The sequence below is a fragment of the Malania oleifera genome, chromosome 5, assembly GCF_029873635.1.
Source record: "Malania oleifera isolate guangnan ecotype guangnan chromosome 5, ASM2987363v1, whole genome shotgun sequence".
Taxonomy (NCBI): Eukaryota; Viridiplantae; Streptophyta; class Magnoliopsida; order Santalales; family Ximeniaceae; genus Malania; species Malania oleifera.
The window spans coordinates 18,322,632-18,389,446 of NC_080421.1; the positions used below are offsets into that span (position 1 = coordinate 18,322,632).

The window sequence follows — 66,815 nt, forward strand, 5'->3', positions numbered from 1 at the left end:
AACGAATCATGGAAGTCACAAAGTAAAGCTAACAAATCTTGGCAAGATCCATGGAACTCAAAGAGTACGAAAATCAAGATGCAAACAGCAAAGTTCAAAAACATCTTAGGAATGGGTATTTAAAACTCATGTACTTACATTTTCATATGATTTAATTTGAGGTTCATTGTAACTTAGAATGATTTTAGGATTCATGCATCTCATGTACATCATTAGGGAACTTTCATGGACTTAGAAATGTTTTTTAAATCATGGAAAATTTGTTTTATAAAAGACCCAAGATAAGAAGCAAAGCACAATTTTAAACTAGAAAAGAAAAATTGAGAAAAAGGGGACTTCGGTAGCCTGAACTTCACCTCATTCGTCTGAAGAATTTCTTTAGGAGTCTGAAGATTAAGTTCGGTAGCATGAAGAATTAATGGGAAACATAGCAAGTTGGCCGAGGCACATCGGTCGCCTGACCTTGGAACCTCAGGCCCCTAAACCCACTTCAGGAGCCTGAACTTCCCTCTTTAGGCGCCTGACCCTGTATTCCAACTTGATTTTTCAAAGGCTTAAGGAACTTCGGTCGCGTGAGCTTTCGACCTTAGGCGCCTAAACTTGCGGGAAACTTAAAAACTTGTTTTTTATTAAACAAACTCACGAGCTATTTCATTGATCCAACGGCTGAGATCAATCCTAAGGGTAAGACTTTATATATACTGAATATCTAAACCCTAAAAAAAAGAAGGCTAAGACACACAACAAGAGAAGAACACATCATATTGCAAGATTGTAGAGAAACTTGAGCTGATTGTCTGCACTTCATTCTACTATCATTGTCTTTGGGCAAATCCATTCCGAAATCCAAAGGGCATTCATTCATTCAATTGTACTTCAATCCAGTATTGAGGTTTGATCTTTCAAGTTATTATTCCTAAGAACTTTTCATCTCATTACGAGTTCTTAATTATCATTAGAAAAGTTTTGATCTTGAGTGTGCATATACGTATAAAAATTGATTTTCGAAAAGATCATTACTTGAGAAAGCTTGTTTAGCTTGGTTGATTGATTTTTGATTCAAGAGTATAAATATACATATATAGTTTTCATAGAGCTTATTATTGAAAAAATTATTTTGATTAAAAGATTGATCTTGAAAGTGTCTATACATATACATAGTTACTCTAAACAAGATCATTACTTGATTTAGGATGTGTGATTGATTGAGAGGTTTGATTAAAGTGTGTGTTTGCTAAAGGATCTATATTTTAGATATATTAACGCTTGATTAAATATCCTTGGTTCTTATAACTATACATTTATTGAGGGATGTTTTCTGAAAAATAATATACTCAGTTTGTGATTGAATACTTGAAAGAAAATTTTGTGATTTTGATTGATTTAATATTCAAGAGAAAGTTTTTATTAATAAGTTCACATCAAATATATTTTGTGCATTTTTGTAAAGTGAACTAAGAACCCTAGTATACCTCAAAACATTTTAAATATATCATTACGTGGGAGTTTTGATTAAATAGGGATTTGTGTATTGAAGCATATCATACATAAAACGATTGTATTGTTTTCATACATTCACGAGCTTCAAGTTTTAATCATATGTTAATGTGTTAGGAAATTGAATTGTACTCACAAGCTTTTGTTAGAAGCATTGTTTTGAGTGTTATTTTTCAGATTCTATTGTATACACGGTTCGGTGTGTGAACCGGTGTGTGAGGAGAGAGTTGTATCTTTTGTAAGCAGCAGAATAGGAGGGAGTTGTGTCTCTTGTAAGCAGCGGATTGTAAGGGAAGCTCCGTCCCAATTTAAGGAGCTGGGATTTAGTGAATCCTTGAGTGGTTGCTTAAGGCGAGGATGTAGGCCAAGTCGGCTGAACCTCGTAAAACTGTGTTTGTCTTCTCTCTTCCTTTTACTCTTTATTTTCAGTACTGCATTTAAATTGTGTATATTGTATGTATAAGTTGGATAGCCTTACACATAAGTAATTGAGTAACAAAAAGTCATTAGTAAATATATAAGAAGGGTTTAAGAGGTAAATAATTGTCAAAGAATTTTATAAATTCCCAATTCACCCCCCCTCTTGGGATTACACCTGATTCAACAAAGATTAAGTTAATGACAGTGTGTGGCTGCATGCTTTTCAGCGTATACTAGAATCATACCTCTTTTTTTTTATTATTATTAAACATAGTATGTATACTCATTTTTCATTTCTCATTTCTCATAACATAAATCAATACTGGAAAACAATTACATCATTACATAAATAAACAGATATGCATAAAAGATACACCCTAGAACTACTCGCCATGTATAAACCCCCGTGGTCAGGGTTGTGCGGCCCGAAGGCTAGACAAAAACCCAGGGTGATCAACGCAAGCCAAGTCAACTCCTTGCACACTCCACCAGCAGGCTTCCGCAAGCCTACTTGCAGGTTCGATTACCTTATTACTTCCGAGAAGGGTACAACATCTACCAAGGTCAATCAACTAGGACCACCCACCACCACACACTCGTAGATGTGGGCGCATGTGGTCAAATGGTGAAACTTTCTCTCTAGCAATGGTACCACACTCTCAACATTAGGTTCACAGGTTTCCTAAAGCATATCGTGCAATTTAGGTAATTAAAATTGTACTTTAACACATTTCATAAACCCGGGCTCGGCCATTTAATACAAACTTGACCTCAGCCCTCTCATAAAGTTCCTGCAATTCCCAAAACAATTTTAGTATTTTCGCAAACAGTTCAATATTACACATGCATACCTATCCTAGTATTTCCATCACTCTAAAATCATATTCACATGCCACACAATTTTCCATATTTAAACATAGCCCGTAGGAAACCATGGAAAACTCTATATAAATGGTTAATAGGATCAAACCGAACTTTCTACCGTTCATTTCTATTCAAAATATCATATCGTATATCCTAGGTTTGACAACAAGCATTTCAAACGATTGGTTTTAAAAAGAACAATTGAAAACATAAATACTCCATTCCATAACCATTTCCATCAGATCAAAAACATTAAAACACTACATTAAACATAATCCCCTTACCTGATTTCGAAACAGAAAACGAAACGCTCGAAAATCCAAATCCCGACTTTTCACGAAAACAAGAATCTGCTCTGCTAGTACTGTAGATCTTGGCTCCATGATCCTCGCAGTAACTTTCGATCGTCGAAACGGACGATGAGCGGCAAAGAACTGTAGAGAAAGAGAGAGAGAGAGAGAGAGAGAGAGAGAGAGAGAGAGAGAGAGAGAGAGAGAGAGAGAGAGAGAGAGAGAGAGAGAATTTTGGGTTTCTTAACCCTTAAGCAATGAAAAATCCTATTTATAGGACTTTTGACCCGATCAAATTCGTCGACGAATTGGTCCCTCGTCAATGAACCTCCTCCTTCGTCGACGAACCCAAGCCTAATATTTTCTTCTTTCGGTCGGGATCTCTTCGTTGAAGAGACTCTAAATTTTGGCGACGAAGCACTAAAGGGTATTCGTTGACGAGAACATTGGTTTCGTCGACGAAGCCTGCAAAAATCTTCCTTTTTATCCTTTTCTTATTTTACGGGTTCAGGTCTCTACAGATTATCCACCTCTGTAACCTTTTCTAGAGTGTTTATAGATTTCAATTTTCTCCTTTTGGGAGTTTTATCTTTTGCACCAACAGGCCTTCCACGCTTAACTTGTGGTTTAGGTTCATTAACTAGTTGTTGTCCTTTAGCGACATCAATACATGCTGAAATATTTGTAGTAGGTATATGAGATTTTAGTATGACCTTAGTATCTGCAAAAAGAATCTAGTAATTGATTTGCAACCCTTTATAAATGTATAATCTTTTAAACTTCAAGTTCACTTTGATTTGTGTGAGAATCTAAATGAGATAAACTTATGGCATTCCATGTGATTTCATGTTGTACTTCAGGAACTGATTTAGTTCCCCCTAATGTAGGGAATACTGCTTCATCAAAATGAAAATTTTGAAACTATGCTTTAAACAAATCACCTATTAAGAGTTCTTCATATCTAATAATAGAAGGGGAATTAAAACCAACATAGATATCAAGCTTACATTGAGAATCCATTTTAGTTCTTTGAGGAGGGGCAATAGGAATATATACTACACAACCAAAAGTTCTTAAATAAGAAATATCAAGTTGTTGCCCAGAAACTATTTGCATAGGTAAAAGATTACTGTAAGCAGTTGGCCTTATATGAACTAAATATGCAACATGAAGAATAGCATGTCCCCAAACATATAAAGGTAATCTGGTTCTCATAATCATATGTCTAGCAATGAGTTGAAGTCTCTTAATAAAAGATTCACCTAAACCATTTTGTGTATGGGTATGAGCAATGAGATGTTCAACATCTATTCCAAGTGACATGCAATAATTATCAAAAGTTTGGAATGTAAATTCACCAGCATTATCCGAATGAATTGATTTAATTGGATAATCAGGAAAATGAGCTCGTAATCTAATCAATTGAGAAAAAGTCTAGCAAGTGCAATAATACGTGTAGAAAGTAAAGAAACATGTGACCATCTAGTATATGCATTACTTAAGACCATAAAATATTTAAATGGTCCAGATGGTGGATGTATTGGTCCGCATATATTACCATAGATTCTCTGTCGGAAACTAGGTGATTCATGACTTACTTTTGAAACATATGGTTTGACAATTAATTTCCCTTGAAAACAAGCAGTACACATGAAATCATTTGATAAAAGAATCTTTTGGTTCTTTAGTGGATGACCATGAATTCTCAATGATTCTTCGCATCGTTACATCCCTAGGATATCCAAGACGATCATGCCAAAGTGTAAATAACTTTGGATCATTACACTTTTGGTGTAAGACATTATATGATTCAACTGCTTTAATCTTTATATAATACAATCCAGAAGATAAAGTTGACAGCTTTTCTAAAATTTGTTCCTTCCTAGAAATAATAGAAGTAATATAAAGGAATTCTTTACTGCTTTTATTTGTAGTTTCAATGTGATATACATTGAGTCTTAAATCTTTAAAACTTAACAGATTTATTCTGGATCTGTTGGAATATAAAGTTTCATCAATTTGTAATAAAGTACCATTGGGTAACTTTATATTAGCTCTTCTGGAGCCTTCAATCAAATTTGTAGAATAAGATATTGTATTAACATTTATTAAAGATATATTCAAGTAATGGAATTATTTCCTATCTCAAAGAATTGTGTGCATTATAGCACTGTAAGCTAAACAAACTTCTTACAAAGGCATCTTAAAATCGATTAAAACTTTAAGACAATTCACATTACAACACACATTTATAAAAAAAAAAAATTGTTATTATAATTGATCATAGTAACAATAAATACAACAATTTATTTATCAAAATATAATATTGCTTACTATATATCTCTTAAAATATTACATCATTATTTTCATCTTGATTTACAAGAAAATCAGCAACATCAAGATAAACAGAGTTTGATGGTCCAACATTAAAATCTATTGGAACAACATTATCGGCAACATTTGTTTCAACTTCTTTACTTTTTCCTTTTCTTTTATAGATGCTTGGTATAGGTCTATGAAGTGCCTGGGCGTACGACAAGTACGCGATCAATGACCTTTTCCTCTGTACCGGTAACATTCAGTTTCATGCTATCTGGGTCGCTGATTTTGATCATTAACCCACTTCTGGGAGTCATCCCTCTTTTGGGGGTTATCCCTCTTCTGGGGGATTGCAGTCTCACATTGATGTCAATGATTATTTCGACCATGGCCACAACCATGCCAACGACCATGCATGCGGCTTTGTCCTCGACCACGAGATGTATTCATATTCACTTCAGGGAATAGAGTTGAACTAGTTGGACGAATTTGGTGATTTTTCATCAAAAAGCTCGTTATTTTGCTCAACAACAAGAAAATATGATATAAGTTGAGAAAATTTAGTAAATTTCCTCTCCTTATATTGCTGCTGCAGAAGCACATTAATAGGATGGAAAATAGTAAAAGTTTTTTTCTAACATGTCTTCATCGGTAATATTTTCACCACATAATTTTAACTTCGAACTAATCTTATGCAGAGTTGAATTATATTCGTTTGATTGTTTTAAAGTCATGCAACTTTAGGTGCAACCATTCACATAAAGCTTTTGGTAAAATCACAATTTTTTGGTAGTCAAATCTATCCTTTAAATTTTTCCATAGGATAAGTGAGTTTTTAACAATGAGTTATTGAGTCTTTAAATCTTCATCTAAAGGATGAAGAAGGAAGATTATAGCTTTTGCGCGAACTTGTAGGGATGCGATATTCTTTTGCGCGATCTTGTGGGGATGCGATATTTCCATCTAAAATAGTGTTTCCCAAGTTCATTGCATTCAGATGGATATCAACATAAAGAATTAACGATAAATAATTGTTGCCTTTGATATCAAGGGGAAGAAATTCAACTTTACTTAGGTTCGACATCTGGATAAATTAATAATAATAAGGTAATTTAGAAAACAAAATATAAAACTGAAATAAAAATGAGATAATAATATAATATTATTTCCACCCTTCTAGGGCATTTAAATATGTTTTTTCAGGAACATTATTTTATTTTTCTCAATTTGTACTTTTTAGGAGTATGATTTTAATTTACAATATTAAATTGGGTAATAATTTACCACATCTTCCGGAGGTTAAATATACTACCCCATATAGAGGATAAACGTTTCACCTCTTCAGAAGGTTGATTTTAACATCTCTTCGGGAGGTTAAAAATATACCCTCTTCAGGAGGTCTATTTCTTCGGGAGATTAAATATGTAGACGAGAAATTTAAATATATTGCTTTTTTCTGGAGGAATATCTCTTCGGGAGATTTAAATATATATAACCTCTTCAAGAGGACTATCTTACCATCTCTTTTGGAGATTGGTACTCTTTAAACATTAAAAGACATATTCTCTTATGGAGAATATTATATTCTTGTGGAGTAAAACTTACAAGAAATGAATAAATTAAATAAGAATTAAAGAAATAACTCATTTGGTTATAGTCTCGTGGTGATAACGTGTTATAAAAGATGCAGAAAATAAATAGAGACGAGACAAAAATTTTACGTAATTCGGATATACCTACTCCACAAGCGGATGTGATAAAAAACTTCACTTTTTGGGGCGGAATTACAAGATGAATTGGATCCGACCTTGTACAAAATATCACTTCTCTCTTTATCCCTCACATAAAATATCTCTCTTCACTTTATCTTTCATCTTCTCTTATCCTCACTATATGTCTACTTACATGCAAGCATCAAATGTATGCGTCCCAAAGGAGAAAGGGAGGGTGTCATTTTATAGGGCAATATGGATAGTGAAGCATTTACTGGGGTGAAAATCTAATTGGTGGAAGATGGGGTAACATACATATATTTCATAACACAATTAACATTGTGGGTGGTTGTAATTTTGGCACTACTCTAATCCATGAACACCCTAATTTATAGAGTATCATCACATCAAGTTAGATATCAAGTGATGGAATAAAACCCAAATGATTCCCACTCCACCGCAAGTGATGCAGCAAAGCTGATGCCAAAGTTTTAAATTCGAATGTTCATGTGTATCGGGAACTAGCATCATTTGAGTTGTAAGAGATTTGAACGGGGTAGTGGGCTTCTACTTCCTTTGTTTTATTTTTATCTTTTTGGGTAAACTAAAATTTTACTATCCAAAGTGTTTTTTTCTCCGAAATAAAGGTGCCCAAGACCTTTTGGACACTTGACTAATTTACCAAGATAATGGACTGACCCCTCGAGTCCTTTTGGACATTCAACTAACTTACTGAAATAATTGGCTCACACACCCATCCTTCTTTATTTAAATGCGTACCAATGTATTATCTCAAATTAAAAGTTGTAATCTCAAGACATAACTATTACCATTTTAATCAAGAAAGTCTTTAGTTTACTAACTGAGCCACCATTCTGGGCAATTTTCTTGACAGAAAATTACCTATTAACTTTTTTTTTTTAATTCTCCTGTTGATTTTGATCATAAAACAATGTCATAAAGCATTGATATTGTGCATTTTCAAGGAAATTGAGTTATAGGCATTTTTATGTAGGCAATCCTTTTGATTTTTTTTTTTAGAAAAAAATTAAAATATTGAACAAAACTCAAGATTCAGTCCCTTAACAAAAAACTACACACATTTTAAATGATGTTGTGGTGATTTGGCATTTAAACCAAATCTTGTTGGTGCTGTAGATAAATGTTAATATGGTGATGGAATAGTAAAATTGGGATCTTAGGCATACCCCTGAAAGTCCCATTTACTAAATGGCCTAACAAAATAGGACAAAATATAATATGTAAAGGTAGAAAAAATTGTGTAGAAGGAGGGAAGAATACGGAAGTGAATAGATTTAGATTAGATTGGAATAGAAAAGTAAGGAGAGAATTTAAGGGGGAGTTTGAGATAGCACAGGAAGGGGGGGACAGAGAATAAAACACCAAGGCCAGATTGAAATGTATTAGTTGTGAGCTAATTGATGATTTGGAACTTTGCTATAATTATTTATACTCAACATGAGTAACTCCTACCTTAATCCTCAATATGATAGCATATCCTTGATTGATTATTCTTGTCTAGACGAGCACAAATTTCAAAAACAACTTTCTAAGTAATTGTGTCCTTTTGCTCTCACTAATTCTTTCATATGACTTCTCCAACTTCCTATTGGAGAGCGACCTTCTTCAAAGTTATAATGGTCAGCTTCTGTGATTGATCATTTGTATATATCAGACATAAAAGTACCAAAATCTTTTATTAATATTACCCTCCTATCGGAGATCCTGCAAAATATTTTTGGCTCACCCCTTCATTGTGAATTTTTCTCATGGGCATGACATGGATTAGTAGTCATACAATGCTTGAACCTCACCTAAGCATCCTTCATGTTGCGGTGACCTTCTCATCATGTAGTCATGGATACATATTGTCCTTGTTCTCATCCAACTATTGATCAAAGTCTGTCCCAAAGCTCCGTTGGCCTATTACTGTCAACTAGCCGACTATAGGGCCCCTTCTAATTCCTTAAGTTTACAAAGGTTGCGGAACTAATGTCCATATGGCCACTCTATTTAGTTGCTTTTAATGTAAATAAATGAACCATAACTTGTCAAATATGTTTGACTCCAAGTACATTCTCATCAAATGATACCTTCTTGCAATTTTAATGTTTTGTGCAGTCACTTAAACCTTTGGAATTAAGTTTGAATATATTTTTAGAAATAGAAAAAGAAAAAAAATTAGAAATGATGTTATGTAACAACTGTAATGAATATGGGTAAACATTTCCTCTTTACCAAAAATAAAAAAAAATTAAGCCGAACTTCGCCAAAGCATCCATACATTCATTGTCTACCCTTTTCTTGTGTGTAAGTAAACTCTAGGTTACATTTGATTTGCAGAATGTCTATTTTCAAGAATAGATTAATTTTAGTAGGTTAGTTATAATTAATTATTCAAAAATTATGTTTATTATAAAGCAAATAACAATGTGAAACATTTTATGTGTCTATAGTAAGGAATAGATAAGGAATAACTATACCTAAATTTCATCATGGGGATGTCTATTATTTTATTATTATATGTTGAATGAAATAATTAGAAATATATAAAGAATAACTATTCCCTTGATTCGTAAAATTTAAACTATATTCCATATTATTCTAATGAATAACTATTATGTCAAATCAAACGAGTTGGAGTTTAGACTTTCAAAGATTACCCAAAAGTATTTAATGTCAGAAATAATTTGACCAAAAAGAATGAGATGACAATTCCATGACTATCAATCAAATAAAGAGTCTTCAAGCTTGTTTTTTATTCTAGAATTGACTTTGGGATGGCCTTCGGCCACGTTTGAAGCAATGTCGATGAACACTGTAAATTCCCATTAATTATCCCCATCATTCCAAGCTTGACCAATACAATTCCTTCCCGGATCACTTGAGGGCTCCAATACAGAAAGATGAACACAAGATTAAGCACCGTTCGATAGAAAAGGGGATTTACATATAGATGCCATGCATTAAGGAAACTAACCCTCCGTCATACGCATGCTCTCTTTTGAATGATGGGTTGTCGTGGATGTCTCACAATAGAAAATGAAAATTATTATGAAAAAATATTACTGGGAAGATGATGTAGAGCTCTTGCCATTACACTCACGTAGAGATTACGAAGCACAATGCTGCATGCAAATTAGCTATGAAAAATGAAAAATAATTATGAGAAAAAAATACTGAGAAGATGATGTAGAACTTTTGACATTGTAGCAGCATGCAAATTAACTATGCTGTATTTGAAATCATGAATTTCAAGCTTCAAAATTTAAATTTGTACAAATTTATGTGAAACTCAAAATAGTTTAGTACCATTTTGTTCAAATCTATGTAGTTACAAACCAAAGGTCTGAATTTTAATCTCCCAAACACCAGCTTAACTGAATTAAAAAACTAGACAAGAATCCTGGTCCTTCTCGTTGAAGGCCCAAAATCCCAATGAATCCTTGAATTTTATTCTACCACACAGATTCACTACCCTATGCAAATTCACCCAACAAAAGCCTGTAGCAAAATCATTATTTTTAATGCACAAGATTTCTGAAGACAAACTAAATCAAGTCACATACGATAAAAGTAGACACCATATCCGGAAGCAATGTCACATAATTCTTTGTTCTGTTGTTGATGATAAGCCTAAAGACATAAATACAAGGGCATCTAGTACTGTCATTCTTTACAGGAAAACCACTCGCTTAATCTTGAAGCAAACAGCTGCTTCCTACAATCTGTTAACCAAATGGGGTTTCTTGATAGTGTGAGGCTCCAGTCCCTGCCTCAAAGGGCAATCTCGGTTTCCTGCAACAATTTTACGAGCACATGAGCCATATTCCCTCGTACGCTACACAGAATGAATTAAAAAGTGTGCAGACCAAAAAATGCATTTAGGTTGGAACTCAGAAAATACTAGACAAAGGAAGGAAAACATTAAGAAATATATTTTTTCATATTTGGTTATTGAAAGTGAGAGAATAAAAAATATACCAAATTAAGGAATAAGAACTTGATTATACACGTTATTAACATTTGATTTTGTTAATTTTTAATCATATTAGAACAAATTTCCATTTTTATACAATTTGAAATAGAGAGAAAATATAGTAAAAAATGAATTTCCTTCTTATTTCCCTTTCATTTTCTTTTCTCAACCAAAATTCTTTATATATCAAGCAAAGAACCCAGAAAAGGTGAGTAAATAATAGAAACATGAAAGTGCAAACAGGAATCTTGGTTTTACAAGAACATTAAAGCCAATTTGGAACTTAGAGAAAATATTACAAAACAACAATAATAACAACAAAATAAAACCTTAAATCCCAAATTAACGCGATCATGGACCATTTCTTTTGACAAATTGAGGGCTATTAAATCCTTACTCACTATCAAATTCCAAGTTAATTTAGGTCTACCCCTACCCCTTCTATTGCCCCCCATAGTAATTAACTCACTCTTCCTCACTAGCGCACTATGTGGCCTACGTTGCAAGTGTCCATACCATTTGAATTGTTTCTCCCTTATCTTATCTTCTATAGGAGCTACATCTAACTTACCATGTATATGCTCATTCCTTAATTTATCTTTCAGTGTTATACCATTCATCCATATAAACATTCTCATCTCAGCAACTTTTACTTTTTAGATATTCTGTTTCTTCGTCGCCTAACATTTTGATCCATATAGCATAGCTGATCTTATAATTGTCCTATAAAACTTCCTTTTTAATTTTAAGAGTATTCTACGATCACAAAGCACAATTGAAGCACTTCTCCATTATAATTAGCTTGCTTTAACTCTATGCATTACATCATCTTCAATTTCTCTTTCAGCTTGCACAATAGATCCAAGGTATCGAAATCTATAAGTGCTATTTATTTCTTCATCATCAATTTTAACTTTGTCTCCTATATTCCTCCTACCATTACTGAAATTACACTTCATATATTCTGTCTTATTTCTACTTATCCTAAAGTCTCTAGACTCCAGAACTTCTCTCCATAATTCTAACTCAACCTCTACTCCGTGCCTAATTTCATCAATTAATACAATATCATCTACAAACAACATACATCATGGAACCTAATTTTGAATACTCTTAGTTAGCTAGTCCATCACTAAAGCAAAAAAGATAAGGGCTTAAAGTTGACCCTTGATGCACACCTATAGTGATTGTAAATTCTCTACTTTCTCTATCTATAATCCTTACACTAATCATTACTCCATTGTACATATATAACTTCTGTGGTAGATCTCACAGGTATAAAACCAAATTGATATTCTAAGACCTTCGTTTCTAACCTTAATCTTTGTTCAACTACCTTTTCTCATAGTTTCATCGAATGAATCGTAAGTTTAATTCCACGATAGTTATTACAATTTTGAATATCTCCTTCATTTTTATATATAGGTATTAGAGTATTTTTCTTCCATTCATCTAGGATTTTCTTAGTTTTTATAATTGTATTAAATAAATTAGTTAACCATATAATTCCATTATCACCTAAGCATTCCCAAACTTCAATTGAGATGTTATCCAATCCTGTAGCTTTCCCATTTTTCATATTTTTCAGTGCAAACTAAACTTCGTTAACTCTAATTTGGCAAATAAATCTCATAATCTTAGTCTTTTTTGCATTTGTCAAATCTAAGTATAAGTTTTATATTTGGTTTTCATTAAACAACTTACTAAAGTAACTTCGTCATCTTTCTTTTATGTCTTCGTCCTTAACCAAGACAATATCATCCTCACCTTTTATACATTTTATGTTTCCTAAGTCTTTACTCTTCCTTTTTCTAGCTTTAACAAGTTTAAATATATCTATTTCCCCTATCTAATTTATCATACAAACTATTAAATGATCTGTATTTAGCTTCACTGACGACCTTTTTTGCATCTTTTCTCGCTTCTTTATACCTTTCAAAGTTATTCATGTTTCTACATTTTTGTCACGTTTTATACCAAATTCTTTTTATCTTTATAACTTTTTGGACATCTTTATCCCACCACCAACTTTCTTTACTATTCGAGAATCATCGTCTTGATTCACCTAAAATCTCTTTTACTATCTTTTTAATAAAGCTAGCTAATCTACTCCAAAGAATATTTGTATCTATCCCATCATCTATAGTCCAATCCCCATCTTTGATCATTTTATCCTTAAATTTTATTATATTTTCTCCCTTTAGATTCCGCCACCTAATTCTCTTACATTGATTTGTTTTATCATTTTTCTTCCATTTTTTAATACATATATCTAACACTAAGACTCTATATTGTGTGGTTAGGCTTTCACTTGGAATAACTTTACAATCCTTGCATGATAAACAATCTACCCTCCTAGTTAAAAAAAAAAATCTATTTGATTTCTATATTATCTACTTTTAAAGGTTATTAAGTATTCTTCTCTATTTTTAAAACAAGTATTCATTATACTAAAATCATATAATATAGCAAAGTCTAAGATCATCTCCCCAAGCTAATTTTTGTCTCCATATCCATATCCTCTATGTATCCACTCATAACTTTTATTATCCCTTCCAACGTGTCCATTCAGATATCCTCCTATAAATATTTTCTCAGTCCCTCGTATGTTTTATATAATACTATCTATATCTTCCCAAAATTACCTCTTAAGATTTTCTACTAAGCCGACTTGAGGAGCATAAGCACTAATGATATTATCTCTTGACCTAATACCATCTTGATTTTTTTAATTCTATCCCCTACTCTATTTACATCAACAACGCTATCTTTTAAGTTTTTGTCTACAATAATTCCTACTCCATTCTTATGTTTTTCTTTTCTAGAGTACCAAAGTTTAAATCTTGATTTATCAATTTCTCTAACTTTCTCCCCCACCTACTTAGTTTCTTTAAGGCAAATTATATTAATTCTTCCTTTAATCATTGTGTCCACAATTTCCATGTTTTACTCGTGAGTGTCCCTATATTCCAAGTTGCTAATCTAATCCTAATTTCCTGAACTAACTTCTTTACCTACCAACGTCCAAAATGATGTAGGAACCCTCGCATATTTGACACCATACCCCAGTGCCGACACGTCGCGTCACTTCGGGGCGACGACCTAGTCCACCCTCACCCACTTTTCTCTACACTCGGGTGGTACAAGCGCAACACATTGCTTGTAGGGGACACCCGATGAATTTTATGCTGATTGTCAACTACCTGACGTAACCCTCCTCCTTTACCCAGGCTTGGGACCGACTGTGTGTGAAAAAAATAGGACATTAAGTGCTTCACAGGCAGAGTTAGAGAAAACATTACAGGAATGAAAGAAAAAATAAAACAATGCTATATTTTCAAGTTTAAGAGAACAAAATATCAACTGATTAAATTTTAATGATGTCTAAGATGAACTTTTTGTTTTTCAGTTGACCATATATTTTCTTAAAATTTGATTTTTCTATTTGAATCATCTTTGAACAAATCTTCATTCTTAACATTCTTGTATATAAAGAGAAAATATAAAGAAAAAATTATTTTTTTTCTTATTTTCTTTTCCTTTACTTTTCTATAACAAAATCCTTTATCTGAACTAAAGCCCAAACATGGCAGGAACATCTAGATCGTGATAAACAAGAGTGGTAAGTCACTACACTAAACATTAAACTTACAAGAAGTTATCATTTGATGAGAATGCATCTTATAGGTGATCCCTCGGCACCAAGCAACCTGAGAGGCAAGCAATGAACATCATATATTCCTGATTGGACACCATCAAGTTTCAGGCCTTCCACGAGAATGATTTCCTAAATACATTTCAGCAGTGTTAGTCTGGATAATTTTTTTTCATTTTAAAAACGCTAATAAAGCACAGGATAGTTTCAAAAATCATTTATGAGAAAAAGGGAAGACAGATAGCACACAATAGCAACTTGGTATGCCGAATTCGAAAATGGGATCTTTTGTAACCAATGAATTATAAGTAGATTACTATGCAGATGGATTGTCATTTTAGTTGTCATTATAATTGAGGTAAAGAAATATCTATGTGAAATTAAAAAAAATGGAAAATCAAAATTAAAATTGAAGCTCACCCAACAAAAAATGAATCATAGCAACCAAACTCAATAAATAACAGGAAATAACTCATCTAAAGCATGCCTTAAATAGCAGATAATATCATGTAATTTATATTAATTCTCCAAACACCCATCTAAAACACATGGTTAAATTTTGCCAGTTATTGACAGTAAATAGTGCAATTGCTTGTCCCACCAATTTTGAATTGCATTGGATTATGAGATCAATAGAGCTATAAAACACAAGAGTTTAAAAAGAATTAATGAAGCTAAACATAATATGAAAGGTTGGTTCTAACAAACATCATAATTCAGTCTATGTAACCATATTAACAGCCAAAGATAAATCCGTATCTGTGAGGAAGATATTATCAAGACCTTGACTGAGACAGTAGCACTGAACAATTTTTAATTCATAAAATGATCCATCCACAGGATAAGTGGCTCAAAATATTAAGCCTCTTCATAAAGGCTGTCTATCAGCGCCATTTAGATGGTTAAATCAGTCACTGATACAAGAACATCTTCCTCTTTTCTTTTTCCTCTCCCTCCTATAAGCTTGACCTTTAATCACAATTTAGGGTCCTTAAATTGTTTAATATTGTTAAATCTATGAGCTCTAAATCACTTGAGAGGCTGAGATCCTGAGGATTTTGATTGCAAGATAAAAGTCAAGGCTATTAGTTAATTATAGTCCATTTAATCCCAAAAAATCAAGGATAAGTATTTTAAATTATTATGGCTATGGAACAAACAGCTGAGAAAGCCATGAAAAGCAGAAAATCATTGGTACTAAGAGGTCCACAAAAGCTACAATAGACATTGCAAATTAAAAAAAAAAAAGAATTGATACAACTAATAAATTAGGTTAATGGAAGACAAGTAGAACCATTACTTCAACTTTGAAGGGATTAGCAGTGAAAGTTGAGAAGAATCTCTAATTCAATGGAGAAAATTTTGCTTACCCTGCCTTCAAGGAAAACATGATGAGAAGGATACAAATCATCATATGCAGCAACAGATAAGTAATCAATTCCTACATTTCATGACAAACAATGAAACAAATTTGTTAGTGGAGCGGGAAGGGTATCTTACACCAAGATAATAAGAATCTTACAAAGGACATTGCTCCAGATTGTGGCCTCTGTGCTTGGGGGGGGGTGGGGAGGAGGGAGGGAGGGAAGAAGGGTTGGTTTGGAGTTTGTATGGTCAGCCCTGCTAGTGGATTTAAGGATTGTTGTTATTGTTGTTGTAGAGTGTATAGGACTATAGAGCATCTTATGCTCTGTAAGTGGAGCTGGCCGGTGATTCTAAAGGTTAAAGAAACATTAACATATCCAATTAGAACATAAAACAAAAACAAAAGCCACGAAATCTATAAGTAGCATGCCATATGATATGGTACTTAAATACAAGGTTGCTGCACAAGATAAAGCATTATCTAATCCCCCTTCCCCCTAACCTCCCCTCCATTATTGTTGTTGTTGAGTGTATAGGACTATAGAGCATCTTAAGTGTTGTAAGTGGAGCTGGCAGGCAATTCTAAAGGTTAAAGAAACATTAACATATCCAATTGGAACGTAAAACAAAAACAAAAGCCACAAAATCTATAAGTAGCATGCCATATGATATGGTACTTAAAGACAAGGTCGCTGCATATAATAAAGCATTATCTAATCCCCCTCCCCCTAACCTCCCCTCCAAGAAAATTATATATATATAAACTCACATGACAAAAGATAAGGAAATTAAAATAAATAAAAAATTTATCCCAGGTTCTGTCATTTGTCTCTCAGTAAAAAAATTCTGCTTGATCATGCAACAAATTTCCAAAAAGATGGGAGTCATCTAGTAATTCAGCCCTACATAACAATATTAATAAGATTAATAGAGAATATGACATATGACTCAAAATGCAGCACAAATAAGAAATTCCTAGAATAACAAGAATGGAAAATGTCAGCATATCCTTGCAATGAAGTGCTTAAAAATCAGAGAAGGCAGTATTTATCTTACCAACAAGTTTAATGTCTGTATTCTCTACCAGCCATTTTGCACCGTCTTTCTTGAACCCCACATAGCTTGTGTCAAATACCTTCTTAAACATAAGTTGCCTAAAAACAAGAAGGTTTTAGTTGACATGAAATTTCTTAAAATGTGCCACATATATTGTAACATTGTTGGTGCTGTAATTTGACCAATCAAGGGAGCTTCCAGCCTATAAAAATGATTAAATTAAATACATATTTAATGGTTGAGTTGTATGAAGGAATTTGTGTCTGCCCCCACAACCAGAAGACATATCTTCCTTCTTCTCTTTATTCTTTTTTTGGGATAAAAGAAAAAGGAGAGATTTCATTAAAGAAGAAAGAGTACAAAATGAAGCACACCTCTCTAAACAACTAGCTACAAAAGACCAAGGCAAAGCCAAATATTGAATCCTATTCCAGATAAAAGAACACACACCATCTCCATAAAAACACGTGCTTTCCTTTCCAATCAAACACCCCATAAAACTGTAAAGTCCTACATCTCTACAAGGCCAAGCTATCTCTACTCCTACCAAAACTTATATAAGAAATAGCCAACAAATCCTCCACCAACTAGGCGAACCCAGTTCTATCCGAATAAACGAAGTAACTTATTCCAAACCCTCCAAGAGAGAAAACAATACAAAAATAGATGAAAGGCACATTCTGAATTGGTCAGGACAAAAAGGACACACAAATGGAGATAAATCCTTTGAAAGCCTCCTTCTCTACAACAAATTGTTGGTGTTTACTCTATTGGAATCAAAAAATCAAATAAAAACCTTCATCATAGAGGGGGATTTAGCCTTCACCAAGTGGGAGGGGCATGTTAGCACACATCAAATGCAAAAAATAAAAAATAAATAAATAAAAATAAAAATAAAAATAAAATGAAGTAGAGGGAACATCTACAGGAATAAACCCAGGGTCAGATATCCCCTCCAACAACAAAAAAGAAGAGAGCTCTTCCACGGTTCCACCTCTCTAACATTAAGAGAGTACAAGAATGGAAATCCTAAGAGATATGATGTCCCTTTGAGATCAGAAGAAACGACATCATTATGCACGAAGGAAACACTACATAAACAAGGAAAAGAAATGAAAATCACATAATCACCTAACCAAGTATCTTCTCAATAACATATGTGAGAACCGTTAACCAAAACAAATTTGGTATAAAGGATAAAGAGAGAATAGATCTGTAAAATACACCTCCAAGAACTCCCAAAAGAGCACTATAGTACGAAATTTGCATCCCACCGATTTACCTATATGTCAGATTTACTTTATTAACTCTATGCCTCTTCTAAGGGAAACCACCAAAGCCACTTACCCGTAAAGCACTGTTTTTAGACACTAACTTAGCAAGACTCAAGCCCCTTTCCCTCTTAGACCAACAATCTCCCAACTAACCAAATGATTCTTGTTCTCCGTGACCTAGACAAAAAGAAATTTCTCAAAAATTTTCTGAATGTAGCTACCTGCTACCCTTGTAGGAATTGTTAAGAAATAGACAAATAATGAAAAGGGATACTAAAAAGACGGGCCTAAATAAGTAAAATGCCACCTAAAGAAAATAAAGCACCCTTCCACCCATGCATGCTTAGACACCTTCCCCACACTAGGTCCCAAAAACTCATAGACCTAGGATTACCACCCAAATCAACCCCTAAATAAGTCAAAGGCGACTTTAATATTTCACACCTATGAAAGAAGCCAACTCCAAAGATTCATTAAGCTCCCGTTTGGAAGCACTTAAAAAAAAGTGCTTATATCACTTATCACTTAAAATAAGCACTTTTATTAAAAAAAAAAAAAAAAAAGTGGCTTTTGGTTTGCACTACAACAAACATTTACTGCAATAAGTGTTTTCCATAACCACTTTTTTTAAAACTATTTAAGTGAATTTTGATAAGCAGTCTAATATAACTTTTGGTCACTTATAAGTGACATTATTCATAAGCGGGGTCAATTTTGCAAAGATAAGAAATTTAGTGGTTGTTTTATAATTTAAAAAATATATTAAAAGATCATCATATATTATTTTATTATGTATTATAATATATATTAATTATTAATGAAACATAATTCGATTCTAAAATGAAGAAGAAAAATCATCTATTAATTTAAACTAATATTAAAATTAAAATACTAATTTAATTAATAATATTATTTTAACATAAATTAATATGATATCATAACTCATAAGTTATAAATATAAATTAAGAATAAGATTATTGTTAATCAAAAAATAATATTATATTATTTTTACTTCATAAAAATATTCAAATTTTAATTAAAAACAACAGTTAACATAATTATTAATTAAAAATTAATCATATATTATTTTATTATGCATTATAACTTATTAATTATTAATGAAATATAATTAAATTCTGGAATAAATAAAAGAACCATCTATAAAATTAAATTAACATTAAATAAACTAAAAATTTTGATTTAGTTATTAATATTATTTCTAACATAAATTAATGTGATAATCATATGTTATAAATATACATTAATTACAAGATTATAGTTAATTTATAAATAATATTATATTATTTTAGTTAATATAAAATATTTAAATTTTAATTATAAAAGTAATGTAATTAAAATTTAAAATTTTAATTATATAAATATAAATATTTTTATTTAAAATATATTTAAAAATATATATTAGTTATTATAATTCAATTTTGGATTGAACAAGAACTACTTATTGATTTAAATTAACATTAAATAAATTAATATTGTTTTTATCATAATTTCATAAGATAGTAATATGTTATAAATATACATTAATAATAAAATTATATTTAAATTTTAATTATAAATATTTAAAATAGTTATTAGTGAAATTGTCAATTAAAAAATATTAATATTTTTAATTTAAAATATGTTTAAAAATAATCATATCACACACTATAATAAAAGTAAGTATCTAAATACCACTTATTTTAAATACAACCAAACAATACTTATTAATTCAGCACTTTTTTCTAAAAAACACTTTTGCATAAGTGATTTCAAATGATCCCTAAGACCAATGTCAGATTTGAGTTTGCATAGTGATATAGGGTGAGAAACATAATGGAAAAAAATTTCAATTTGAGAACATGAAGAAATTAGGTAATAAATTCGATTCCATTTCATCCAATCCTATATAAGAAAATTACTACCTTCAATGCCACTCTTCCCCAAATTTTTTTTTAAACATTAAACCCTCTCAAAAAAGTTGCAAAATAGTAAGCACAACTAAAATAGACTCTGTATTATCATTTAAGAAAAAACAAATATCGTCTGCAACTTTAAGATGAGATACCATCATCTCCTCATTCCTCACCCAATCCTTCTCGAAATCTCTTATCACATCCCTATCTACTAATCTACACAAAACATCTACAACAAAAACAAACGAAAAAGAAGAAAGCGGTTCCCCTTGCCTAACACCCCTCAAAGCCTTAAAATGTGTCTTAGATCCTCAATTAACAATAACTAAAAAGCATGCATTAGACAAGCACTCCCTTATCCAAGACCTCCACCTCCCACCAAAACCCTTTCTTGCAAAGATCTTATTCAAAAATTTCCAACTAACTTGTTCGTGAGCCTTTTTAAAGTCCAATTAAAAAAAGACCCCCTTCTCCTTCCTCCAATGAACATCCTCCACAACTCATTAGCTACTAAGCGTCCACAATTTGTCAACCCTTTATAAAAAGGGATTTTGGACCAAGCAAAGCTCATCCTATCTGGAAAAACCTTCATATACACACAGGTTATAAGACTAATAGGTCAAAAATAATAACCCCAATAGCTCAAATCTCCTTAGGCGTCAAAGTGATAAAAGTAGAATTAATACCTTTGTTTAAAACTAAATTAAAGTAAAACTCATTAAAAATATTTAACAAATCCTAGCTAATCACATATTTAAAAATGCTAATAAAATGCCTGTCCCAAAGCCTTATCCCTCTTCATCTCAAACACAACAACCTCCCTTCATTCTCCTTAGAAGGTCCTTCCAACCAATTCAACTAGGCACTAGATATATGATTCCACTTCGAACCCTCAAACACAAGCCTACAAACATCCTCCTCTCCCATCATTCTCCTCAAAAGGTCCTTGCAGCCAATTCAACTAGGCACTAGATACACATTCCCTCTCCAAATCCTCAAAAACAGGACTACAAACATCCTCCTCAATAAAAAAATTTGAAATAAAACAACATTATTTTATAGCAATCAAACACTGAGCATACCCCCCCCCCCCCAAAAAAAAAAAAAAAAAAAAGAAGTTCCCCTAATCAAGTTCCATCTCATTTTGGCATTTGCCAACTCATGAACAAATTTGAATTACAGGCACCCTCTTTAAACTTATGTTTATTTGGTCTTTTGCTTCCAACTACTGACTCCCTTAAAAATCACATCATCTAGGCCATTTTTCAACCAAACTCATTGAGCACAAAAAACCAAGCTCACCCGAACTGCTACTCTTCTACAACGTAATATCAACAAGAACTTCAATTTTTTGTTTCCTCAACAACTCATTTAAGGCACTTCAACTTTTTCATGATCCTAAAACCTTCCCAACCCCTCTCATACTCCTCTCTCCAAGTATTACTAACCATAGGACAAAAAGAATGATGAGCAAGCCACATTTTTGGAACAAACAAAAATTTCTTCTTTCAAATTGACCACAAAATATGTAATTAGGCAGGGTACTCCCTTGATTGGCCAAATTATGATTTATGACACCAAGAATGCTCCTCAAATCTCTTCATTTGACTGCAAAGGAAAATGAAGAGACGTGTTCTTAGAGCCAATTTGACTAATTAAGCATCAAGCATGTCACTCAATCAACCTTGACTTGATTTGGGCCAAGCAAAAGAGGGACTATCACTTGGCTCAATAGTTTTAGCAAACTAGCTTTCCTTCAAAACTATAATATTTTTTCAATAGCTTAGGACTAGACATAAGGCATGGGCCCATGTAATTAGCCTTCTTGAGATAATCTACTAGAGTGAGATCCTCACAATCTTCGGCATGCTTCAGATCCTTACAATCTTCGATTTAATCGACCAGCAAAGTATTGTTGAAATCTTCACATTTGGAAGGATTGAGGATCCTCATTTTCTTCATTTGGTCCTCAATTTCTTCAATGTAATTGGATAGCAAAGGATTTGCTTCTTCATACTTTATGGAACTGGAATCCTCATTTTCTTCATTGTAATCGCCCAACAGACGATCATTGGTCTTCATAATCAGAGAGCTTGAGTTTGCACCTTTTCTTCAATGTAATCGACCAACAAAAGATTCTCATAGTCTTGATAACTGATAATTCCATTAGATTTTGATGATTCAGTGAAGTAAACCCTTCAATGCCTACATAATAGAAGATTGTTGGTCAAATTTAGAAGAATTAGTATGAATGTAAGTAAAAGTTCAGCCAAATCCTGGGAGAGTGTCAGCCCTATAAGGAAGTGGATGGTGAAACCTAGATGGATTAATATGAATGCGAGTTATGGTTCAGCCAAACCTTGGAGAGATTGTGGAGTGAAAGACACTTGCTTTGCACTACCTAATAAGGGATTGGATGGCGAAATCCAGAAAAATTGATGCGATCATAAATAACAGTCTCGCAAAATTCTTGGAGAGACATGGAGTGAATGATAGTTGCCCTAATGTTTACCTCACATGGGATTTCATATGGCTTAGCAAAATTTTTTGTTCAATCTTCCATTGCTCTTCTATGTGTAGCTCCCGTTGCAACTAGGCATGTTTTCTAATGACGGGGCTTCTATCTCAACCCAGATTTCAATATTTTGCACAATGCTAGCTCACCGGGCATGCCAATTTACTGTTTCAATTAAATATTTCCTAAAGTAGGAATTGGAATTTTGGGTATGAATATGAGTCATGGGACAAAAATATTGGAAAATGGGGATGAAAGATATGAGAGAGAGAAAGAATGAAGGAGATGAAAAGTACTGGAATGACTGCATAAAATGATAACTTGAAATAGCATTGCAGAATAAAAGTAGCATTAATTATGTGTTTCATCTTGAGGAAGATGCCTTGTATTAATTTGCTAAGAGTATTAACCCACTTAGGATTCTAGTTCCACTCAAATAGGGACTATACTAAAGGTAAAGATAAGACCAAGATAAAGTAAGACTCCACACAGATAAGTATAATAGATGGATAAAGATAACAATGATTTAAACTATTCCCCCACAAAATATATATTATATAGCAGTTCTCTTACAAAGATAGGTCTTTCAGTGGTTAGGGCAGACAGTTCCCTTCATTCGAATGTATTTAATTTCATCAATTTTATAGGCGAGGTGCACCATTGATTCAAATTACAGCACCAACAAACATACACAAAGAAATGTTATTCAACATATCATATAGAACAGATTTAAGGCAACACAATCATTTTTGGTACGAGAAAGTGAGCTGATAAAACCAAAAAAGAAAATATGATATCCTTCAAATAAGCTCTTCTCATCTTTTCAACAACAATATTGCTGCTTAATGAAATGACTATAATGGCATTCTTCCTGAACTTCATTACAGTTCCTACAAACCGAATTATAGGAGGTGAAACTAAAAATTGTCAGCATATAAACTTTCATAAAAGCTCAGATATTCATAATAGTTAAAACTTCCATCATCCTATGTATAGAAGATTAGGCATATCATGATGAAGATCAATCAAGCCTCTTAAAAATGTTTTATATCTTGTCAACTTGTTCATTGTTCATTTATATGTTTCTACTACATAAGCATGCGACAACGCTTCAGAAGATATTTAAGGATATAACATCCTTCCGAAAGATAGAAACAAGGAACACTTCAATAGCCATCTTACCAAGTGAGAAACTGTGTTCACTCAAAGGTTACGGTGACCTAGGTAGTTTTTCATTTTTATCTCATGTGACAATGTGCCTAGGATTCTATAAAAGTGATACTGCAAATTTAGAATTTACCGGATTTTCTCACAAGAAAGAGTTACCACAATATATTTGTGACTCTTGATAGAACACGTAAAACTCACTTCCAGGAAACACAAGCAAAGGGGTTCTTTTAAAGTGCAATGCAGAGATGGTCTCCTTAAGGATTTCAATGATTTATCATTTGACTTAGGCATGTTGGTCCCATCATGATATTCTTTATCATGTTTTCTTCTTATAAACAATTGAGAGGTCCACAATTTGGCGAACTAGTTGAAAATTCACTATGGTATCTTAAATAGGAATGATAACTTAGGCTGCTGGGTTTGAAGCGAACAAGTTCTCTAAACAAAATCTTTCAGCAACACAGTGTTTAGAAAATAATGTCTGTTAGTGTCATAAAAAGGTTGCAAGCCTCATATAAGTCCCACAATTCACTCCTTTTTGTTGACAGCTCTATTAAATTTAAGTTTCTTAAGCAGTGGAAGCTAAAGTTATATTACAGCATTACATCTGTTAGTTAAGCATGAAATTGAGATAGACAACTACCAAAGTGAGTAACATAACACAATAGTCAGAAAAAAAGCCAATTTATGAAGTAGCTTAAGGCATCATGATTATTACATGGGTAACATCAGATTAGCTTTTTAACCTGTATAGTAAAAATACTAAAAAATTATAAATTAAGGAGTCACAGCAACCTGAAGTGATATCAGAAGTCAAATGCAACAATTTATTTCAAATCCACTATCAATCATGACAGATTTTCAATGTCATGGACTTCAGTTCTTTGTTAAAACATGATTTGCTGGCTGTATCTGAAATGGATTTACCTCACAATGTTTCCGTCAAAAAAAATGGTAGGCAAATTTGGAACAGCTGAACAATAGCATTAATTAAGATGTGACTCAGTTGTTCCATAAATTACCTGTCAGTGTTCAATGTTCTGAAAAGCACACGGCGCACTCCTCTGGGAATATTTAAGGACTTCATGACCTCAGCTGTAAGAAGCAAGAACTGTTAGATGCATATCCCAACCCCTCTGACCCAACCCCCAAAAGAGAAAAAACAGAAACAAAAACAACGGAATCCCCTCATTGCTTTTTTTTTTTTTCAAAATTTTGAAAATAATTGAAGATAACACCAATTGTCACACAAGCAGATTTTCTTTAGCTCTAGCTTCAAACATGAAAACGTAAGAAGCACCCTGTGCTAATACAAATTGTTCTTTGTTACAATAGTTTGTTTTAAATATTTTGAATCAATTTGATATGCCATTATGTGTGCACATGTGCTTATTCCAAGACACAAACAAATTCAAAAGAAATGTATACCAGTTATGTTCTTGTCCCTTGGAACATCAACCAACAATGCAGGACCTGTTAAAACAAAACAAATACTATCACTAGTAGTATCCATTTCAAGCATATATTTAAGATTAATAATAATAATAACAATTTTTTATGAGCAATTAGAATTTCGTATGAAAAAAAGTCAATAAAGAAATAAAACTACTAATAATAAAACTAGTAGTATCCATTTCAAGCATATATTTAAGATATTTTACCTTGTTTCCTCATAAATTCATACCCAGGCTTATATTATTTTAGATATGAAGATATTTGGCTCTTACTTTCGTCCTATGCGCCTCCACACACCCCCGCCCCCTAGGAAGAAAAGTTTTTTTGCTCAACCACTGCCTATAAACTCATCAAGCAAATCATGCCAAGAGATATCTACAACATTTGAAAGTTCAAATTGTTTTGATCTTTTCATGATCTAAGATGCAACTCTCAACTGTTTTGGCAAGGTGACTCAAGAGTTTTAGGAAATTGTATCTTAGTAAAATTCCTAACATACAAAATCAAGTTAAATTTTTTCTAGCCAAATTTAACTCAAAATTGACACACCATAATGTGTAAGGATGCGTAAACTGTGACACGCTCCCCTACCCTCGCAAAGGAGGGAGTCTCGTGGCCTGGGGATGCCTTTTATAATGTGTAAGTCCCAACCAAAAGGCACAAAAGGCCTAACATTTGCTAAGCTTCACTTCATAATGTGCTTGTTTTTTGGACTCTTAAGCATTTTGGGCATGTCTTGTCTTCAGATGAGCCTCAATTAAGCCTTTTAAAACATGGGTAACAACCCTAGACATCCCCTGGAACGTCAGCATGAGCTCTTCAGTAAGCCAACATCTTCATTTGAGAGTTGTCAGGTCTTGAAGCATTCTTTGTGCTTACAGAAAAGTGAAAAAAAGATAGGATATAATCACAAGCTGTTCTAAAATCAACAAGATTCACCTTCCTTCCAACTCTATTAATATTAGCAGTAAATCACAAATAATCTAAACTTGATTTCATTAGAAACATAAAGGAAAAGGTAGAATTAAAGGGGGCGGGGAGCAAGCGGAAAGAGTCGAGAATGCATAGAAGATTGAAGAAAAGGAGACAGAGAGTATTCGCGATAGTTTTGGCAAAGACTGAGCATGCATACAACTACCTCAGACGTTAATTTTTTTCTTTAAGATCAAAACAGGACTATAATAATGTCACGAGTCATCAAACACGTCGCGTTCTGAAAATCCCTTACCGTTGAGCACTTCAAGGTCAAGAGTATCAACATCAAAGCCGGCATCAAAGTAGTGATCAAAGACATGTCCCGGCGCGTCGACGTGCGTACCGGTGTGGGTGGGGAGCTTCATCTCGGAGTTGTTCGCGAACGAGCCGTTCTTCATACTCTTCGGCAGCCAAAGGAACTGACCGAGCCCGTCCTCTGAGCCCCAGGAGGGCATGTCCGGAGTATACCTGTAGCTGATGTCGAAGATTCTTCCATCATCGTAGACTTCCCTTCTCACCGGAGTAAGGTCGCTAGCGGAGACGGAGCAGGCGCCGTCGCCGTAGGCGGAGGGATAGGCGTCGGAGGGGTAGGCGTCGGAGGAAGAAGTGGAGGCGGAGGAGATGGCGGCGATCGTTAGCAGCACGGCGGAAAGAAGTGAAAGCAGTGGTTGTTCTGTGGTTCTCCACATGGCGAGAGTGAGTTTGTGATGGCCTCGGCCTGGGAATGAGATTCGTAGCATCATGGTAGCGAACATGAGAAGATGGATGGAGAGTGCAGGCCTCAGCCAGTAGGAGGAGTCCACGCTCTTTTGGGCGCGTATAGAATCATAATACTGGTGGGCGTGGCTAGCTTCAAAATAGACTAAATAGTGTTGCATTTGATTAAATATTATTATTAGTAACTATAGCCACGCATATACTTTTTAAAAACTTTATATTTATTTGTAAAAAATGATTATAAAAAATAATTAAGAGTTAAACAGTATTTAAATTTATTTAAAAGATATTTATAATAAATTATAAGGACATTTTAGAATAATTTTTAGTAGTGGGAAGAGATTTAACATAAATTTAAATTTTAAACAATCTCTCACTTTCAACAGACTAGCTTTTTCTTTCTACATTTATATTTTCAGTTATTAATTTTAAAAGATAAAAAAATATATTAAATAGAGATAAATTTTTTATATATGTAAAAAATGGCAGAAAAGAAATTTCCTTTTAAAATACTAGCCATGAGCACATCCCACGTGTGTGCATAAAAGAAATTGACAATCAGAATAAAATGATAGCAATAATTTAATAAAATAAAATTTTAAATAAAGAATATTAGAAACGCATTTGGGTGAGTCAAATTTATAGTAAGAGCTGATTAGAGTCAAAAATATTGAACTAAAAACTCAACTCACACTCGATTGATCACAAAATTATTAAATTTGAATTCAACGCAATTACTAGTTCTTAAAACTAGAATTGGACTAAATTAAGTTCGATTAGTTTGTAAATTAATGTTAAAATAATATAATGTATATAATATTAAGTATAAGTTCGAAATATATATTATGTGACTTTCATAATACAAAAATTGTATAATTAAAAAAGGTTGATTAGGTTCATGAATAGTTTTACGAATTTGAAGTCAACTCATTAAGATACTTAAATAGATTAAACTCTGTTTAAACTCGAATAAAATTGGATCAAGTTGGATTATAAAATTAGTGGAGTCTAAAGAGATTGCAAGTAGGATTGACTCAATTACACCAGTAGGATCCATTTGGATCAAAGATTTTGATGGAAAAAAGGAAAGGAAATGAAATGAAAAGAAAACTCATTTTTCATGATATTTCTTTTCTCTCTATCAAATACTATTACAAATAAAAGTTTGTTCTAATAGAATTGAAAATTAAGGAAAATTAAACATGAATGGTGTATAACATTAAATTTTTGTTCATTAATTAGTTATATTTTTTATTTTCTTTTTCAATTTTCTTGATAACCAAACAGGAGAAATTGAACTTATTTTATGTTTTCCTTTATTTCCCTTATATTTTTCAAGTTCTAAGGGCGGCCTTAGAAATTATGAAATATTCAATTAATAAATGAAAATCTAATTGGTTTAATAACTAAACTGCATTCACATTGAAAGTGTGCAATGTAACGACCCGAAAATCTATACCATTTTTTTAATAATAATAATAATAATTAAAATTACTCTGATACCCTTGTATTATCTACTATAACATCTTAAGCCCCACGTGAGCACTGAGGAATCCCTGATCATGTACATACCTACGCAGTGGAACACATAAATTGTACATCGACATTTACAATACCAGAATTCAGTAATTCTTCCCAAGCCATACATACATATATACACATCACTCCAGTATCATCTACTCAAAAATACCATCTCCTGTATACACTTACCTTACAAATAGGGTAGTGTAATCACCCTCTCTATCTGCGAGCCTGATCCGCTCGCCTAACTGGATCACCTGAAAGTATTAAATCACTAGGGTGAGACGATGCTCAGTAAGAGAAAATATGCTATTACTAGTGTGTAGCAAAAGAGCTACATAAATGCTATACTGATAAGAAACTGAAACAGTGAAAGCTGATAAGACAATATACAGTACATTTCATATCTATTATGGTTTAAAATACATCTATAATATTTGAGTTTATACTCATTCATACTTCTAGTATTGTAATATGTCTGTTGATATTCTGTAAATCTGTATACATATACGTAACTGTGAAAAATACCCTAGAAAACTGTACGTCATGATTTAACCCCTCATGACAGGGTTGTACGACCCGTAGGTGATACTTAACTCTGGTTGGCCTACCAGGTAAGTCAACTATAACTCTACCCATCCTTAACTCGGCCAATCTGCAACCTCTCCTAGACACGGTATTGGTATCTACCTCGTCAAATCCGCCACCTCAACCCAGACTTTTGGGGAGCCTGCAATCTCTCCAGGCACGGTTGACGAAAACCTTCCATACACTATCTAAGATGTGTGGTTGCACTCTGATTTGTAATAGCAATGGTACCGTGCTCTTCTGACTGAATATTTCTAAAATAATTCATCAAGGATCTGATATAGTATAATACTAATATATATAATTATCTTACTGTTTCATCTTGATTCCAAAATAACCATAATAATATAAGCTAATCTGAATACACTATATTATCTTAGTTGAAATATATGTATTATCTGATCTGAAATATTTGAACTATATAAACTGTAATATCTAAGTATAATGGTTTTTCTGAAATTCTGGGAATCATGGTATTCTGTAAATATTATAAAATATCTGTCTGTATAATATCTGTAAAATATCTATCTCATAATTATCTGTCTGTATAATGTCTGTTTGCATAATATATTTGTCGGTATAATACATGTCTGTAAAATATATCTGTCTATGCATACACTGTAATTCATAATTCTGTAAAATCTGGTAAAATATGTTTTTATGAAAAAACACTGTAAATCATGATATTCTGAAAAACTGTATAAATCCTGAACTAATCTATTATTAACTCATGCCACGTGATTAAATAAACAAAAACCCCTGTAATAAAATTTGTATTTTCTGATAATAAAAATAATTTATACCCTGTAGAATTCACCCTGGAACACATATATATATACTACTGATAAAATTTCTGAATTTCGTAGCATAGCATATTTCCCTTACCTATCTGATTGAGAGACTTGTCTCTAATTCAACTCTCACGCCCTCGGCGTACCAACCTCAAAATCCTATAATTACACACACATACACACACACACACACACACACACAAATATACATATACATACATATATATATATATATATATATATATATATATATATATAAATTCCCCAAAAATCACCACACACATATTTCCTGAACCTGCCTATTCACAATTTCTTAAACTTTAATACACTTGGGCTCCTAGAAAAATATCTACTGGGGTCCTCAACCCATGCCTGCAGGGTCCCAACAACACTCTAACCCTGAAAATATAACACCCTAATTTTACTTAACAAAACACCAATATATTCTCATACAACACCAAAGCTAAGCTTAAATAAACCCGGTAATACTAAAAATACCCAAATAATCTTCTTACCCTGATTTTGGAATGGTGCCCAAATTGCCCTAATCAACAATCTATTCTAGCAAACTTGTAGAAAATCTCCCCAAGATCAACGCGGCGGCTTTTGATCAGCGAAACGGGGAGAAACGGGCCGAGAAATCTAGAGAAAAGGAGAGAAAGCCGAGCATGAAAGAGAGGAAATTGAAAGATTTTTTATTTCCTCACTGAAATGTCGTTTTCAGCTTTTTATAGACCTCTGGCCACGTTGCCTCGTCGATGAGCCACGACACCTCGTTGACAAGTCCAAGAAGGGAATTCGTTGATGAACACCTAACCTTCGTTGACGAGTTTCAGGCCTTGAAATCAACCTCTCAGTAAGTTCTCGTTGATGAGACACATGTCCACGTTGACAAGCCACTCTGCGTTCATCGACGAGACCTTATTGAGACCCTTTTGAGATTTCCTTTTCCCTCTCATTTCTTTATTATTTAATTGCTATAATTATCCGGGTTACTACATTCTCCCCTCCTTATAAATTTCGTCCTCGAAATTTGCTATCTGTATTAAACACCATCCTTTGGAAAGAAAAGAAAAAAAAGTGGGCTACTTATTTTATTACTTACCCTCACTTATGGCGGAGGAATACCGTGGTTTCAACTAGGGTTATGGGAGATTACAAATATATGAAAGAAAATTCTCCCAAAACCAAAACATTATCTATCCTATAATCTAAATTACAACTATACATTTATCACTCTGTACTGAATAAATAAAATTGCCTCTATCTAAACATTACTGACTAATACTGTACCCCATTAAATAGGTGTGGGTATTTCTATCTGATCTCCTCCTCAAGCTCACACGAAACTTCTTCTATATCATAATTTTTCCACAAAACTTTCACTAATTGAATTTTTTTGGTGCGTAACTCCTGTTCCATCCTGTTTAGAATCTGCATTGGTGCTTCCTCATATGCCAGTGAATCCATAAGCTCTATCTTTGCATAACTAATCACGTGGTATAGGTCTGGGATGTATTTCCTCAGCATGGAAACATGAAATACGTCATGTATTCTAGATAGAACTGGTGGTAAAGTTAGCCTGTAGGCAACTGACCCCACTCTCTCAAGTATCTCAAATGAGCCAATGTACCTAGAGCTCAGCTTACCCTTCTTCCCAAATCTCATAACTCCTCTCAGTGGAGCTACCTTTAAAAATACCTGATCTCCCACATCAAACTCTAACTCCCAGCAGTGAGTATCTGCGTAGCTTTTCTACCGACTCTGAGCTACACTAATTATGTCTTTAATTAGTCGGACTTTATCATATGTCTGCTGCACCAATTCTGGTCCCAAAACTCGTCTCTCCCCCACTTTGTCTCAGTATAATGGAGAACGACACTTCTTACCATACAATGCCTCGTAAGGCGCTAACCCGATGCTGGCTTGATAGCTGTTATTGTAGAGACCCGAAAATTTATAGCCATTAAATAATAAAGAGAGAAAAAATAGGTGGAAAGAAAAGAAATTCAAAAAGGGGACAAAGCAGGGTTCTTCGACGAACCCTTTGGTCTCGTCGACGAACCCTTTGGTCTCGTCGACGAACTCCTTCACTAGTTCGTCATACACCACGTGTCTCGTTGACGAAAATGTACCGAGAGTGGTGAAGTCGGGCTTGAAGTTCATCGACAAAGGTTATGGGCTCGTCGATGAACTCCTTTATTGACCTCGTCGACGAGGTGACGTGTCTCGTTGACGAATTCAGGTGTATAAATATGCAAACTTGGGTTTTCAGTGAATTTTTCATGCAAAATTTTCCTCTCTCTCTCTCTCTAAAAACGTCCTCCCCACCTTCTCTCTAGAATTTCAGCTTTGTTCTTCGCCGTTTCGACGATCAAAAGCTGCCATGTTACTCTTGGGAAGATTCTCTTCAAGTCTGTCGAAATAGTTCATTGATTAGGCCAACTTGGACACCATCCCAGAATCAGAGTAAGTAGCTTATTCGGGTATTCTCAGTATTAGTATATTTATTTGAGTTCAAATTTTATATTATATGAGAATCTACTGGAGTTTTGTGGAATAAAATTAGGGTATTATATTTTCAGAGATAGGGTGTTTTGGGACCCTGCAGGCATGGTTTGAGGACCCCAATGGATATTTTTCCAAGAGCCTAGGTAAATTATAGTTTAGGAAATAATGAATATGAAGGTTTAGGAAATTTAGTTGATTTATTGAAAATAGGATTATATTGTATTATTTCAGGAGTTTGAGGATAGTACACCGTGAGCGTGAGAATAGAATTGGAGGCGAGCCTCCCAGTCAATTAGATAAGGGAAATATGCTATGCAAGAAATGTTAGAATATTTATTAATAAATTAATTGTTTTCCAGATTAGTATTCAATTCAGGAATTATTTGCATATAAGAAAATACAGTATTAGTATATGAGATATTTATTTATGTAGTTGTGTGGCATGAGACCTTATCAAAATAGTATAAAAACAATACAGTTTTCAGATTGATATGATTTATATTATTATGCAGAGATATGTTTTATCAGATTTTACAAGAGTATGAATTACAGTGTTCATACAGATAGATACTTTACAACATATGTAAATTACCATGATTTTCCAAAATATTGAAACCATAGCACTATGTTATTATAGTTTATACAACTCAGATAATATAGCATTTTCATACCGGTTTCCAGTGTTATGGTTATTTACCATAACACTATGGTATTACAGTTTACACAGTACAAATATTACAGTATATTCAAGATTAGCTTTCAGTGTTATGGTTATTTTGGAGTCATGATGAAACAAAAAGATAATTATGTATATCAGTACTATAAAGTATCAGACCCTAATGAATCAGTTCAGTAAATATTCAGTTATTAGAGCACGGTACCATTGCTATTATAAGATCAAAGTGCAATCACACATCTTAGATAGTGTGTGGAAGGTTTCCATCAACCATGCCCGGAGGGATTGCAGACTCCCCAGAAGACTGGGTTGAGGTGGCCGGTTTGATGAGGTAGTTACCAGTTCCGTGCCTAGAAGGGGTTGCAGTTTGGCCGAGTTGAGGATTGGTAGAGTTATAGTTGACTTATCAGGTAGGTCAACCAGGATTAAGTCCCGCCTATGGGCTGCACAACCCTGTCATGAGGGGTTAAATCATGACGTACAATTTTCCAGGGTAAAAATTTCAGTTATGTATATGTATATAGATTTATAGTATAACAGCAGATATAGTATAATACTAGAAGTATGAAAAAGTAGAAAACTCAGGTAATACAATTATACTTTCAACTATGAGAGATGCAAGTTATATTGTATATTGTTTTACCAGCTTTTACAGTTTCAGATATTATCAGTATAGTATTTATGAAACTCAGTTGTCATACACTAGTAATAGCATATTTCCTCTTATTGAGCATTGTCTCATCCCAATGATTTAATATTTTTCAGGTGATCCAATTAGGCGAGCGGATCAGACTCGCAGATAGAGAAGGTGAGTACACTACCCTATTTGTTGGGTAAGTGTATACAAGAGACAGTATTTTTGAGAAATGATATTGGGGTGATGTGTATATATGCGTGTACGGTTGGGATGAGTTACTAAAATTCTGATATTGTTTATATGGATGGACAAATTTATGTTTTTCCGCCGCATAGGTATGTAATATAATCAGGTTTCCTCAATGCTCACTTGGGGCCTGAGATGTTATAGTAGATATTATCAGGGGTATCAGAGTATATTATTTTGTAGTTCATTTTATATAAAAAAATGGGTATGGAATTTCAGGTTGTTGCAATTATTATATGCAAACTCAACCAATGGCAAATACTGGGTCCAGCTACCACCAAAATCCAACACACAAGCTGGCAACATATCCTTTAGTATCTGAATTGTCCTCTTAGTTTGCCCATCAGTCTAAGGATGAAAAGTTGTACTAAATGCTAACTGTGACCCTATAGTCTCCTGAAAACTCTTACAAAACCGTGACGTAAATCGAGGGTCACGATCTGAGACTATGGATACCGACATACCATGGGAGCGAACTATCTCTTAAATGTACAACTCTGCTAGCCTATCCATAGAATAGTTGACTTTGATAGGGATGAAGTGAGCGGTCTTTGTCAGTTGATATATGACCACCCAAATAGCATTTTGTCCCTGTCGCGCTGGTGGTAGCTCTATTACAAAATCCATAGAGACATGATCCCATTTTCACTCAGGAATGTAGAGTGGTTGCAACTGCTCCGCGGGTCTCTCGTGCTCAGCCTTTATCCGCTGGCACGTCAAACACTGCTGCACGAATTCAGCTATCTCTTTCTTCATTCCGCTCCACCAGAAAGACTCTCAAAGATCCCAATACATTTTTAGTGCTACCAGGATGAACTGTGTGCAAGAATTTGTGAGCCTCCTCCATTATAGTCCTCTGATCTCGACATCTGCAGGAACACATAGTCTAGTACCGAACCGCAGGGCTCCATCATCTAATATGCTGAACTCCTCCTCTTGTCTGTCTTGCACTTTCTCTATCAACTCTGCTAACTCTAGATCGATTCTTTAGCCAGCTTTAATTCTTTCTTGCAATGTAGGTGTAACACTAGGTTGATAATTAATGTCTAGTGATCACCCTCTATCAGCTCCACGCCTAACCTCTCCAAATCCATTTGGATAGGATGCTGAACCTCTACTGCCGACACCGCATCTCCTACTGTTTTCCTGCTCAATGCATCAGCTACCACATTTGATTTACCTGGATGGTAGCTGATAATGCAATCATAATCCTAGATAAGCTCTAACCATCTTCCCCTGATGGGATGGACAATACCAGTGCAGTGACTAGCCGCTACTTCAACTCATGGAAATTTTGCTCACACTCATCGATCCAATCAAATTTCACGTTCTTTCTCGTGAGTCATATCAGTGGACCTGATAATCTGGAGAAGCCATCCATGAAACGCCGATAGTACCCTGCCAGACCTAGGAAGCTGCTGACCTCTTGAACATTCACTGGTCTCACCTAACTAACTACTGCTTCTGTTTTACCCGGATCAACCGATATACCATCCCCAGAGATTACATGCCCGAGGAAAGTAACCTACCTCAACCAAAATTCACATTTTTTAAATTTAGCATATAGTTTCTTTTCCCTCAATACTTATAACACCAACCTCAAATGTTGCTCGTGCTCCTCAAAACTCCTCGAGTAGACCTGTCACGACCTGCTCATTTTTCACATATTTTTTTTTTTATATCAATCAACATCAAACCAAAACCACACATCACACATACCAGCTCAGCAGGTCACAATCCACCTGTACTCGTGGGTACCAGGGATATAACAGAATATACAGCAGAAGCCTACGCAGCAGAAAATATAAAATCATATACGTCTCATCATAATATGCATAACACATACCAGAGTCACTACAATCACTATCTCACAGTATATACATCCCAAAAATGAAATCTAGGGACAATCCCCACAAAACCTAACTGTCCCTACCAAAAACTTACCCTTCCAAAGAGGGCAAACGACTGATCTAGATTAGCAGGACTTTTCTCACTCTCCTATTTGGGGCTCCTGAAAAATTTGTAAGATTTAGGGGTGAGACACCTCTCAGTAAGGGAAATAAACTAATACTAGTGTGTAACAACATGAGTAATCCGTGTTCTACATATAACATACATAACACATTCAATACTGTTTATCAAATCTGGGAAAACATATGTATATCCAAACATGGTAGAACATACTACATTTTCATAAACATTTCTCATCTCATATCATAATAATAACATAAAACATTCCTGATAGGTTAGCTGGTTGTTGTCATGTATTACTCCCACATGACTGGGTTGTGTGGCCCGAAAGCGGGACCTGACAATGGTTGGCCGACCACTGTCAAGTCAAACAGTAGTCTGTAGGTCTAATGGGTCTACCTAGACTGGTCCGTACACTAGGGGCGATAACAGCACACTTTTTGAAAATAACCACATCGACCATCCAATCTCACACCACTCCGTATAGCGGCGTTAACACAAATATCATGATCACGAAGACCATGGACACATAGCAACGGTACCGTGTAAGTGCTAACCTAGACCGAGCTAACTAGGTTCTGATATCATATACATATACTAAAAATCGTGATACAGGGATATCTCATATCAATAATTATCAAATCAATCATATCATTTTTCACATATACATATTTCATGAAAATCATCGGCCCGTACACCGGAATTACACATTTTATCATAACTCGGCCCGTACGCTGGCAAATCACATAGCTCAGCCCGTACGCCGGCAAATCACATAGCTCGTCCCGTACGCCGAAAAATCACATAGCATAGCCCGTATGCTGGCAAACAATATAGCTCGGCCCGTACGCCGACAAATCACATAGCACAGCCCGTACGCTGGCAAATAACATAGCTCGGCCTGTACACCGGCAAATCACATAGCACAGCCCGTACGCTGGTAAATCTCATCCACATAGCATGGCCTATACGCCGACAAATCACATATACATATAAAAATATCTCGGCCCGTACGCCGATTTTCCCATCATAAAAACCCGTGCCATAATCACATTCCCAGAAAACAGTTTTTCATACATTTTATACTCATGCCACACTGAACAAATTTTTCACATATTCAACATATCATCATTTAAACAGTATTAAATATAAATTATATAAATAAATATTTTTCCTGAAACCAGATGCTACATATATATACATGCATTTTCTCAAAACAAAACTAGCTTAGTTTATCCCCTTACCTGACTCCTACAAAGCCCCTAAGAAAATCTTCCCTGCACCTACAGGGTTCCCAACTCAACAACCCTAGAAAAGAAAACTCGCAAAATTAAAGTTCAGTATTTTCGTACGCACAACATTTTCTACAACTACCACTAAGTCAAATTTGGCTTAAAAAACCTTACCTCAACTTAAGGATGATTCCCAACGTTCCCAATCAACATCCTTGGAAACGAAAACTTTCAGTATTAAATTTCAGTATTTTTATGAGTATATCACTTTCTTCAACTGTCAAAAATTTAAATATTGAGTATAAAGTCTTACCTTGGATTTGGGATGAAATCCAACTTCGTTTCCCTGACGATCTGCTTCGGTAGACTTGTAGAGAATTTCGCCAGGAGCGTTGTGGTGGCTTTGATTTGTCTATCCGGCATAAAACTAGCCCGGAATCGAAGAGAGAGAGAGAGAGAGAGAGAGAGAGAGAGAGAGAGAGAGTCGTAGGAGAGAGAGAGAACACTTCCAAAATAAAAAATCTAAGCAAGCTTCTTAAAGAAGCTTGCACACTATTATGTATATATATACATATATTAATATCATACTAAACATTAATTAAAATAAAGTTTCTTGAAGAAGCTTTCACACTTTATATATATATATATATATATATATATATATATATATATATATATATATACCTTTAACCTATATATTAAATGTATATCATAATAACTTACTTATATATATATATATATATATGCACACACACACACACACACATATATATATATATTCCTTATCATACTATTTATTTTACTTGTTAATTTAATTAATTTATTTTATTTTATTATTTTATTATTTTTTTAAATTTTATTTTTCCCGATTACTACAAGACTAGTATATCATCTATAAAAACCATAACAAACTGGTCCAAGTACTGATGAAACACCCGATTCATTAAATCCATAAACACTGCTAGTGCATTAGTCAATCCGAATGACATTACCAAAAACTCATAATGCCCATATCTGGTTCAAAATGTTGTCTTTGATACGTCCTCTACCTTGATTTTCACCTGGTGATAGCCTGACCGAAGGTCAATTTTGGAGTAGATCTGAGTCCCTTGAAGCTGATCAAATAAGTCGTCAATCTTGGAAAGAGGATATTTATTTTTAACTGTTAGTTTATTTATTTCTCTATAATCTATATACATTCTCATGATCCCATCTTGTATTAACAATGCTAAACCTCTCCAATACCTTCTCCACATAGCTACCCTGAGATAACCACAATCTCCTTGCAGTTTTGTCCCTACGAATTTCCATCCTAAGAATCTTCTTGGTTGCACCCAAATATTTCACGTCAAACTCTTTACACAACATAGTCTTCAACTGATTTACTGCAGTCATATCCTTTGCAACAATCAACATGTCATCAACATAAAGCAACTGAAAAATGATTGAACCGCCCTCATGACTCTTCACATAGACGCAACAATCGTACTCACACCTTTTATAGCCAATCCGGATCATGTAGGAGTCAAAACTCTTGTACCACTGCCTCAAAGATTGCTTAAACCCGTAAAGAGATTTCTTCAGTTTATAAACCAAGTGCTCATGTCTAGTTTGACTAAACCCTTATTGTCACGCCTCGAATCCCGAAATGGGACCCAAGAGTGAAAATGTAATCTAACCTGTCCTTGTATCCGATCAAACATCCAAAGATACAGTAAAATGGATGAGGGTCCGACCTCGTGGGGTTCTCAGGCATCCTAAACACATCCAATCACAAACATATACGCAGCAGAAAAAGTCATCTATATACATATATGCAGTACCGTACCAGAGTCTATACAAGAGCAGAACATAATTCTATCAATCGTACGAACCGGGTGCCCAAATACATCTCAAAATAGCAACCCAACAAAAATACAGTCCTAGCACTTACCCAAGTGCTAAACGCAGTACACCGGCCACTACGCTCCTTACACCAGGACGCTAGTTCCGATTACTTGAAGGACCTGTAAAAATGTACGTACAACAGGGGTAAGACAACTCTCAATAAAGAAGAACACAGGTTATATCGGTGTGTGACATTTGAGTGTTATCATGATACACTAACATGCATGGATCAATAGTCAAAACAATCAAAACAGTTCTAGTATTTTCACAACTTAAGCAATACAATCTGGTGTCGTCACACCCTTCTGCTCAAAGCCAGACTGTCTGGTGGTATTTCACACCCTTCGGTAAAAATCGGTGATCTGGTGGTATTTCACACCCTTCCGCCAACGCCGGCAGTCGAGTGATATTTCAGACCCTTCGGCAAACGCCGGTGCCCGCGGTAACTTGGCATAACATCAGCGTTGAACTGGTGTAGATTTGGTGTCGCACACCCTTCGGCTTGAAAGCCGGCCAATCTAGTGGTATTGTGCACTCTTCGGCAAAAGCCAGATTTTCAAACCTGGAACAATTCGGAACCCTATTCCTATTTCACAAAGATACAACATATGCATGCTCATATAACCAAACAAACCACACCCATTTGGTAATCTAAATCATGATTTTTCTAAACAAATACAGTTTAAACAAGTCAAGACATGGTCATCCCAATATCACGGTATAAATCATCATATACCCACGGTTTTCAACAAAACCAGGAATGCAGCCCGTCGCCCCCTTTTTCCCAAAACTATAATAATGAAAAAAACCATAGTTTTCCCTATTAGATCCCCCCAAATGAATAGCCAAAGCACACATAGGACTGTGGACCATAATTCCACCAAGTCCGATTTCAAAAATAACCAATATAAACATAGTTCCCCTTATCTTTTCCCCGAATAACAAATCCCGAACTCTAAGGTCCCTAAACAACGAATTGAGTTCCAAAACCTACAAATCACAATACAGAATATGCTCACAAGACCATTTCCTACAAAACTATCGGATCAGAAATGAAAACCAAGCCTTACCTCAATTTTTCGCCAAAACCTGAAAATCTCCGAAATGAGATTCCGATTCGTAGAAATCGTAGAGAATCCTTCCACGATCCTCATGGTAACTTCAGATTTCCGATTCCATCAACGATCGGTGAGGAAATCTAGAGAGAGAGAGAGAGAGAGAGAGAGAGAGAGAGTAGGGCGAGGTTTAGAGAGAGAGAGAGAGAGAGATAGGATTGAAGTTTCTTAGCTTGGAAGTAAGGAATATTCTATTTATTGTCCTTTTTACCCAGCCTAATTCGTCGACGAAATGTGTTCTCGTTGACCAATTGGTGGCCTCGTCGACGAATATGGGATCTCGATTTTTCCGAGACTCCTCGGCTTCTCCTCATCGACGAGTCTATGAATTTTGTCGATGAGAAATGTATGACCTTCGTCAACAAAATCTGGCTTCGTTGACGAAGTCTGCCAAATTCCCAATTTGTCCCTCTCTTATTTATTTAAACCCATTTATCACGATTCGGGTTCTTACAATCTCCCCTCCTTACAAAAATTTCGTCCTCGAAATTTGCCATCTCTCATTCTTAATGTCATATCCGGAATACACACATACGAACTACCAACAAGAAACTGGCGACTACTACAGCGCAGTTCCATCATACACGTACACCTACATACCCTCACTTATGGCGGAGGAATACCGTGGTTATATATACAACGGTCTCAGGAGTTCACAATACACACACACTCCTGACGACTAACCACCTATCCCAACCCACAGTAGGATCATGTACAAGTGCTCAAAACAACTGTGGATACTTCCGGCGTATTTCTATTTCCAGTTCCCAAGAAGCTTCCTCAACCTCGTGGTTCCGCCACAATACCTTCACTAACGGTATCTCTTTGGTACGAAACTTCTAAACTTTACGGTCCAGAACCTAAACAGGTATCTCCTCATACGCTAAAGTATCCCCAATTTCCAACTTATCATAACTAATAACATGTGAAGGATCCAACACGTACCTCCTCAACATGGATGCATGAAACACATCATGGACCCTCGAGAGTTCTGGAGGTAATGCAATCCTGTAGGCTACCGGACCCTCTCGCTTAAATACCTCGAATGGTCCGATATACCTCGGGCTCAACTTGCCTTTCCTCCCAAATTTCATCACCCTTTTTATCGGAGTAATACGTAAAAATACTTTACCTCCCACTTCGAATTCTAAATCACAGCGGTGAACATCTGCGTAACTCTTCTGCCGACTCTGAGCTGATCTAATCCTCTCTCGGATCAAACCCACCTTTTCAGACGCCTGCTCCATGAGTTCAGGTCCTAACACTTGACGTTTACCCACCTCATCCCAACACAAAGGAGATCGACACCTCCAACCATACAAAGCCTCGAATAGTGCCATCCCGATACTAAACTGGAAGCTGTTATTATAAGCGAACTCTACAAGTGGCATAAACTGTATCCAACTACCACCAAAGTCCAACACACACCCTCGCAGCATATCTTCCAATATTTGTATCGTCCTCTTTGACTGTCCATCAGTCTGGGGGTAGAACGCTGTACTGAAAGTAAGCTACGTCCCTAGTGCCTTTTGCAAGCTCATCCAGAATCGAGAAGTAAACCCCGAATCCTTATCCGATACTATGGACACCGGTACCCCGTGCATTCTCACAATCTCCTGCACATACAAATCTGCTAGCCTACTTAAAGGATAGCCAACTTTCATCGGTATGAAATGAGCAGATTTCGTCAATCTATCCATGATCACCCAAATAGCATTCTGCCCGTGAAGCGCTGGTGACAAACCGGTCACAAAATTCATGAAAATATGCTCCCATTTCCACACCAGAATAGGCAAAGGCTGCAACGGCCCTACCGGCCTCTAATGTTCAGCTTTCACCTGTTGACACGTCAGACACTACTCCACTAACTGAGTAATCTGCCCCTTCATACCAGACCACTAGAAGGTCTCACGCAAATCTCGATACATCTTTGTACTACTAGGATGTACCGTATACATAGAATAGTACGCCTCCTTTAGAATCGTCCTTCTGATCTCATCATCGTTCGGAACACATAGTCTGGTCCCAAATCTCAACACACCTGCCTCAGAGATGTTAAACTCTGTAGTCAGTCCCTGCTGTACCTTTTCCCTAACCTCTGATAACTCTGCATCACTAGCCTGCGTGGCTTTTATACGCTCAAATAAGGTCAGTTGGACCACCAAACCAGCAAGATAAGCCTGATGATCACCAACCACCAACTCTATACTTGAGCTCTCCAAATCTCGTAAGATTTGACACTAAGTTACAACCGCAGATACAACTGTAGGCCCTGACTTCCGACTTAACGCATCAGCTACCACATTAGCCTTCCCCGGGTGATAACTGATCGTGCAATCGTAGTCCTTAAACAACTCTAGGCATCGCCTCTGCCTCATATTCAACTCCTTCTATGTGAAAAAAATACCTGAGGCTCTTATGGTCAGTGAAGATCTCACACTGCACCCTATACAGATAGTGTCGCCAGATCTTCAGTGCATATACCACAGCAGCCAATTCCAGATCATGTGTAGGGTAATTCCTCTCGTATTCTTTCAATTGTCGAGAAGCATACGCCACTACCTTACCTTGCTGCATAAGCACACATCCCAGGCCTTTCAGAGACGCGTCGCTATAAATCACAAACCCACCATCCCCCGAAGGAATGGTCAACACTGGAGCAGTAACCAGTCGGTGCTTCAACTCCTGAAAGCACTGCTCGCAATCACTAGTCCACTCAAACTGAACCCCTTTCCTGGTCAATCGTGTCAGAGGTCCAGACAGTTTAGAAAAACCCTCTACAAACCGACGATAGTAACCTGCCAGTCCTAGAAAATTTCGAACCTCTTGCATATTCTTCAGCCTTACCTAGTCAACCACAGCTTCAATCTTGCTAGGATCAATTGATATACCATCCCTAGTAACCACATGGCCTAAGAACGCAATTTGACTCAACCAGAATTCACATTTCTTCAGCTTAGCGTACAACTTCTTCTCTCGCAAAATCTGTAATACTAACCTTAAATGATCCACGTGCTCTTCCGTACTCCTCGAGTATACCAGAATGTCATCAATGAACACCACCATGAACCAATCCAGGTACTCATGGAAAACCCTGTTCATCAGATCCATGAACACCGCCAGTGCATTCGTCAATCCAAAAGGCATGACTAAGAACTCGTAGTGGCCATATTTGGTTCGGAAAGCAGTCTTCGCTACATCCTTCGCTCCTACCCTCACCTGATGATATCCTGACTGCAAGTCGATCTTCGAAAAGACCCGTGTCCCCTGCAACTAATCAAAAAGATCATCTATACGAGGTAAAGGATAATGATTCTTCATAGTTACCTTGTTAATCTCACGATAATCAATGCACATCCACATTGACCCGTCCTTTTTCTTCACAAACAATACTGGAGCTCCCTAGGGTGAAACACTAGGTTGAATAAATCCCCTGTCTAGTAATTTCTGCAACTGCTCCTTCAACTCCTGAAGTTCTGCTGGAGCCATCCGGTATGGAGTTTAGAGATCGGTGCCTTGCCAGGTAGCAACTCTACCGCAAACTCCACCTCACGATCCGGAGGTAAACCGGGTAAATCATCTGGAAACACATCCGAAAACTCGCTGACTACCCGAATGTCCTTGAGTCTCAACTCATCCCACTGCGGTTCCTTTATATAAGCTAGGTACCCGTGACATCCATCTAAGAGTAGCCTCCTTGCCTGTAGTGCCGACAGAATCTGTGGCGCTGACTGCACACACAATCCCACGAATTCATACTCCTGCTCCCCAGGAGGTCTGAAAACTACCACCTTCCTACGATAGTCGATCACGGCATAACTGGAGATCAACCAATCTATCCCCAGAATGACATCAAACCGCGACATGTCATATACCACAAGATTCGCCGATAGCAGCTTCTCCTGAATTTCTACTGGGCAGTTTACCAACATCTTCCTACAGAAATATGCACTCCTAGATGGCGTAGTAACAGATAACACCTCATTCATATCTTGGGTCTCAACTCCACACTGTCACACAAAATTCACAGATACAAAAGAATGGGTTGCACCGAAATCAAACAGAACAGAAGCCTTATTCAAAAGCAATAATAAGGTACCTGTCACCACGTTACCTGCATGCTCAGCGTTCATTGGAGTAAGAAAGTTTACTCTGGCTGGAGCTGTATTCGCTTGAATGGTCCCCTGAGGTATCTAATTGCTCCCTCAATTCCCACTGATTACAGGCACATCTCGCTTTGGTGCACAACAATCACGAAACATATGACCTGATTGGCCACAGTTATAGTAGTTACCTCCAAATGACTGGCACTCATCCTCGTGCCATTTGTGGCATCTGGCACAACGTCCACGAGTCTGGCTCCTCTTCTTCCACGATCTCTGACGAGATCTTGTTTGAGAACCAGAAGGTACTGTCCTCTTCCTCAATTCCTGGTCCACCTCGTCCTCTCGGATACCAGTCTCAATCACCGTGGCTTTATCCACCAACACCAAGAACTTGCGGATCTGAAGCTTACCCACCAGTCTGCGGATATCCTTCCTCAAGCCCTTCTCGAACCTCTGAGTCTTCTCATACTCGCTCGAGATCATACATGGTGCAAAGCAGAACAACTCTATGTATCGAGCCGCATAACCTTGCACCGTCAAATTCCCCTACGTCAGCATAAAAAACTCATCTGCCTTTGTATCACGTACAGAAGTCGAAAAGTATCTGTCAAATAACACCTCCTTGAATCGGCTCCACGTCATCTCTTCAAGACTTGCTCTCTGCTTCTCCAGCATACTCACCGCAGTCCACCATCGACCTGCCTCCCCAGACAGCTGGAAAGTAGTATAGAGGACTCGCTGTTTTTCCGTGCAGTGCAAGACTTCTAGAATCCTCTCAGTCTTCTCCATCCAATCCACTGCTGTCATTGGGTTAGGTCCCCCAGAGAAAGTCGGAGGATGCATGTGTGTGAACCTCTCAATGGTGCACCCCGCAGCAGTAGGAGAGCGCTCGCGTCTCCTCATACTTCGCCCGATATCCCGCAATACCTATCTTGTCAAACCTCGAGGTACAGAAGGAGACTCATCACTCGCAATCTCCTCAGAGCCACTTCCCAGGTTATTATCCTTGGGCTCCATTCTGCAGCACAATAGGAATTTATCAGTATCCCTACAACACATACAGTTAACACAATGATCTACACTAATCGTGTCAACTACTCCTTGCCAAGTCTAGGTTTGTCCTACCACACCGACACGAAAGTCGTCAATGATTTGCCCTGCTTTTACTGGAATTGTCATGCCAAGAAAAACACGGAATATCGTCGACAAATTCAGGTCTAGCAACCGAACAACGCTTAACCAACTCTACCCATATCTACATCCTATACTCTCGTATGTACTCACAACTAAGCCTAACCAAGTCTACAAGATCTAGTAACCTAGTTAGCTCTGATACCAAGATGTCACGCCCCGAATCCCGAAATGGGACCCAAGAGTGAAAATGTAATCTAACCTATCCCTGTATCCGATAAAACATCTAAAGATACAGTACGATGGATGAGGGTCTAACCCCGTGGGGTTCCCAGGCACCCTAAACACATCCAATCACAAACATATATGTGACGCCCCGAACCCGCCAAGTGGGGCCCGGGTGCCACGTGTTCCAATCAGTTGCATCTGATACCATAATTATCATGCACGCAGCGGATATAATAAATAATCTCAAATAAATACCAGAGTTCTATATAACAACCCAAAAACAAATACTACAACATCCAGATATCTATCTCCACGACCAGTATTTAAAACATAATTCCGTATAAATATATCTATACATATTTCAATATCTCACAATACCCCAAAAAAGGAAACTAGCAAAAACAATCCCAGCCTAGGCCTTCAAATCCGGTCTCCAGAAGAACCTGAAAAATTGTTAATCCACTAGGGTGATACACTTCTCAGTAAGGGTGGAATAAATTATAACAGTGTGTGACAATTGAGTTTTAATATTTATATCTCAAAATAAACTGCTTCTCATATAACATCAATAACAACTGAGAAAACGTATCACTGATAACATCACTAACATGATATCATATGCACATCCAAAATGCACAAGTACATAATTTTTATGCAGGCGAAAGTCCCCAAGAATAGGGAAGATTACCCGCCCATACAAGTAGCTTCCCTTTGCTTTGGTACTAAAAACTACCTACTAGAGCACTCACCTTACTCAGTAAGCCCTTAGGTGAAGTATTACCTCGCCGCCAGTACACATATCTTTATTATTTTAAAGGCAAAGGTTTCCGAGGATCTGGATGTCTACCCGCCCATACAAGTAGCATCCCTTTGCACTGATACCAAGAAACTACCTAGCAGAGCACTCGCCTTTCTCAGCAAGCCCCCGGTGGTATGTTTACCTTGCCGCATGCACACACATGCATTCACAATATGCTATACCATTATTTTTATACTATAATTAAATTCACATGTGCATAACACATCCACACAGGAATCATGCATCTCATACTTCATCTTCTAATATCCTCAGTATATGGCCCACAAAGAGCAACTGCGTACATATCAGTACGTGGCCCACACAGGCACCTACGTACTTCTTATCTACACGTGGCCCACACAGGTACCACTAACCACACATGATATATAACATGGCCCACACAGGCGCCATTATCCACACAGGATATAACGTGGCCCACACAGGTACCACTACCCACACAGGGTATATAACATGGCTTACACAGACGCCATTATCCACATAGGATATAACGTGGTCCACACAGGCACCACTACCCACACAGGATATATATCATGCCCCACACAGGCGCCATTATCCACACAGGATATAACGTGGCCCACACAGGTATCACTACCCACACAGGGTATATAACATGACCCACATAGGCGCCATTATCCACACAGGATATAACGTGGCCCACACAGGCACCACTACCCACACAAGGTATATAACATGGCCCACACGGGCGCCATTATTCACCAGTATCTAATCCCCATGACCTACTCATCATACATTAGTAGAATAAGCTCCTTGACCTACCAATGTCCTACCCTATATAAATAACAATACGACAAGCTCCTCGACCTGCCAACGTCATATTATGATTTACATTTAGGCAATATAACAACCTCCTCATGCCAACATTATATTGAGATGCATATGAATAACCACACAGTTAGTTCACACAGACGCATTAAATCATTTTCACACAGGAATCCAACAGATTAATGCATTCTCACACCGTAATCCAACAGATCAATACATTTCCACACAGTATCCCCACAGATCAATACATTTCCACATAGGAGTCAAACGTAACAACTCATTCATCATGCCATAATCATTTCAAACACCCCCACATGCAAACCCAATTACCACAGTAATTCATATTCAATTTATTAGGAAAAATTACTCCCATGTCACACGAATTTAATATCATAAACAATTATCCCAAATATAACTTTAAACCAAAATCATCATTTTCCCAATAATTAGGCTATTCTGAAAATCATATAGATAAATAATAAATTTCATACGCTCGTAAATAATCGGTTCACCTTAGTAAAATACTGATATAATTTTATTCCCCCTTACCTGATTCCCTGATTCACGCCTGCAGGGCTCCCAAAATTATACCCGCAGCGCTCACCCGAACCTTGATTGATCAAATCAACCCCAATAAAATATTATTTTAACATTTCCTAATTTACAATAATTAAATATCAATTAATTTATAAATAACCCATTTATCCTAGTTTTGGAGCTATTCCTACAACGACCCAACGAGAATTTCGCTCCACTAGACTTGTAGAGAATCATCCCTAAATTCTCGTGGTGATGTTTGATCGCCCATTTGGCTTAAAATTTAGGAAAAATTGAGATAAGAATGAGAATTTGGCTTACCCCAGGAGATATTCCCACTCTACTCCTACAACAAATCCATTTCGGTAGATATGTCGGTGGCGAAGAATGGAGTTCAGTGATATCTTCGGATTTCCAATTGGGCGAGAATCCGCCGTGAAATCGTACAAAGAAGAGGAGTGGAGAGCGTGAAAGAATATATTTAATTTTTTTCCTTTCTCTCTCTTTCTTTCCTTTCTTATTCAGCACGTGAAATTTTGTTTTTTTTTTCTTCTTTCCCTAGCAGAAAACTTAAACACTAAGTTTTCTTTTTCTTTTTCTTTTCTTTTTTTCTTTCCTTCATCCGTTCTTTAACCTTATCATATACTTATATATATATATACTTACATATATTACTTACATATATACTTTTATATATATATAAAATTAAATATACATATATATATATATCCACAATCCTCAAATTTCTTAATTTAATTAATTTTCTTAATAAAAATTAATTAATTAATAATAATAATTTTTTAATTAATAATTTTTTTATTTTTTTATTTTTATTTTTATTTTTTTGGGTCATTACAATATACACAGCAGAAAAAGTCATCTATATACACATATGCAGTACCATACCAGAGTTTATATAAGAACAAAACATAACTCTATCAATCGTACGAACCGGGTGCCCAAATACATCTCAAAATGGCAACCCAACAAAAATATAGTCCTAGCACTTACCCAAGTGCTAAACACAGTACACCGGCCACGACACTCCCTACACCAGGATGCTAGTTCTGGTTACTTGAATGACCTATAAAAATGTACGTACAGCAGGGGTGAGACACCTCTCAGTAAAGAAGAACACAAGTTATATTGGTGTGTGGCATTTGAGTGTTATCATGATACACTAACGTGCATGGATCAATAGTCAAAACAATCAAAACAGTTCCAGTATTTTCACAACTCAAGCAATACAATCCGGTGTCATCACACCTGTCGGTTCGAAGCCGGACTGTCTGGTGGTATTTCACATTCTTCAGTAAAAACCGGTGATCTAGTGATACTTCACACCCTTCGGCTAACGCCGGCAGTTTGGTAATATTTCACACCCTTCGGCAAACACCGGTGATCTTGTGGTATTTCACACCCTTCGGCAAATGCCGGTGCCCCCGGTAACCTGGCATAACATTAGCGTTGAACCGGTGCAGATCTGGTGCTCGCACACCCTTCGGCTCGAAAGCTGGCCAATCTAGTGGTATTGTGCACTCTTCGGCAAAAGACGAATTTTCAAACTTGAAACAATTCGAAACCCCGTTCCTATTTCAAAAAGATACAACATATGCATGCTCATATAACCAAACAAACCACACCCATTTGGTAATCTAAATCATGATTTTTCTAAACAAATACAGTTTAAACAAGTCAAGGCACGACCATTCCAATATCACGGTATAAATCATCATATACTCACGGTTTTCAACAAAACCAGGGATGCAGCCCGTCGCCCCCTTTTTCCCAAAACTTAAATAATGAAAAAAACCATAGTTTTCCCCATTAGATCTCCCCAAATGAGTAGCCAAAACACACACAGGACCATGGACCACAGTTCCACCGAGTCCGATTTAAAAAATAACCAATATAAACATAGTTCCCCTTACCTTTTCCCCGAATAACAAATCCCAAACTCCAAGGTCCCTAAACAACGGACCAAGTTCCAAAACTTACAAATTACAGTACATAATATGCTCATAAGACCATTTCCTACAAAATTACTGGATCAAAAATGAAAATTGAGCCTTACCTCGATTTTTCGCCAAAACCCAAAAATCTCTAAAACGAGATTTCGATCTGTAGAAATTGTAGAGAATCCTTCTACGATACTCGTGGTAACTTCAGATTTCCGAATTCCATCAACGATCGGTGAGGAAATCTATAGAGAGAGAGAGAGTAGGGAGAGGTTTTAGAGAGAGAGAGAGAGATAGGATTGAAGTTTCTTAGCTTGGAAGTAAGGAATATTCTATTTATAGCCCTTTTTTACTCGGCCTAATTCGTCGACGAAATGTGTTCTCGTCGACGAATCTTTCACTACCTTCGTCAACGAATCGGTGGCCTTGTTGACAAATCTGGGATCTCCGATTTTTTTGAGACTCCTCGGCTTCTCCTCGTCGACAAGTCTCTGAATTTCATTGACGAGAAATGCATGGCCTTCGTTGACGAAATCTGCCAAATTCCCAATTTGTCCCTCTCTTATTTATTTAAACCCATTTATCACGGTTCGGGTTTTTACACTTTTAGTTGTACCAGGTAAGTTAGCTCCTCCAAATCACCATGGATGAACGTTGTCTTTACGACCATCTGCTCCAAATGCATGTCATAATACGCTACAAATCCCAATACTACCCTGATGGAAGTGTGTCTGACCATAGGGAAGAAGATCTCATCATAATCAATTCTTTTCCTTTATGAGTTTGCTACTAAACGAGCCTTGAAATTCTTTATTTCTTTTTTTGATTCTGCTTCTTTCTTGCTATACACCCACTTGCATCCTATCGCCCTTTTCCCTGCTAGAAGCTCAACCAACTCCCATGTCTAGTTCTTATGCAGTGATTCCATCTCTTCCACCATAACACCCATCCATCTACTTTTCTCTTGGTTGTGTACTGCCTCTTAAAAAGTAGTAGGATCCTTCCTACTAATGATAAGTGCGTAAGACACCAGATCATCAAATCCATACCTAGGCGGTGGCCTGATAGTGTGTTTGGGTCTGTCTCTAGCTATATTGCAATGCTGTTAGTCTCCCGAACTAAAAATCCTTACATTCTGTACATTCTCATCTCCACCTTGAGTATATAACTCCACCTGCACCACACGCTCATTGCTGCTACAGTTTTCTGGCATCTATTTCTCTTCTTCTTCCTGGGTACGCTGCAACATAACTTTCTCATTGAAAACAACATCTCTGCTGATCACCGCGTTGTTTGCCTTTAGATCCCATAACTTGAACCCTTTCAACCCTTTCTGATACCCTAGAAATATGTGCCGTCTAAACTTTACATCAAGCTTCGATTTCTTCTCACTAGAAATGTGCACATCGGCTGGACATCCAAATACTCTCAAGCTAGAGTAGTCTACCTTGTTGCCGATCCACACCTCCTCTGCAACTCTCCCATCTAGTGTTGCCCTTGGTGATATGTTAATCAAGAAACACAACATATTTACTACCTCTACCCATAAGTTCTTTGTGAGCCTTGCATTCAACCTAAGACACCGAGCCTTTTTAGCTATGGTTCGATTCATCCTTTTCACCACACCATTTTGTTGTGGCGTCTTGCATACTATGAAATGTCTCCTTATGTCATATTGCTCGCACAACTCCATGAACCTTGAATAAGTGTAATCAGTTCCATTATCTGACCCGAGGCATTTGATTTTTCTCCCGGTCTGGTTTTCCACTTCAGCTTTCCACAATTTGAACTTGACAAACGTCTCTACCTTGTGCCACATGAAGTACACCCAGACCTTCCATGAGTAATCATCGATAAAGCTCATGAAATACATATGCCTTCCTTATGATGCTACTCTCACCGACCCCCAAACATATGAATGAATGTAGTCTGGGATTCCCTTCGTCTTGTGCGTGGTTGCCATAAACTACACCTTATTTTGTTTCCCAAGCACACATGACTTGCAAAAATTCAACTTGCATGATTTGACCCCTTCAAAAGATTTCTCTTATGAAGCTCCATTATTCCACGCTTACCCATATACCTTAACCGCTTATGCCACAAGATGGTACTATTCGACTCAAACTCCGCAGGTGCAGTTTCACCTACAACTGTGGTACCTAACAGTGTATAGATATTCCCTAATACTTTCTTACCCTTCATCATGGCTAAGATTTTCTGGTTCTCGGTATCTCCTTGCCGATGATTGAGGCCCACTCGTCAACAAGTCACTTTCATACGTTTTCCCTTCTCTGTTTATGAATTCTACTGAGTATAAGAGCCACACAAATACAACAATCTCCACCTTGGCGATTATACGCCCCTTAGGAAAACCTGAATAACATATCTAATTGCTCCTCCTTGACCTTAGAACGTTTGGTTGCTTTGTCTCCCTTCTAACACTTGGAGACATGGAGTAAGTTCAAGTAATGCTTGAACTTTTCACTAGTGACCGGCTTTGTCAAAATATACGCTATGTTTTTAGATGTATGAACCTTCTTTAATATAAGTTCACCCGAAATAATCACCTCTTGAATCCTATGAAACCTCATATCAATATGCTTGGTTCTAGCATGATACACTTGATTTTTCACTAAGTAAATAGCACTCTGATTGTCACAGCACAACACAACCCCATCTTACTGTAAGCCCAGTTCTTTGACCAAATCGGTAAGCCATAAGACTTCCTTTGTAGTTTCGGCAACTGCCATGTATTCAATTTCAGTTGTGGACAATGCCACCAGAGATTGAACCATGGATCTCCAACATATAGTTCCTCCTACAAAGGTAAAGACATAACCCGTTGTAGACCTTCTATCATCCATATCCCTTGTATAATTAGCATCTACAAACCCCACAACATAAGGACTACCTTGTTGCTTGCCAAATATGATGCCATAGCCCGATGTACCCCGTACATATATGAAGATCCACTTGATAGCTTTCAAATACTATCTACCTAGATTAGAGAGAAACTTACTCACCACATTCATAGCACATGCCAAGTGTGGCCTTGTACACACCATGACATATGTTAAACTCCCCACGGTGCTAGTATAGGGGACCTTTGACATGTCCCTCATATCATCATCTGTACTTGGGCAATCGGTAGTAGACAACTTAAAATGACTCACTAGAGGTGTACATACTGGTTTTGCATCAATCGTGCTAAACCTCTCCAACATCTTCTCCATATAACCGCTCTAAGATAACCATAACCTCTGTGCAGTTCTATCCCGGCGAATCTCCATCTCAAGTATCTTCTTGGTTGAACCAAGATCTTTCATGTCAAACTCTTTATGCAATAGTTCCTTTAACTGTCTTACCTCAATTAAATCTTTTGCAGCTATCAACATGTCATCAACATACAACAACAAGAAAATAAGAGAACCATCATTAAGCTTGTTCACATATACGCAGCAGTTATACTCACATCTTTTTTAGTCAATCTTGATCATATAGGAATCAAATCTTTTATACCATTGCCTTGGAGACTGTTTCAATCCATAAAGAGATTTCTTCAACTTACAAACTAAGTTTTCTTTTCCTGATTCATAGAATCCCTCTGCCTATATCATATAAATCTATTCTTCCAAGTAATTGTGAAGAAACACCACCTTCACATCCATTTGTTCCAACTGCAGATCATAATGGGTTACCAACCCCAACACTATCGTGATAGAAGTGTGTCAGACCACAGGTGAAAAAATTTCATTATAGTCTATTCCCTTCTTCTGTGAGTACCCTTTTGCCACTAATTGTGCCTTGAATTTTTTCCCTTCATTTTCTAAAATTGCTTCCTTCTTCCTATATACCCATTTGCAACCTATCAGTCTTTTCCCATCTAAAAGCTCTATCAAGTCCCAAGTTTGATTCTTATGTAGTAATTCCATTTCATCAACCATTGCACCCATACACCTACCTTTCTCCTGATTGTGCACTACCTCTTGAAATGTAGTTAGATCATTGCAACTGATAAGAAAAACATAAGATACTAACTCTTCAAACCTATACCTTGGTGGTGATCTGATAGTGCGTGTGGATCTCCGTATAGGAAGATTGTCGACTTGTTGGTTTCCTAAGCTAGAACTCCTTGCAACCAAAGGACCATGATCATTGTCGTTGCTCCGAGCTTCCAACCCCACTTGTACAACATGTTCATCTCTGCCTAATTTTCTAACTCCTGTTTCTGTTCATCACAATCTTGAGTACACTTCACCATAACCTTCTCATCCAAAACTACATATATACTGATCACCACCTCATTTGCTACTGAATCCCACAACTCGTACCCCTTCACACCCTTTTGATATCTCAAAAAGATGTAACATCTAGATTTTGTGCCAAACTTCGATCTCTCCTCACTAGACACGTAAACATAGGCTGGACACCTAAATATCTTCAATCCTGAATAGTCTACTGCATGTCTCATCCATACCTCTTCTGCTACATTCCCCTCTAGTGATGCACTCAGTGATTGATTTACTAAGGAACAAGTCATGCTAGCTGCCTCGGCCTAGAAGTTCTTCGGTAGCCCTACATTAAGCATGAGACACCGAGCTTTTTCAGCTAGAGTTCAGTTCATCCATTCAGCCACACCATTTGGCTGAAGTTTTCGGCGAACAGTGAAGTGTCTCTTAATGCTCTGCTTTTCACAAAACTCCATAAACCTAGAATCAGCGTACTCGGTCCTAATGTCTGACCTAAGACATTTGATTCTCCTCTTTGTCAGGTTTTCCACTTCAACTTTCCACAACTTGAACCTGACAAACGTATCAGACTTGTGCCGCATGAAGTATACCCAGACTTTCTGTGAGTAGTCGTCAACAAAACTCACAAAGTAAACATGACCACCTCTTGATGCTACTCTAATTGGACCCCAAATATCGGAATGCACATAATCAAGAATACCTTCCGTCTTGTGAACAGTTGATTTGAATTTTGCCTTGTTTTGTTTTCCAAGAATACAAATCTTGTAAAAATCCAGCTAACATGTTTTCATACCTTTCAAGAGTTTCTTTTTGTGTAGTTCTTTCATACCATATTCCCCCACATGCCTGAGACACAAATGCCACAAGACAGTTGCATCAGATTCAGTATCTACGGCTGCAGCTCCACCTACAATAATAGTTCCTTCCAACGTGTAAATATTCCTATCTAACTTTTGCCTTTTCATCACCTTTCCATATTTTCATATCCCCACCTTTGGACTTGTAATTGAAACCATTACAGTCCAAGGTGTCAAATGAAATAAGACTCTTCTTTAACTCTGGTATGTGTCTTACATTATTCAAGGTTCTCACAGCACCATCAAACATTTTTATTTTAATATTTCCTATGCCAATGATCTTACAAGAAACATCATTACCCATAAGAATTGAACCTGAATTTACCAACCTGTAGGTGCTGAGCCACTCCTTGCTTAGAGTTATATGGTAAAAACATGTCGAGTCAAGTATCCATGAGTTCGTAAGGTGATATGATCCCGACGAAAGCGAAAGAACATCACCATCATTGCAAACTGAATATCCTTCTTGAACCACATTTGCTGATTTTGAAGTCCCTTCATGCTTTTCAGCATTTCCTTTCTTCTAATCCGGATATTTTGGTTTAACATGCCCCTTTTTACCGCATTTATAGCATCATATATCCTTTTTTTTTTCTTGGATTGAGTACAAAATTTTTGACTTGATCTACTTTTGAACTTTCCTTTACCACGCTCATTGTTACCTTTCACCACATTCATCACATATTTTTAACCTTTGATGAAAATTCAGTAGGGCACTTGTCACCTCTTCTAAATTAAGAGTCGTTTTTCCCCATGTAAGAGTAGTAACTAAATTTTCATAAGTATGAGTTGCTAGCAAAAAAATTAGTAACATCAAAGTCTTATCATCTTCATCAAACTTAACATCAATGCGCATCAAATCGCCTATGATTTGATTAAATGCATTAATATGTTGATTTAATTCGAAACATAAACCATCTTAAGCCAATAAAGACGTTGCTTAAGAAATAGTTTATTAGAAAGTGATTTGGACATGTACCGACTTTCAAACTTTCGCCACACAGCCGCTAGAGAATCCTCCTCCATCACATGATAGAGCACTTCGTTGGCCAAACACAAACGTATTGTGGAAACAACCTTTGCCTCTGATTCTCTCCAATTTGTCTCATCCATACTGTCCAGTTGAACATCATATAAAACCTTCACCATCCCTTGCTGCACAAGTATATCCTTAACTCTCCTCTGCCACAAACCGAAGTTTCCAGTTCCATCAAATTTGACAACATCAAATCTTGCAGAAGAAGAACTCGACGCCATGGCAACAACTCTTTGATACCAATTGCTGAAAAATGAGTATGGGATTGCACAACGGAAATTATGAACGTGGAAAATAATGAAGCACTAAAATATAATTCACACGCGCAGTATATCTGAAAGTAAATAAGAAACAACATAAAGATATATGTGATTTGACAATACCTACATCCATGGGAGCAATTCAGCAAAGGTTTCACTGTGAAAATGAAAGTTACACAATACAATGATACCATGATCCCACTTCTCCCAAAATATGCCCAGAAGAACATATACAACAACCCCTCGAAGGCTTCCCTCCAAATAACCAACTGTACCAACGTTCCAATTCAAAATTTGAATTCCTTCTCGCAGCCCCAAGAGCACTCGTCGACGATCAGGGTCCACTCGTCGACTAGTGAGGCCCACTCGTATTTGCTGCTCTCGGTATCTCAGATGTCTGAGATTTTCTAGCTCTCGGTATCTCCTCGTCGACGATTGAGGCCCACTCGTCGACGAGTCACTACTGCACAACACAAAAACTTCATTTCATATGTTTTTCCTCCTTTGTTTATGAACTCTATTAAGTATAAGAGCCACACAAATACAACACACCCCATGCACATTTGTTCCATGTTTTGTACCACATTGCTTCGAAAATTCAAACATGAATTATGCATGGTTATTAAGTCTTTGTTTTAAGTTTAGATTATCAACCTTTAAATATTGGTGCACCCACCGGCCTATAACTGTCTAGTATGTTGTTCAAGTGTATGGACTTCCCTCACCTCAAGAAATTTTACACACACACACACACAATATATATATAAGAGTACCTATCATGCAAACTTCATTAATGAATTTTTATTTTTGTTTAATAATAATATTTATTATTTTTATTTATAAATATTAATTAAACATATAACAAGAAAAATATTATTGTATTAAACAAAACATTGACTTATGCAGTTATCTTTTAGTTTTACCAAACGACACTGTTTAAGACAGTATAGAGAGTTAAAATTGGAAAATACAATTTTAGATATTGGATACAAAATAAATAAATAAATAAAATAATTTAATACTTAGATTCAAAGATTGGTTCAAGTTAAAATTTAGAATGGTTCACTGAATCAGGTTTGAATATAGTATTCCACACTTATTACTTAATTTTACCCAATGCCCCTTCAATAGATTCAATGTGCATTGTGCCCTCCTTTTCCCCTTTCTCTTAAAGTGTCTAGCATCCTTTTTATAGACTTAAGTTAGGGTGCGGTCGTAATGGTTCTCTTTCCAAGAACGCCTTCATAGTTCAAGGTCTCAATAAAAAGGTAAGTTAAACCTTAAAAATGTACAAAATTGAAACCCTAATTTAGTACAGACTTGAAATATATTGTCAAGGGTCTAAGAGATATGTAAAACCTTCAATTTATTGTTTTCTAGTCATTTGCTAGATTTTGGACAGTTAAAAATGATGATGTTCAACTTAATTAATGAGATTAATTTCTTAAATATTGCTCAACCTTGGGGAATTCAAGTAATTATCTTATTAATAAACCTATTGACCTAAAATATTAATTACCTCTAAAATATTTTTTATTCACATAAAATATAACTGTTACAAATAATTTTCTTAGAATCAAAGCAATAACATTGTTTAAAAATATATATAATATTCAAAATAACATAATTCACATACAATTAAATGTTTTTTTAAATCTTAGTTCTAGAAAACATTATTTAACGTTAATAAAATTGAAGTATATATTTTACCCATAAATAAAATTTCCAACTAGTTTATATAAAGCAAAACATTAAATAGTTACGTAAAATTTACAATTTACCTACCTTTTTAGGATTTACCTTTTTGATGCTAGTCAATTAATCAAACAAATACTTTCCACAATAATAATATAATTATGTGCTTAATTAAATGATTAAATCATGTCACAATGGTTAAATCTTATAGGTGAAATACTTTTAAGAATACTTTCCACCACTCGCATCTCGTAAACTATTTAAAATAGAAATATGATTTTTTTTAGGATGCTAATATAGCATAAAATTATAAAAAATCTATGTTGATGCCATTAATAACAAGATTAATAGGGTACACTAATTAGAGGCAAAGATAGTGACACCACAATTATTTTTGCCAATAAATATCCTTAAATCAAAATATAACCCCCCAACATCTAAATAATTGACCATTAAATACTAAATTCAATAAGGGCAATGCTTCTAATGACTATAAAAGGGGTACTCTAGGAAGAAGTTAAACATCTCACTCTCACCCATTTTTACTATTGCAATAATCCAATCCTTCCACATTCCCTAACTTACGCATCATAGTGATCCTTCGAAGTACATCCTTGAGTCCTTCAAGCCTTTTTTATTTGATTCTTTGCAGGTGCTTAAGGTTAAGATCGATTCGCATTTAATCTTTTTGGTGATTACTTACCTCTATAAATACTAAATTCAATAAGAGCAATGCTTCTAACGACTATAAAAAGGGTACTCTGGGATAAGGTTAGACATCTCACTGTCATCCATTTTTACCATTGCAATAATCCAATCCTTCCACATTCCCTAACTTAGACATTACAGTGATTCTCCGAGATACACCCCGAGTCCTCGAAACCTTTTTTGTTTGATTCTTTGCAAGCGGTCAAGATTAAGATTGATTCACATTTTTCGGCTAATTTTTTATAACAACAATTAGCGTTGTTTGTGGGAAGATTGGAAGGGTTGAATTAATAACAATCATGATCGCCTCTCATTATTCTGATTTCTATCATCTTTTTGGAGATCACTTACCTATATCAATTCAATCGATGCAAGTTGATGTCTCTTCATATGACAAATGGTACCAATGGAGTAATTTCTATTCTTTTAGAAAAAGATGGAAGAGATATTTGGAGTGCTTCTACAACAAAGAAGGATTATTTAGAATAGAATCCAGGAACATTTCTTTTGGATACGTCACCAAAAGGTAAATCACTAATGTATCGAGAATTGACTTCAAAGATTTCAAATCAGGTAAGGAAGAACCATGGTCTTAAGGATGCCAATAGCATTAGCATTGATGAACAATGCTCGTAAGCATAAAAAAAGTTTGATCGACTTGAAAAAATTATGGAGGTTTGTAGTTAATCTATATTAGATGAATTCAATATAACTTTGTCATAATATTACAAAGTATTCTCTTTTTGTTAATATTTGAATGCAAACAAGTAATATCTTACAAAGACTATAAGACTGATTCAACAAGCTAGCTAGGCCCACTTGTTGAAAATATGACTCATTTGATGAGCACTATTCATGAGGCACAAAGAAGCCCACTTGATGAGCACAACTTATTAGGCAACAAGAAGAGAACACAACTCACCAAAACACAACCCATCTTATGAGCACTGCTCATTAGGTCTGAAATGCCCGCTTGATGAATACAACTCATGAGACAATAAGAAGATAGCACAACTCACCAAAACATGACTCATTTGATGAGCACTGCTAATGAGACCCAAAAGGTGCTCACTTGATGAATATAACTCATGAGGCAGCAAGAAGAGAGCATAATTCACCAAAATAAAACCCAATGATGAGCATTGTTAATGAGGCCTGAAGATGCCAACTTACAGGCACAACTCATTAGGCAAAAATAAGAGAGCAGAACTTGCCAAAACATGACCCATTCGATGAGCACTACAGGCCTGAAGATGCTTATTGATGAACATAACTCATGAAGCAATAAAAAGAAAGCACAACTCACCAAAATACAACCTATCCAATGAGCAATGGTCATGAGATCTGAAGATGTCTATTTGATGAACATAGCTTACAAGGCAACAAGACGAGGGCAGAGTTCACCAAAATACAACCTTTTTAATGAGTACTAACTATAAGGCTCGAAGACGCCCATTTGATAAGCACAACTCATAAGACAACAAGAAAAGAACACAACTCACCAAAATATGACCCATTTGATGAGCACAAATCATGAGGCCAAAAAATCTCCATCTCATGACCACAACTCATAAGGTAACCAAAGGCAAGCACTACTCACGAAAATATGGCCCACCAAATGAGTACAACTTGTGAGATGACAAAAGAAGAGCACAAGCTCCTCAAAATATGGTTTATCTAGTAAACACTACTCCCAAGGCTAAAAAATGCCTAGTTGATAAAAAAGCTACTTAGTAGATAAAATAATTTCTCAACAGATAAAAGAGCTACTCAGAAGATGGAATCTGCTCAGCTAAAGAATTGCTTAACAGATTTAATCTATCAACAAAAGAGCTGCTCAACAAATAAAAGAACTGCTTAATAGATAAAAGAGTTGCTCTGTAGATAAAAGAACTACTCACCATATAAAAGAGCTATTCAGCAGATAAAATCTGCTCGACAAAAGAGTTACTCAACAAATAAAAGAGTTGTTCAGTAGATAAAAGAATTACTTAGAAGATAAAAGAGTTGCTCAACAAATAAAAGAGTTGCTCAGCAGATAAAAGAACTACTCAGAATATAAAATAGTTGCTCAGCAGATAAAAAATTACTGAGCAAATAAAAGAATTGCTAAGTACATAAAAAAGCTACTCAACAAATAAACAAATTGCTCAACTAGATAAAATAACTACTTAGATTATGCTAAAATTGGGGCAACCAGTTTGGGTTGATCCACACCAACTCGAATTGAGCCAAATGGTGGTTTATTTGCCTCGGTTTGAGCTGAAGATTGTGTAAATGACTCAAATTGAGCCGATGATTGTATTAACAACTCGAATTGAGCTAAACTAGCTTGGATAAAGCTAAATAGTGGTTAAATTAGCTCGAATTAAGCCAATGATTGTATAAATGGCTTGGATTGAGCCAAAAGTGGGCCAACCAGCTTATATCGAACCAAATTGATTCAAAGTGAGCCAAATAATGATTAGTTCTCGAGATAAAAGAATAAAAACTTAAATTAAATTCCACAGTTATACAATATCTTTGGTCATCCCTTTATACTCTCGGGTCAAGGAAATATAATTCAAAAACTCAAGAGTAAAGGGAGGGACTAATTGATATGGCAAAGATAATGACACTATAATTATTTTTACCGATAAACATCCTTAAATCAAAATATAACCTCCCCCATCTCAATAATTGACAAAAATTAGAAATAGGCAAAAAATTTTCGATTGACTATAGAAATGAAGACAAAATCCTCAGTAAATAGAAAACGATAAAACTTTAATTGATGGGAAAAGTCCTAAATAAATGGAAAAAAAAAAAAATTAATTGATGCACATGCCGTGAGAGTGTAAAATGAACTTGAACTAAGGTATGAACTTGCACATCTTCTAGAATGCTATATAAAAGTTCTGAATGAAAAAGCAACTTCAAGGGTCTAATATTGACTCCAACATAATTAAGTGTTAATAAATTAAAATAAAATAAATTAGTATAGAATGCAATAGATGGAATATATAAAAAGTAACTGCACATGAGAATGAAAGAGGTAAAAAAATGAAATAAAATATTTAGTCATTTACATCTGCTTAGATTGCGTTATACTCGCATGAATAAATTTGAAGGCATACAAATGACTGAATCTCTATAAAGAAATTTATTCTTTAGATTTGTGTGCATTTAGATAAAATATAATATAAAATTACATTAAAATTTATCTAAATTCACTGAAATTCAAATTCAAAATCCTAAATTCATGCTTTCAAATTACAATCGTAAATAAATAAATTACAAATAAAATTTTCTCATATCCACATGTAAGTTTAATACACTTGAGTTTGTATCCATATTTTTGATTTATAAGTAAAAAGTTACTGCTAACACATCGCTGTAAGGATTATAAACTAACACATCTAATATGCGTAAAAGGTGACTTTTCTTAATTGTATGTCTAAAGAACTCTTGAATTTTAATTTGTATTGATTTAGATAAAATGTAATTTATAATTATATTAGAATTTGTTCAAATCTATTCAAATTCAAAACTAAAATTCAAAATCTATAGTCGCAAACATAGCAAAGTTCTTCTAATTTTGATTGAATAACTTGCTTTTCTTGCTACTCTCCTTTGCCCCAACAGTTAAATTTTTTTGCGATGTAGTTATCCCTATTTTTGTCACGTGGCATGCAAACAATCCCAAAGGCAAGTCCAAAAAAACAAAATAAAACAAAACATAACCCACTATGTAAAATTTGTCGCGACGTTCCCGGACGTGAACTGGACAAAGTTGGATTTAAAAAGTATTTTTGTGAAAAACAAGGTGTAATGGAGTCGCCAATAACCTTTTGGAGTGTAGTTAGAATATTTGATTACTACCCAATTAAGAGTAGAATTGGTCTGCGTTATCAGAGTCGATCTCGAGAGTTTGGTTACGCGAGGGGAAGATATTAGCACCCTCTATGTGCCCATTCTTACAAACGGTACCTAACTGATCGAAAATTATCCCACAAATTAAATTTAGTAAGCCTTTGAAATTACTCCCTTTCAAAAAGTGTAAAGAAATGTACAAAATAAAATACTATATAAGTATACCCTCAAAATCAGGGCATGCCATACTCCGAAGAGCTCATCCCTCTCTTTTAAATCATAGGGATCAGAAAATTGAGAAAATAATTTGAAAAATACACTCCTAGAATTTTTGAAATTTTTATTAAATTTTCTAAGAGTAAAAAAAAAAAAATATTCTGGGAGGTTTGATACTTCAAAAGAGTGTTGAAAATGATTTCCAACCTCAAAAATATTTTTTGAAATTTTCTCTAATTTTTATGAAATTTTGATGATTTCCCCTATTTTTAATTAATTAAATAACGAAAGACAATTAAGCCAAAAATAACCAAATCGAGTCAAAATATTTGTAGAATTTTCTCTTGAATTTTCTGAAATTTTTGTGATTTTTTTTTTAATCATTTTTATGATTTTTATAGATTTTTGGTATTATTAAAGCAAATAAAATAAATAACATAAGAAGAATCGGTCGAAACTGGTTCAGGGGGGAAGACTGGTCAAACTTTGACCGGTCTGAGGGAAACCGGTTTAAGGTCCGGGTCGGGACCAGTTGCGTGGCAACATCCTAATCGTGGCATAGCAGTGCTGATCGAGTGGTGGAGAAGTGGCCACGTGAGGCCGGGCGTGCGTCGAGGAAGGGTTGCCAGGTGTCCATGAACGAGTGGGAGAGCAACCTTTTATCATTGCTGCTAACACGAAGCAATCCCAGCCATTGATGCAGGGTGGAAATCTGACGACTGAGATGCGGTCGTTTTATGCATTAATGGCTGGGGGAATAGTGAGCCATGTGTCAATGAGCGGATGGGGGACTAGGCACCAAGGGGCATGCATTCATGATGGCTTCTGACAGAGATGATCCTGACCGTTGCTGAGGAGCGATAATCTGAAGGTAGCTATGAGACACGCATGGATCACTAACATGTAGAGATATGAGTCGTCGCTAGGAATTATGATCATGCGGTGGGAGTTCAAGGCACTTGGATTAATTACGTGGCATGATCTGAGCCGTATGCAAGAAACACAATATGGACGATGATTGAGAAGCCACGTATGCCTTCCGATCGAATGGAAAAAGACGTGCCACATGTTTGAATCCGACGATCCTTAAGCAAAGCATACTTAAACCCCAAAATTTCATTTCACTCATTTTTTCATTCCTTCATTTCTCCCTCTGCTTCCTCTCTCCTTCCCCTCGTCCTCTTCTCTACAAACAAAAACCTTAGGGTTTCTGGTTCATCAACCTTCCTTGCCCTCTCCAACCTGCAAACCCCCTCTCGAACTTTCTTTCTTCTTCTCTCCCCCTCTCTACAATCACTTTGTGAATCCTATTTGCAACCCTAGATGTCCAAACTCCCTTGGCTACTCTCCTCTCTCCCTCTGCTTTCTTCCTATTCTCTGCTCTTGTTCTATCCTAGAAGAAAGCCCTTGAAGGTCACTCTCTCTTCACCTTCCTTAAACAAGGACTCTCTGCAACTCCTAAAACAAGTCCCTAACTCCTGTGCAACTTAGACTCGAACCCTAACTGTTAGCCTAATGAGGCTTCACCTCTTGTTTTGATGATAACAAATGAAGGAAAGGTTTGATGACATTGCGTGTTCAAGTAATGATGTTTTCAGGAAATTTAGAAAGCCAAAACCAACAAAGCTTCGAAAGATCACCAACAAGCTTAAAAGTACGTGATATGCCATGAAGTGATAAAAAAGGGAAGCTCAAAGACATCTGAAGATGGAATGAACTCAAAGCTTCAAGATGACCATGAAGTTTTCAAAAACAGGAAGTGTTTAATTTGTTAGGAAATCTTCATGTAAGTACTTTAAAGGTAAAAATATCATTATGAATGCAATGAAACTCATTAGGGGACGTAAATGAACTTAGAGAACTTATTTTGAAAATCCCGGAAAATATCTTTCAAAAGTAAGAAAGCAAAGAAATCAAATGTCTTTGAAAAAGAAAGAAGAAAACTGATTTTGTACTGTCCAGGCAACCGAGGTTAAATCGTCAAGCGACCGAAGATTTTTTGCTGAAGAAAATCAAAACAGGCAATGTGTCTTCAGGTGCCTGACCCTATAACTTCAGGCAACCGAAGTACGGCAACAGGCAAATTTTTTGAACTTCTAATTTTCAAATCTAATTAACTTGCGCCCCAATTTTTTTAGAAACTTGGAGGGCACTCTAAGTAAACTTGGGCAGCATGAAAGTGAATGTTTTTCAAGTCTATAAATACATGTTTTATGATCTTCACAAAATATACCAAGCATTGAACGTTCTTTCAAAATCTTTCTTACTCAAAGCTTTTGCTATCTGCTCTAAGTGCTGAATTGCTGCGAATTTCTTGGGAAATTTCTGAGCTTTTACATCTTCTCTGAAGTATCTATTTTTAAGTTCTTGATCCTCATCAAAGAGAAGTAAACCGGTGATATTTACATTGAGCTTCTTACTTCATCCTTTTCGTATTTTGAATTTGAAGTATATTAGTTTTTAAAGTGTACTAATCAGCTCTTTGTGTGAGCATTATTTGTACGCATCTATATGATTTATTTCTTATAGATTTACGATTCCAATGATTGTTTGGATCGTTGGCTAAGCAAGGGGATATTGCTTAGAGAAGTGAGCTCTAACCTAGTTAAGGAATGACTGGACGAGGGGATATCGTTTGGAGAAGGCAATCTCTAGCCTTAACCAAGGAGTGTTGTAAAGGTATTGTTCCGTCTGTTAAAGGAATAGGTTTAGTAAATCTTTTGGTGGTTTGCCAAAGGCAAGGACGTAGGCTGGGGATAAGCCGAACCTCGTAAAAATCTCCGTCTCACTCTCTCTTTCCCTTACTCTTTATTTTTAGTACATATTTAAATTGCGTAGATGGTTTAAATTAAAAATCATATATACTACATATATTTGGTAATCAAGTAAACTTGAAGTCTAATTTTGATTTGGGTTGCGGAAACTGAAAGGGAGTACGTTGGTTATACCATATTTTGCGGAAACCATACGGGAGTACGTTACTTGGTTAAACACTCAAAGATAAATTTACCAAGAGTTTATTTGAATGCTAAATATTTGAAAAGAGTGATTGGATTTTAGATTGAACATCATATTGAAGAAACAAATTCATTAATACAGGGTTTGATTCAAATTCACTACAGGGCTGCAAACCAAACAAGAACTGAAAGTTAAATTGTTTAAAGTTTGATATTGATTGGAGTGTGTTTATATTCCAAGAGTATTGAATCTTGAATGTTTTCAACAATCTAAATAAGTGATGCAGTTATCTTAATCTTGACTTGGTTGTTTTGCTTTCCAATTGTGTTTGATTGGTTTGGGTAATGTGGTTGAAGATTGGATGTTTAATTAGTTGTGTTGTTGATTGTATAAAAGAAAACAAGTCAGAATTGGTTAAACAATAAAAGAAGTTAAGTATTCTTAAAAGGAATTAAAAGAAAGTTTTTAAAATCTCAATTCACCCCCCTCTTGGGACTACACTTTGCTTTTCACTAACCTTTCTGCAACTCTCCTCTCCTCAACTTCAAACCTTCATTGCTCTTTCTTCGTGCAAACCCGAAAATGAACTCTTCCTCTCTTTGCTCGTCCTTCCTCTAAACCCCTGCGAACTATAACCTCTTTCTTCTCAAACTCTCTCTCCAACTGTACCCCAAGAAACCCTAAATTTCAAATCTTGCAGCTCTTTACGAAAAATGGACCTTGTGACCCAAACACCAGGAGGTATCTTCAGAGATAAAGTCAGGTATTAGACTTGAGGGGTGAGTTCAATCGATCGAGCTACGGATGCCAATTTCGATAGCTAAGTTCCCTTTCTCATTTTGTATTTTTTATTTTGTTTGAAACTCAATCGTTACAACATGTTTCTGTGTGTTTTTGGATGTTGTTTGTGATGAGTATTGATAATGCCATGGCTATTGCAATGATTTGAAGGTGTGCTTGGTTGGGATTAGGGTTTCAGGAGTCTAGTCAGGGTTTAGAGATGAGCTCGACTCGTGTGAACCTAGTGAGTGGAGGACAGGGTTGACTC

The 66,815-nt window shown here is 35.8% G+C and overlaps 1 protein-coding gene across 1 annotated transcript; it reads right to left on the reverse strand.

Moving 5' to 3' along the window:
- Positions 1-14,605: 14,605 nt before the first annotated feature.
- On the reverse strand, positions 14,606-27,358 carry LOC131155870 (cyclase-like protein 2). Its single transcript, XM_058109319.1, has 6 exons — positions 26,734-27,358; positions 25,479-25,523; positions 25,073-25,145; positions 17,179-17,276; positions 16,128-16,198; positions 14,606-14,889 (listed from the first exon to the last, which is right to left on the reverse strand). Exons 1-6 carry the CDS (start codon positions 27,356-27,358, stop codon positions 14,764-14,766), a joined length of 1,038 nt encoding a protein of 345 aa, XP_057965302.1. The 3' UTR covers positions 14,606-14,763.
- Positions 27,359-66,815: the final 39,457 nt, after the last annotated feature.

Bases quoted from the DNA above. Each gene is read 5' to 3' on its own strand.
- LOC131155870 (XM_058109319.1), bottom strand. From the start codon at position 27,358: ATGCAACACTATTTAGTCTATTTTGAAGCTAGCCACGCCCACCAGTAT. The intron at 25,146-25,478 runs GTATACATTTCT...TGCTTCTTACAG, and splicing joins AAGGGACAAGAACATAACTG to CTGAGGTCATGAAGTCCTTA. The intron at 16,199-17,178 runs GTAAGATAAATA...CATGAAATGTAG, and splicing joins TACAGACATTAAACTTGTTG to GAATTGATTACTTATCTGTT.